This window comes from Rhipicephalus sanguineus, chromosome 5 (assembly GCF_013339695.2).
Source record: "Rhipicephalus sanguineus isolate Rsan-2018 chromosome 5, BIME_Rsan_1.4, whole genome shotgun sequence".
In the NCBI taxonomy this organism is placed as follows: domain Eukaryota; kingdom Metazoa; phylum Arthropoda; class Arachnida; order Ixodida; family Ixodidae; genus Rhipicephalus; species Rhipicephalus sanguineus.
This window is the reverse complement of record NC_051180.1, coordinates 74,866,760-74,938,848: the sequence shown is the minus strand read 5'-3', so window position 1 is coordinate 74,938,848 and position 72,089 is coordinate 74,866,760.

Sequence of the window (72,089 nt, the reverse complement as noted above, 5' to 3'; positions counted from 1 at the left end):
AAACACGTAATTCAACTATCTTTAGGTTGGCGTCAACAACGGCTTCGTGCAACGCTGGGTAATTTCCTGGAGAAAGCCAATGAACGAAGGGCCAACACCAACTTTCCTGAGCAGCACGGGGTCCTTGTTAACACAACTTCGCAAACGCTGGACACTCTGCTCCTCCGCCAATCAGCAAAAAAACCCGAGATAGAACAACACCTGCCCTGCGCACTCTCGGTGCTCAGATTTCTCTTCTACTCGCAGAAGAATCTCTTAATTTGGGCCTTGCCTTAAAACCTGATCTCTTTTTTTGTTATTGGCATATCACCTTTCGTTTTTATTTTAGACAGAGCTCGTCGTGTCTTCCGTGTCCCCTTAACGCTTCATCAAAAGTCAGGCAAACAAGGGGTAAAGAAGAGGCCAACGCGTTTGCCGTACTCTGCTTTCTTAGTCGAGGCTGAGGCCAACCGAGGCCTCCTCAAGCCCCGAGGGCTTCCCATTATCCCCCGCACCTTCTTCGCTTTCCCCACTTCGCAAGCCAGCGTCATCTTTCTTCCCGGTCGTGTCAGCTCCTGGCCTGTTTTTCCTTCTTTCTATTCTTTTCTTACTTTTTTTTTCTTCTCCTTTCTAGTGTTTTGTCTTCGGTTGAAGTAGTATGTTGCCTCCCTCGGCGGGATTTCAGTCGCACGTATTGCTTGGGCTGACCCGTCGTCCCAAGCCGAGTTTGTGTCGTCACCTCGCTCACTCTCCTCTCCTCTCCTGGGATCCAATCTAGTCTCCACGACCGCATCTAAGCATGGCGCTAACACAGCCACGTGACGTCAGTTCTAGGAGCGAGATCCTTTCTGTTTTTTTTTTTTGTCTACGCACTACCAACATATTGTTTTCCGCCCTGTCATTCTAAACATCCTAGGCCCACAGACAAACGGCGAATTACTTTTTCGTGTTCTTACTTTTTTTCTTCGCTTTTCAACATATTTACTGCATTTAACGTTGTCTTATTGGCATAGATAACAAGCTGGGGAGGGGTTCCTGCCTCGAAGGTAATTCTCCACAAACAGACTTCTGAAGGCATCGCCAGTAGTTTACGCCTCGAGTCGGCATCACTCTTCTTAGTTTACCACGAGAAAGTGCAGTGAGTCCCCACAAGAGAGTCAGCGAACAACTAGGTGTTTTTCTAAGCTGTGGATGTTATGCTTAAAGCTAAGTTTTATTTCGCTCTCCTCCTGGTTGGCATTTACCATCGTTTCTCCTGAAATCCTGCGTCCACTACTATCAAGCTGTAACCATACTATCGAAACAATCTTTTTTCGACGTGCATGGAACGCAGCAGTGTTGTTTGATCTCACTGATATTTTTTGTATGCTTACTTCTTTCTATCTTTCTATCTCTTAATACATTTAACAAACCGAACGCGTGTCTGGTGGACCTTCCTGTATTTCTTTCCTCCTCGTCGTCAAACGCTATATTTTTGGATATATGTATGCAGACAGTTTTCGTAGCTCTGTGTTGCCTCCTGTCTTGCCGAGCAGACAGCTAAGGTCACTTCCGATGTGGACATAAACAGACGTCTTGCCGCTAGCTGATGTCAAGCCTAACAGACGACATATAGCGTGTGACACTGAATGCTTGCCTGAACAAACAACTTAGACATTTGGTTTGTGCGACTTGGTATGTGGCGTTGGAGCATATAGTGCATGAAGCGTTGAATGCAATTGGCACCTGTACTACGTCTCAGTGCGTTCACTTATCATCAAGATTGTTTATTCGAAAACTACTATGCGTTACTTCAGCTCTCGTTTCGCAGACAAACAACTAAAGGTAACAATAATGTATTCATGGCGTCCGCTACTCCTGCTGCATCGCTTAGTGTCGTTTAGGTTACCACACTGAGCTGAACGCGTGTGTTTTGGTATCACGCCTTCTTTATGCTGATGTCATTCCTCACAAGAGCACCAATTATTGTTAGATGCTCCTGATCACATGTTTCGCGTTGTTTCTCGTGTTTCATGACAGCTGTGTTTAAAGTGCAGGCAAGTGCCCAGTGACTGTACTGTGACCACCTTATGTAAAGAACTGCAAGATGAACTCTTCCGTTAAGCGCGAACGTTTCTTGTGTTTCTTCTGCGTGAACACCGTTGTTGACGCGTGGACATTGTTTGTGACGTGTGAATATTTCTTTTGTGAATGGACATTTTTGGTGCCTGAATTTCGCATTACTTTACTGCTATTGATAACTGTATCACGCAAATTGTCATGTAATAGAAGAGGAGTAGCCGGATTCATACCTAGGCGCCAACCTCTCCTTAAACGCATTTAATGAAAAAAGTCATGACACGAAAGAAGATAACGCACTTCTGCTGCATCAGACACTTTAACATCTTGTGCATAAGACCCCGGCAAGGCTTCCCTGCAATGCCTCTGCGCAAACTGGCACTGCTGCTTTTTTTTTTTTTTTGTCCTCATGCCAGGCTGTCTACCTAAACGTACCCTAGCACGCTGCTCTCCTAATTTGTCTATATATAAAAAACTTACATTTCTAGCTGCATTATTTCTCTTTCTGTATATATATTGTCAAAAATGTTTGCGCCTGTTTGGTACACTGTTGTCTCACGACATGTAGACAACGCGTATTGAAAAATCTGTAGAGCGTAACTTATCGCTGTTTTTTCTTTCGTCTTTTTCAGGTATGCTTGACTTCCTTCGCTTTCTCCTGATCACGTATGGCTGAGCACTCAGCACATAGACGTCTTCCTGAAGGTCTCTTGCTCCTTGTTGGGTAAGACTCGGCCTCCTTCAAAAATATCACTCTCCACCGATAATAGCGTATAATTGTGCGCTATATTGTCAAAATAGCGTGAAAGGAGGGACAGTGAAATGCTGACATTGCTTTTTCCGTTCAGAGCTTGAATCTTCAACAACAAAAAAATTACCAGTGTAAGCTTAACACTTCTCTGTCACTCTGAATTATTTATTCTTCAGTGGCATATTCAATTCATCAGTGTCCCGTTTTCTAAACAGTGCGCAAAACAACAGTAGCAACCAGAGCCACTACACAACCGCAAAGATAGTTCATGTAAGAACAGCTTAGTACCTTGTGCAATTTAAGCATCAGTGGTGATTTATCGTGTTTGTTTTTCTCGGACTGGTGCACGGGCATCAGTCATAGTAATGGTTTCACGTGGTTTGTAGTCGTGAAGACTCGGAAAACTTAGGCAGCTGTGACGGCGTACGTGCTCGGCATTTTACAGCTGGGAACCTGGAACCAAAAATAATCTAATTCTTTGAACAACCGCAGTGACGTAAGACGCCATGGAGCCATTCCACCAGTGTTCCGCAACACTTTCCTACAGGCTACGGCCCTGGGCTAAGCGGCCAAAGAAAACGGGAAAATTGGGGCTGCCACAGCCGACAGCCGAGATTTCTGTTCTCTATGGTATTGCCAAATAAATCACGAGACGCAGGAACAAAACACAAGCGTCACAGGTAAAAACAAGAGTGAACAGCAAAAGTGTCGCATGTGTCCGTTATCAAGCTGCGTCGTCCAGAACAGAAAGAGAAAGTGGCGTTCAGCCGTCGTCCACGTCATAATCATCAGGGCCAGCTGCGCAAGAAAGATCACCAGCTGCAGACACACTTCGCCATATGAGAAGTGTGCAGGCAACGAGAGCCACAAGGCCCTATGTCAGCCAGTAAAGAAACGAGATTCGGTATAACAGGTGGTCCAATACTCTCTCCTCCCCCCCCCCCCTATTTTTTTGACACATTAAGAGTTTCCAAAGCACTGTTCGCGGCTGGTTTACTGATGTGCAACAGCCATCTGTTTGTCTGTTTGTTTTTTCATGAGATACATTCCGGTGCTCTTGTGCATGTCATTATTAGTCTTTTTCTTTCTGTCTGATAGCACGTTTATGTTTAGTCACACTGCACGGAATTGATATCATTGAGCGTTTCCCTGGCTTTTGTTGTTATCATCATAGCAGTCGGGTTGAGAAAACGGCGGTTGACGAAACGGTTCACATTGATGCGGTGATGATATTAAAATAATGACGTAACGCACGATTATCCACAGTAGCGGTGCAATGCAGTGGATGAATAGAGTAACAAGCCAGCCAACTCAATGAAGGTTCAATGAAATATATGTCGCCAGGAACGATAACGATGTTTACTGAGCTCCCCTCTCGTTTAGCGACAGAGATGCCACTTAGCGCAGCTGCGTTTCTGTTAGACGTGTATGATAACTTCGAATTTTTTACCTGTTTACATATTTGATTATTGACTGTTCGTAACGATAGATCATCCACTTTTAGAACGTTGTACCGCGCCTTCACTACAAGGTTTCCCTCTGTTACTATTACGAATGTCATCCTTAAGGCAGCTTGGAAGCAGCTTAGTGCTTTGGAGATCTGTTTCTCTGCTGAAACTTGTCTTGCTCTGATAATCCGTGCCATATTATCCCTGAAACTTCAAATAAGTTTACTTACTGAGGTAACGTGTTGAGTAATGTGCTGTTGCAATTATCGTGTTCTCGCTGTCGGTTCATCGTCAATTCTTCTAGTACTCTATCATTGCCTTCTGCATCACATGGCTCTTTCTCGGTGGTAACTTAATTCTTTCTTGTTGACTACAAATAATTGCCACGACGCATGCTAATGTCAGTATTGTTATAACGTCGCTTGCTCGGCTCAAGAATTCTCGCAAGTTCAATGAGGCATCAGGGCGATAAGCCATAGATATAAATTTTTACAAGCATCTCTCTACCAAGCAGCCATCGCATGAACGCTGACGGCGGCTGTTATGTAGGCTAAATGTTTTGCTTAGCATCCAGACCAACCGCTTTCGGCAGTTGTACATTCTTTTTTTTTTTACACTTGCCTGATCTGACGGTGTGTATACAATGAGTTAATCTTTAGCGCGAACTTGTACCATACCCCGGAGTAATGAGGTACTCCCTAGTGCGTCCATGGACAAGACAGAAAATTTTCCTTCGCTCTTATCCTTCAATCGCACCATCTGCTTCCTCTAAAGCTAGAAAGCCAAACGTGAAGCACGCTTTACAGGCAGCGCACTAACAGTGTTGTCTTCGATGCCACTTGCCCTGTTAAAGGACCACTGACATTAAATTTTGCATCTTGTTTTTTCTGTTGCGATGGGTAGCTGATCACCCTCTTGTCATGACTCTAAAGGTCGTATGCTCGAGCACGCGACGGTTAATTATTTGGAGATAGTTTCACAGCGCCCAGTCGCAGTTTCGGTTTCAGAGAGCGCCGAGTGAAAGGGATTCAGAGCGGTTTTCGTGTAAACATAGCTGGCTACGTGAGCACACAAATCCGCGCACACATGAGCACCGCGTTGACAACTCTTTTCAACGAACGCTTCCTGGGTGCAGCTATCATGGCCTCTGAGGCGTTGTAAATATGTGTGACCCCCAAAAATGCACTGCCGTGGCAAGGACACCAGCATTTGTACTCCCGTGCAAGTCTGCACCCTCCTTCCGTTGAGGAGGTCTGCTAGGAGAGAGCGCTCGCAAGGATCGTGGCAGCCAACACAAACTCAAGACGTAGGGGGCGGTTGGTTATTCACACGAAAACCGAAGGCACGTTTCGCGTGCAGTGGCGCGACACGCACTTTAAAACGGATTTTAAGTATGTTCTAGGCTATATTATCTGTTTATATTTCGTAGATGATGCGTGTGTGTCCACACAAATCTATCCCACAAATTACCTCGCCTTCAGAATTTTGAGCCAGCACTCCTTTAATTACCGAATCCAGTGCCAAGCACAACAATATTGTAGTATGTGATAATTAACAATATTATTTTACTATAATGGTAACGTGCTGTCCAGCTCACCTTCTTTTATACGATCTTTCTGAAATCGAGCAAAAACAGGGAACTGGGCTGCGTATTCATTTGTCGAAATAAGTGCATTGCCGTGCGCTACGGTAGCACTAACTGTCGAAGAAAATAGCTGCACAAATTAGCATTCGAATCACTGTTATGCTGCTTTTCTTAGTGTTCGAGAGAGTCTAACGTGCCGCCGAACTTTTTGATGCGAAGGCATCTCTTCCTCGGGGGTATGTCCGTCGGCGTCGGCCTGGTAGTCCGCACTCACACCTACGCATGCGCGACTCTCCTCCTTCCCTCTCTCCAACAGCTGCGCGTTACTCTCTCCACTTCTCTACCAGCACCTTCTTGCACTTGTCCTGCGTTCTCGCTTCTTCTCACGCGGCGCATGCGCTACTCTCCTCCTCTAGTCTCCTTTTCTACAAGTGGTAGAGCGCTGCGCGCGTTCAGTCCAGCGCTTGCTTCGGTTGACTCCTCTGAAATGCGGGCTCGACATGCCGAATTTCTCTCCTGCGCAGAGCCGCGATGAGCGCCAGCACATGCGCGTCCCCTCCCCCTCTCTCTCCTCTCCTACGCCGCTCCCTTCTCGCGCGCCTGTCGACCGCGTTCCCCGCTCGCCCTGTGAGAATTAACGGCCAGGCTAGAGGGAAGACACGACGCGCGTAGTGTTCCTCTTCGCGTTCCACGACTCGAGGTCGGTAGCATGCCCAACGAGCGCCAACGGAACGCGATCGTGCAAGTGTTCCGGCGTCGCATCGCCTCATGGTCCCCTTTAGCGGGAGATGGTGTACTTTTTTTTTTGCTCCATGTTTCATCGGTGGGATGTGAAAAACGTCAGATTACTATCGACCTTTCCAGCACGGCATAGCTTCATAATGGCGCAACAAGGAAGACGAAAAGACGAAAGATCACATGAACACAAGCGCGTGTTCGTGTGATCTTTCGTCTTTTCGTCTTCCTTGTTGCGCCGTTCTGAAGCCATGCATCTGTACCAACTCGCCCAATTGTCAGTGCTACTCAACGTGATTTCCAGCACGGGTCCGCTGTCACTTATGATTTGCTCATGTATTTGTTCATTCTTTTACTAGAATACATACATACATACATACATACATACATACATACATACATACATACATACATACATACAATACATACATACATACATACATAATACATACATACATACATACATACATACATACATACATACATACATACATACATACATACATACATACATACATACATACATACATACATACATACATACATACATACATACATACTAGAATTAATTTGAACCTACTGCTAGCCTCATATTTGAGGCTGTTGTAGGAAAGGCGGTAAGATACATAGTCAAAAGAACCCATTTCGAGTAGGCGACCCATTCGCACCCACGCACTAATTTGTGTTTGACTACTCCAAGTAGATTACTGATTAAATCTTGAAAGGCTCCCGGCGCTTCTTTACCGGGCGCACCTATAGCCGAATAAAGTAAAGCGAAATAACATTCGCTCTCTCCGGTAAAATCCGGGCTGTCGGAAAGTCCAAGCCTCGTTCAGTTTCATCTTCCCTTTCAGTGCAATAAAACTGAAGTGGCAGCACCACTTGAGAAAAGGGGCGGCTCTCGTGCCTTATCCTAATTATCAGCCTCACATGGGCAGTGGCATGCTGTAATTAGACGCACAAAGTAGGGAAGGTAGACAGGCCAAGTAGAGGACCTCGGATAAGCTTGGAATTATGAAAATATACGTACCTATCCGAAGAAGCGTCACAGAGAGTGCGCACGCGTCTGAAACAATACACTCGAGCTGGATCTCGCACTGAATTTAATTTTGATCGCGCTTCGCTTCTCGCCGTTCTCAAAGTGGATCAGACTTCCGCCCTTTTGTTGTTGTCATGATCAGTTTCAGGTACCATAATTAAGCCCCCATGCACTCAGACTGTCGCCCTTCAGCAACCTTCACGTTTCAGAGAAGACCGTATTTCGGGATGCGGATATGAATTTTCTGCCTTCAAGTGGCGAACAACGAACGTTAGTTCCATTCGTCAAACGAAGAGTCGTCACCCTGTGGACTGACGGCAGAGGAAGCAGAGGGAAAACGCGCTGGCTTATTGTACCTTCCCTAAACTTGACAGTCCGAGAATCGAGACGTAAACGCATCGCATATGTTCTAGAATTACCTTAGGAAGTCCCTGAAGGTATGTGTAATCACCATCCACAAAGGCGCTAATTCAGGGAGAGCAGCTGCAGTACGTTGGAATACGTTAAAGACACTGCATCGCGCATTAGTGAACGTCTTACACCTCCTTCCTTGTGCCCTCGCTACACTCCGCTTACCTTCTTTCAATAAAAAAATTAAGTAGCATAACACAACCAGATTCCTTGCGAAAGCTCATTGGATCGGAGTATTTCATTAGCTGCAGCTTCACTTAGCAAAAGGAGCCAAAGAATTGCAAATCGATCTGGTATCAACGTTACCGACTCTGGACTCCACGGGGAATCGCAATTAGCGAATGTAACGGATCCAATATATATATATATATATATATATATATATATATATATATATATATATATATATAATATATATATATATATATATATATATATATATATATATATATATATATACCATCCACATGGAAATGAGCATTCCGGTCACTTTCAATTTCGCTTGGAGTCGGCCCGTCTAGTGGACTTCATTTCATTGCGTTCAGACGCTCAGTTCTTGGTTTTACTTCTTTGTAAAACTTTTTAGTTCTTTTTAAAACAAGACACTTCTAAAAAAAGTGTCATCAAGCGTATGACATCGTCTTGGGGCATACTTTGTAGCTTTGTTCATTAATGCACACTTTAAAACTGAGGCGCACATCATCCAGATTCCAGGGGAGGTAAAAAGCCGGTTAAGAACCTTTGAAAAACCGGTTAAACCAATGAAAATAGAGCTCTCCAAACTTATTAACCTATTTTTTCGCTTTGTATGATTCTTTTATCCAGGAACTTAAAGCGAGTTTAAATTTACGGCAATCATTTTAGACAGTGTACGCGTGCAGTGAGTTCCGTTATAGAGCGTACTTCATAGCCACACCGCCGCTCACCTACGCAAGAAAAAAAAAGAGTTTTCTAAAAGGACAAAGCCGGCATACATTAACCTTTGGCTGGCAGTTACACTGCAGTACGGTAAGACGCAATAATTCTGACATAACGGCAATCTAAGCTGAAGAACGGACGGAGCATTTTAGCTTTTCTGCACTAACGACTAATCCTGAAACGGGGTTAACTAGACCAGGTCGTAATGGTTCACTGTGGAACAGCGCGAAATAGGACGAAACACAGCGCTTGTTTGTGTCTTTTCCTCATCTTTGATGACTCGTCCTATTTTGCGCTTTTTCGCAATGAGCTACTTCTGAAAACCTAAGCAATTCCTAAAAGTTACGTTTTTCTTCGCGGTACGTTGAGAATGAAGCTGAGGATGATGAATTTAACTCACGACGACCAAACCGAGTCGACGCAACAACGACGACGTGGTAAGTGAACGGATAGGAAGATGGAGTCTGCAAATCAAGTTTTAACACTTTCGAATAATCTCGAAAAAAAAGCTGCGAAAGAGGAAAAAAGGGAATGAATATTATGGCTTCACGCAAAAAATAGAACAAGTCAGTCCCGAATAACATCATAATCATTGTTCGGTTTTAGTTACATACTTGACGCCCCCCCCCCCCCCCCCCCGTCACTTCTTTTTGTTATTTCTGAAGCAAACTTCCACATAACCCGACATTTACCTTTTTTCGGGCTGGCGGTCATTTCAATGCACGCAAGCACTTGCCCGGCAAAAAGATCACTCGTTATTCGTTGAGCTCTTCGAAAATAAGGATCAGGAAACCATTATATAGGCACTGCGTAAAGAATTAATGACGTTAAGAAAGGCACAGAGATGCGGATCCTCCTTCCAACCCCAACTCCCACTTCCTTTCTAGGCTTCGTGCCTTCGCTCGCGTGACCACAGCGTCGTCGCCTACTTAATTAGAAACAGAGCCCCGCATGGCAGTATAACACAAAAAGCGTTGCCGCGCGCGTTGGGCTAGTGCACGCATATCGGCATAATGAGCGGCCGACGAGCCTGCGTGGGGCAATGCTCGCTAATGAACGGATGCTGTTCCCGCGATCTCTGACATTTCCAGCAGACATAAAAACAGCGAAGGATCGTGGTTGCCGACGAACAAGTGCGTCTGTGGCTTTTGCTGAAGTAGGGCCGTCGGCAAAGCCTTCCCGCCACCGCTGTATTTCTACTTCATCGCGTGGCATAGAATAGTCGATTTCGTAATAATGCTACCTCTGAGTAGAGAAGTTACAGCTTGCGTCACCAAATTACAGGCGTGATTATTTTTATTTCCTCCGTGGCATCTGAGAATCGCCTTCTTAGTTTCGAGCAGTCTCTAGGGCAATCTTATGTAATCATCTTATGTAAATTTCAGTTAAGTGCTAAACAGATGCAAAAACTAGATGCATTAGTCAACGCGTACGCTTTCATTCTCGTAACCCATTTGTATACGACTGCCTATTGAAGTGCCGTAGATTATTCCGAGAGGACTAATCAGAGCTCTGTTACCACAATGGTTAAGATTGCCTCTTCGCCCTTCCGTTAGGCAATCATCGTTACCGCCACTCTGTGTGAGCTGCGTGATCATGAGATGAAGGTTATTTATTGCTCAATCTGCGCGTAACACGTGCACAACAAGCCCCGGACGACAAAACCGCCTTGATTGCCCCTTGTTCAACTGTGGGCTCAATTGTCACACGCCGGCCTTACATAAAAAAAAAAAGTCAGGCATTTGCGAAAAGGTGCATTGCAGCAGATTGCGCTCGGAGATTTCGCAAATACACTTATTTATCCAACTACTCCCTAATGCAGATAGGCATTTGCTGCCCGCATCTCTTCTTTCGTTCTACTCCTACTGCGCGCATAAATTATTCTACCCGCGGATTGTGTATCGGTTGTATCCGCACTCACTAAAAAAGAACAATTATCACCACTCTTTTTCTTCTTCCTTATTTTGTAGGCAGTGTTATCTGCCATTGTGTCTTGGGGTCTCAACGCGCTAATCTCGGGGCACATTAAGGCAGCGGCCCTTCGCAATCTCTGGACAACATCATCAGCAACAAAGAAAAGCAGCTGTCGGGTAATGATCACGTGCATTGATCAGATGCATTCGCGGCCTAACATTTCGTTTTGCTTTTTACATCGTGAAAACACTTAATCAATAGACGTGAAACTCTTGTAGAACGAATGTTCATACCACAAAAAACCATTAAAGCTGTTGGCGTTGCAGTGCGTATGTTTATACTTGGAACGTGATGAAGCATACGCTTCTGAGGTATGCAGAACGCATTCGCAAAAGAAATCGTTTCCAGAGGATAGCATTTATCATTCATTGATCTGCCCTAATGTAGAGGTTCCTCGAGAAGCACTGACGACTACCTGAATAGAATGACACAGATGGTGACATTTTCTCATTTACGTTGTTAGATAACACAACATCAACCGAATGCAGCACAACTAAATGTAAATTCTTGGATACGAAAGGCGAAAACTTCTAAGGCTCGCGTCGGATAGAAATAATTCGCTTTCAGCACATTTGCATAGTAGGGACGGTGATATGTGGCCGAATGCAAGGAGAAGGTCCGTTTTTCGACAACGCAGGCACCATTTTCATATCTAGAAATGCGAAATAATGTCTCGTTCAATTAAGTTTCGATTGTGTACAGCACCATAGGAGGACAACGTGATAAGCTGTGGAGCCTTATTACGTGAAATCTTCAAAACATTATTTGATCATGCTATCCAATATGTATACAGTCGCTAAACAATATGTCTCATAAAGGCAGACACAAGCAAAGACAAAGAACAAAGAGATACCAGCCCAAGCCGTCAATAAGATACAACGTAACGGTCGCTTCTGTTGTGCACGGCACCTCCGTATTCTCAGCGGACGAAGTCGTGCCACTGCGAGTGACAATCTCCCGCTTTTCTGCAGTACCTCGTGGTTGCGTAGAATAGCACAAAACCGCGCGAACCCCCCTAGAAAGGTAGCGCTTTTGAAATTAGGTGCGTTTTTTTTTTCTCATGTCACATTCTACCTCTTTGCAAGCACTTCTTTCTGTTCAAGAATAATCAACCACACTTCTTCAGAACTCTGGTTGACTGCCATGTTTTCTACGTACTTTTCCTTTATCTCTATCCGCGGCGTTGACTCATCACCCCAACTCGTTCGCTGGGTCGTTGACACAGAAGCGTTTCGCAATTCGTGCAGTACAGTTAATTACTCTGGGTTCAGTTACCACTCCCTTCCAAAACAATTATCGTAGACGCGGCGTAGATTTCTCTCTTTCTCGCTAGTCCCCGTTGCTCGGTAATCAAGCTCAGCACTCTAACGCACACTACCTCAGCTGCCGAAAGTTCCCCTCGCTCCGAAAATGTGCACTGCGGCCCAACGTCAGCCATTCTCCACGAAATTTGAGATAAAAGAGGACCGAACAACAAACCAACAACTTGCACCAACCTTCCGGTGCACGTATCAGTGGTGGTTCAACGAGGCACTGGACACGGCAAGAAGAATAAGTTATTAGAGAGAACATGAAAGCAAACACACGCTGCAAACGAAGTTTTCGCACAACATGGTCAGCGGTGTGCAAGCAAAACAGTGCGATAAACAGTAAACACATAATGTGCTTCTCTCCAAGTACTGTGTGCGGGCGAACAAGCGAGACCCGTGAAGAGCCCCGCGTATCTCGCGGCCCACGACTATGGCAGATGCCCAAACTTCCCGAGTAACCTGATAAGCATATACGCCAACGACGCTGCAGCGTGTACCGCAGCACGCAAGGACAGGCGGCACATCCGAGGTCTGGAAATGAGAAGCGGAAGCCAAGACTGCAGCGTCGACTCTTTGCAGAGCCACTACGCAAGAAACACATAGCTTCCGCCTGCCCTCGTTCGAGGCAAAAATACGTTTGCTAGCACACAACAGGCGTGCAGGCCAACGGCCGCCAATGTACTGCATGCAAACATAGAAGCCGCATGGTCTGGCAGTTTTTAATGACTGGCGAAGGCCTTCGAGGCCATTACTCGAGTATTACGTGATGTTCTTGGCGGCGCTACCAGAACGCGCTGCCTGAAGTAATTTCCCAAATGTCTCAAGCAGACCAGAAACGAAAAATTTCAGTGAATCACCTGACTGATGGTTTGTTCTCCGAAGAGAAAAGGTTTGTTCATACGTTCGTGGATGCCGAATGTAAAGATGGTAGCCGGCAGGTGAAAGTCACTATGAAATTGAGGTTACTATCTATCTGGGTAATATGTCTATGACGGGTTGGCTGAAGTTCCGATAGGTAGGCATATCTTTGTGAAAGCCTCCTTGTCATCTTCAGCATGTTAGATTTATAAGGTCAGCGCATGACGTGACAATGTGCCGCTATTGGAGGCCCTCTTCTTTTGATATGCTCTCGCATGTGAAAACTTCGCAGTTTCCCAATGCATATTTCGAAGTAACGACACGTCAGTTGGTGCATTACTATAGACAGCTAGTTTTGCACTGTATCGAGTAACATCGGTCGAAGTTAAGCAGTTGCGGATGGAAGTAAGCGACCTCCTTTTGAGCAACATTTAGGCAGTTACGCCTTTTGTGCAAGCCGTTCTTATTCATGCACGTGGCGTTTCACGGTGGCAGAGAAGCGGAAATGAGCTAGACTTCTTCATATATTTAAGTTTTACCGATTTTCCGTCTTCGCTCCTTTCTGGAAATACGTTTTCCTTCATCCTTTCTCGCTATATACCGAAATGACCAAAAGACGACTCACTCAGCGAAAGAAGTTGCTACAAGGCACAGCGCAAAACGGTGCTGGGATGCATCATTCAAACGGCTTTCCAAACACGACAGAAATTCATGCGAGAGTAAAGGCTTTCAGTTATGAGAAATCGTTGAACAAAAATTCGGCAGATCCCACGCGTTGTGGGAATCGGTTTCATGCGAAGAAGTCGGCGAGCACCTTTAAGCTGTATTTTATGGCTTTGAGCCAAGCGTTAGGAGGTGGATCGACGTGTTTTAGTAAGTGTAGTAGCTGTGTGCACATCGTGGGCTTACCAGTCACGTCGACAACACTGGCGTGTAAAGGGCAACTTATGGTGCGACGTACCATCAGCCCTCACGTTAGAGTACATACGTCAGTAATATCGAAACTAAGTGTACCTTATGGCGCAATCATGTGGATATTTTACGTAACTTTCGTTAATGTGTTCCTCCGGGGTCGAGCAATGCTTGATGATAGCTTGCTGAATCATAGAAATACAAATGTAATGTTTATTAGACTGCTATAAAATCGAAGCCAACACTGGAACCACAGGCGTTAATCTGATATGACGCCTGATATGACGCCTATGTAGTGTTTATTGATTTCTTGCAAAATTAGATAGCCAGCTCCACAACCACAATTGATTTTGCACCGACATTACGCCCGCATACGCTGTTTTTCCAAAACGAGTTTACAGATCTGGCGTGGTTCAGCGGCAGAATACCTGATTGCCACGCAGAATGCTTGGGTTCGATTCCTGCTGGGGTTCTAATTTTTATTCTTTCTATTCGTCGGGTCAACGCTGACGATGTCGGTTTTTCTTAACGCTCTCGTATTTAAATTACAAATGCCTGTTCTCGCCGTTCCTGGGTAGATATAAACTGTCAATCACCTGTGGCGAATATCCGTACACCGCGGCCTGGGGTAAACGGGCATGTGCCACACGTGTCTGGAGTAAAGGGTTTGACCGTAATCGACAGGATTTTTCCGTTATTCAGGCCCGACAGTCATATTCTTCAAATCCTCTTACTCTCTCATGACAATTTTAGTCTACACCAAGTTAAAGAGGCGGTCATGAGAGCACCCAGACGTAGGCGGCTAGATGGATGGATCGATGGATGGATGGACGGACGAACGGAGGTACGCAATTGTCATCCTGACGAAAATAAGTTCTCATGTCAAAACGCTGGCTAAGGTGATGTACCCTGTTCAGCGATTTCTCACCACATCAAAGAGCTTTTCTCACTTTCTACATCGCCATCGTCTATCATTCCCACAGGGAAACCGTGAACCTTTCCATCTGCCCTGTCTCTTCATTATTGCGTATTATGCCAAGACCGGCTTCTCCCGCCCGAAAGAGTTGTCGTTGTGCCGATCAAAGAGCCATCTTGAGACGTGTCATTCAAAACTCATTTGCACTGCCGGCTGTAGCGGGCAGTAACCATCACCGTTTCTCCCCCCCCCCACCCACCTCCCCCCCACCCCAACTTCCGCTCACCTGCCTCTCCCTCGCCTATTCTGTCTCTATCCCGCATTATGACTCTAGCTCGGGACAGACGCGTCGGTGCATATTTCAATGTATCTGGCACGGTGACAAGATCGCTATCCCGTATCAAATACTGGTCTCCAGTTTTCTTAGCAAGACGAATCATTATGGAGTTTGCGTTTCAATAATGACCGGCAAAGACAGTGCGCGGCAGTAGTTTCCCGCCTCCTGTCAGTAAATTAATTTAAATTAAAATCTGGTATTTGACACGAGAGAACCACGCTGCGATTAAAGGCACGCCGTCATATGGGACTGCGGATTCATTTTTGCGAGGTGGAACGAGTGTGACCAGATCTCAAATCCCAATGCAACGTTGTCACAATAAACATACAAGTGTACCTATGTGATTCTGCGGTGTGGACAGTCGGCATAAAAACCCTCTAGAAAAATTATTATATTCAAATGTTTTGCGCCAGTGAAGTATGTTTGATCATTGTGCAGAAATGTCAGTCGGACGTCGACAGCGAAGTTTCCTCCGAATGGAAAAGACATTCCAAGCCTTTTTAAAACTTCGAGTAAGCGCGACGTGCAAGTTTTTTTGTGCGATGTTATGAACGTGAGTTTTGAAACTACCCACTCTGGAAAGCCGCAGGAAAGGAGCATCCCAGTCGCACTTTTTGTCCTTACTTTCGTTTCTCAGCTTACATCTTTTAAATGCAGAACGTGTCACACATGACACTCTTTCCCAAGCAACGTTGTTTTTTTCTCACTACTCGCATTTTATGGTTAAGGGAATGTCACCTTCAAGTAATTTACTGCTCATATTTCAACAAAAAGGGCAGAAAGAGAGCAAGAACGGAGCGCTTTGTATTCCACTCAGGCATATCACGGTATAGTGAACATAAACGGGAATACATTGTAAAGGCAGGCACATTGTTCGCGTCACACATGAGACATATTATTCGTGTTGAGCCTTGCCTGCAATGCCAAAAAACCAATTGCTCTTTGTTGCACGTGGCGACAGGCAAGAAGTGAATGTCAGGAAAATAAGTGCCTAAACCTGCACGCAAAAAGATAAACGTGGAGAAAAATAGCAAAGCCCCGAGGGCAACAAACATTTCTTACCGCGGCGGCCTTTCTGCGAAGCAGTCGCGCTTGAACCGCTGAAGTCTGAAAGTTCTTAAAGCCGCCGTGACGTGTTTGTCCCGGGGCTAAACCGACACATCGGTGCGATACCACCATGTTTCCAGCAACAATGAGGAGAGACGCGTTCTCAGGACAGCTAAAGTTGCGTGCACCACTAGACTGGGAACGTGGTGCGTTCTGATGCGGTACTTGCAGAAAAAGGCTGTACAGGGTCGACCACATCTTAGGTGAACACTTCATTATTATTCAAGCCGGTAAAACTAGAGCATAAATTTTGCTTCACGAGGCAAATGTCCGATATATGACATCTAATAATGGTATCCATAAACACATTAAGAATTTTCCGAGTTATGTATTAAACATCACCTTCTATGAAGTCTTGAATACTTATGAGGTGTTCACGTTAGATGTGGTCGACCTTGTACATGGGACCATTGCACTTAAACCAAAGAATTCGTTGCCTTCACGCTCGGCGTTCTTTTTGTGTCCTGCACTCTACTTTTACAGTCAGCACGCCCTATAAATGTCAACGTTGCTTTCTCTCGAATTATCCATCAACAGAAATTATATGAAGTGCCCAGCACTTGAGCAGCGCATTACTGGCAGACTAATCTTAACCATCGGGGTCTCGTCACCAGGCACCCAAAGCTACAGGTGCCCGTTAAAACGTTTTTGCGAGTGGTTTTGCGACCTCTCACCCCATCCTAATATGGGCAGGCAACGTCATCACCATTCAGTAAAAGCGACTGGTAATGTGGTATTTTCGTTTGGGGTAGTCAGGCCCGTATTTTGTCGCAAATGTGACATATCAAATATCACATTCGTTTCAGTTTACCGTCGAAAGCAGGGGAACAAGGAATCTTTATTGATGCACGCAGCAACAGGTGCATGCACTAGCTCCTCCAGAGCGCTGCTCTTTATTCGAATGAAATCAAATGAAGAACAAAAAATAGCATGTATCTATCCAGTCGCATCGGACGTGATAGCGCTCAGGCATACGTATGACGAGAACGCGCACGGCCTGTCGCGTCGTCCCATTCCAGATCGCTTCAAATGTACAGAAAGGCAAACTGTGTTGAAGGGAATCAAGTCATGCGTGGCTAGTGCAAAATCATGTCGCCACCATGTTATCCGTGCTCTTTAGGCGTATTTTTGTAAAATTAACAAATCATATACACAACAAGAGCTGGAGAGAGAGCTTCGTGCCGTTTCCAGGAAGCTTCGAGAACGATTTGAACAGAGGTCAGGTCTGCGGATGCCCTCCGCCTCTTCGCCTCTTCCGTTTTGAATGGCGGGGAATTCAGGATTATGAAGCACTCGTGTACGTGAGCGGCGTGCGTTAGTGCGCGAGGCAGCGTGATTCCAAGCTCTCCAAGCTCCACTCTGCCGTTGCCTCCATTGGCCCTGCACCGCGCAGGCGCCGTGTGAGGAAGTGACGAGAGAAGAGAAGCAATATGCTGGACCGGGTTTTAGACAGATGAGAAAAGATCTGCGCGCAAGTATGCCTAAAAGTCGTCAGAACATGGTTGAACATAAGCTTACGCTCGTCTTCGCGGACAAGAGTTCTCTTTCGTCAGAAACTCCCTCCGTCTCACTACATCGGTTTCTTCTCGTGCAATTTTTCTTTTTTTTTGCGCTGTTGAGCTAGTGCGCACCTTTTTTCGCACACAGATTAGTGGCGCTTTCCGCATTTTTGATTCTTTCCTCTTTCTATATCAGTACCAAAAGCTGTCACTACAAATTGTCGAATGTACCGTCTCTCCAGGATTTCAACGACGCTCTTTTTTCCCTTTTTTTTAACACGTAGTTTTGTTCGCAGTCATCATCAATCAACTAGAAAATCAGCTCAATCGTTCATCGTTTGCGAAGTCACAACAAGTGAACTCCAGAGCGAAATCCGCAGGACCTAATGGTGCATAAATGATGCTCGAGACGGAAGGGTACGCCGATTGCTGACTACGCACTCTCCCTGCGCTGTTTTTAGTTTTTCATCTAGTTTCGCTGTTTTTCTACTTCAGAAGCTTACAATGGCACAATGCACCGACTACATTTGTTCTTCCTTCTACGATGATAAATGACAGTTTTAACAATAGGAGGCCCAAAAGACGACGGTATAAATGAATGGACGAAGGCGGACTGCTGACAGTCATGCTAGGAGCAAACAAAGGAGGTATTGCGCAAAGAGGACATGTCAGTCATTCACCTTTAAGATAAGAGGATTAGACGCTAAATAGCGGCCAAGAGAACTGATATGTAGTCGAACGCCGGAATGATCTATAATCAGCGCGTAAGAATACTTTCAAGCAAAGGATAGCGTTAGCTCGCGTAGGAGAAGATAAACTGGATGTCTCTGGGAGGCCGTTGTGCTGAAGAACAAAAAAAGGATGTTTTACGCGCCAGTACCAGGATATGATAATGAGGTACGCCGTAGCGGGGCATCAGGTTAATTTCGATCTGATTGATTGATTGATTGATTGATTGATTGATTGATTGATTGATTGATTGATTGATTGATTGATTGATTGATTGATTGATTGATTGATTGATTGATTGATTGATTGATTGAAGCACCTACAATTGTCGGTGTCTAATTGTCCAACGCGTAAAGAGCGCGGGCGTGTAAGCGGTGATTTTGTGAAACTGCGTGTCGCGTTATGTGCAACAATCTAGTTAGTCACACAGCAAAAACGCGAGGCTACAGAGATACTCTTACCGGCGCTACTGTGGTACCCCGATAACCTGAGCGGTTAATAGAGGAACCCCCCACTGAAGCTAACGACACTATTCTCCGTGCCCTAACGACTCTGGTGGGTTGCTTCGCTTCTAAGAGCTTGATACCGCGGTGCTTCGGTTTATTACGCCATCCGGGTTCCCACGCGAACCGCCAGCACATTCTTTGTTCGTGCTTAACGCGGCGTTTCTCTACATGCTCGTTTACTACCACCGCCTGTTAGGGGAAAGACGGGGCACAAATCTCAATGCGCAACAAACCTCACGTGCGATTTAACCTAAAGCCCGTGCGCTTATGTGTCTAAACTGAGCGGCGTGCTCTGTGAGATAACGCTGACAGGGAGTAATAAACAAATGTAAAGTACCCCCTCCCCCCCCCCCCGCAACTCCCCCAAGAGAGGCCGCCAATTATAATGACTTCTCTTCCTCTACAGCGCAGGATATCTTCTTTTTTTTTACTTGCAACGCATAACACGCCGTGATGGCAAGTACGAGTGCGTGAACACACAGTCAGGGCGGAGTAAATGTGCACAGATCAGGAAGTTGACGTGTATGTGTTAAAAAATTCGGCAGATCCTACGTACCGTGGGAATCGATGTCATGCGAAGCATGCGCGTGATGGTGACTGGCGTAATTTTTCACATTGAGCGAAACGTTACGGAATGACTCTAGACAAATGTGGAAGTGGTATACGCACACTCATGTGTTGAAGAGTATGTGTATTACATAACCAGTTGTTCACTGCTGCGTGACGATGCCAACATGTTACCAACACCGGACGCGGTAAGTTGATATGTAGTGGTTATAATCTTCAATACTAGATAGCGCGAATCCCAACAGGATAAAGAAGGAACAGAGATGCACAGGACAGCCGTTACTCACAACTAAGCTTCATTCAGGAATGTTTCCCTAGATATACACACAGCCGAGTGGCACGCGCAGGCGCACTGCACGTACGTTACAGTCGCAGTTACAGTTGTTATGCTTATACTTGTCCGTTATGACGGACACGCACGCACGTTTCACGAACCCATGTGTATGTGTAGAAGGGATTCTTGACAGTTCTTGAAGAAGGTCATTATCACTGTGATCAGTGAGCATCAGTAGCTGGACCGGACTTGTTAATCGGATCCGCTTGTGATCGCGGCCACGATGGGTCTAAGTGTAGTGAAGTGCGAGGTATAGCAAAGCTGGTAGAAATTCTGGGTGCGTCTTAGGATGAAATGATCTATGATGCCTCCTGTCCTCGGGCGTGGCAGCGAGGTTTCTCGATGCCCTGTTCACATTCATGCCGCCTTTCACGCAGTATAAAGACCAGGCGTTGTTGGGTCTTTATAAATCAATGTCTAATTCACTGGTAATGATAGAGGCCTGGTTCTCTCAGCAGATTTATTGTAGGAAGCATTGACCCCGCTTTTTGCGTAATCAATGGTGTTCACGTTGCGGACCACATGAACGAGTGCATGGTAGTTGAGCGTCTTGCAGGGGTGTTATGTCGTCAGCTTCCTCACTTTGCTAGCGTCCGCCGCGGTGGTGTAGCGGTTACGGTGCTTGGCTGCTAACCCGAAGGTCGTGGGTTCGATCCCGGCCGCGGTGGTCGCATTTCGATGGAGGCAAAATGCTAGATGCCCGTGTACTGTGCGATCTCGGTGCACGTTAAAGAATACCAGATAGTCAAAATTTCCGGAGCTCTTTGCTACGGCGTCTCTCATAATCATATCGTGGTTTTGGGATCCAAACCCCAACAATTATTAATTTTATCACTTTCCTTGCGTAGCAATGTGTGTGTTCGCGGTTACTGTGTTGGTTGAGACTTTGTATCACCTGTGGCACACACCCGCATAACATGAACTCTGGTATGCGGGTATGTGCCACACGTGACTGAGAGAAAGGGTTTCATGACGTACTCGACAGGTATTTTGCGTTATTCATGTCATGACCAGTGCATGGTGTTCGTCATACACTGATCCCCTGCTGTGCCAATTTTGGTATATTACAAGTTATGGAGACGACCAGGAGAGCGCCCAGACGTAGGCGGCTAGATAGATAGATAGATAGATAGATAGATAGATAGATAGATAGATAGATAGATAGATAGATAGAAACGCCCAAAGTGCCTGAGGTTCGCTAAGAAATGCTTCGCATTTAAAAAAGGGCCGGTAGAAAGCTGAAATGACTACGAATGATATGCGGTGCGATGCACACTGAATAGAAGTGATGAAACGCCAAGAGGCAATGATATACGCTACTCTGGTGAATTGTTAGAGGGAGGACGTCAGTAAGAAAAAGTCCATTTTGTATATTACTACTATTATTCTGTTACAATGCCTTGTTCCAAAAGTAACTATTCCTGCGAGCAAACGATATTTCGGTTTCGGCCATATCGGACGATAGCGACAGCCGTCGGTCTCTGCGTGGCTAGACTGCCACGCTTCATACCTCACCTGCCTGCACCCTCTTTTAGGAGCTGGCTCGCCAGCTTCTTAAGCTGGGGCGAAGACTCGCGCCGTAACCTTAGTTCCAGAGACGACCGCTACAGGCGCAGCTCGCGCGAAAGAGAAGTCTTCCGCTTGTTCTTCGAGCACCTTGATGATGATATTAACGCAGGCAAAACCACATATAGCATGGCCAACTGTAGCATGCACACGCTCGCGCTAAAGAGAAGTCTTCTACCTCTTGTTCTTCGAGATCCTTGATGATGATAATAACGCAGGCAAAACCACATATAGCATAGCCAACTGTAGCATGCGGCGCTCGCTTCACTCCGGCAGTGCGCTTCGATACTAATAACATGAACGAAGAAGACAAGGCGGCGGAGCGGCGGGCTCGCAAGGCAGTAGCAGCGCGGGCTCGCCACCAAGACCCTGCGGTGAGAGCCAAGCGTCGTGCGGATCCCAAGAAACAAGCCCGCGAAGCCGCATCAGCGCGGAAGCGGCGGCAAGAGAACCTGGAAGCTGTATGGGCGCGGGATGTAGCGGTCAAGCGCCGAAAGCGGTCGCTACCTGAAGTTGGTGGCGCCGACGCGCGCTTCAAGTGCGATTTCCTCGACCACACGTTCGGCCACATGCAGCTGCAAGGTCTGCGACCGCTTGTGGTTCGACAACCTGACCACAATCACTACTATAACAACGTGCGACGTCTTTATATGAGAGTAGAGGAATTCTACGGAGCATTCACGGTTTACCCGATTATCTCCGAGTCAGCTCCTCATTCATCATTCACTTCGTGGATATGGCGTGATCTTTTAACACGAAAGTGTATTATGCAGGGGTCCACCACAGCTCCACTGACGCATTTCCGTCACGGATATGACGTTGTAAAATATAAAGACTAACATATGGCTAAGAAAAACACTATAAGAAAAAGTTTCGTCACCGGGAATCGAACTTACGACCGCTCGATCGCCAGCGCGCAGCGCGAAACGACTCCGCCACAGACGACATGTTCTCTGCTATGCTAACGGCGAGCTATTTATGTACACCATTTGCTGGTGGCGGTACTCAGAGATCGGCGGTATAGCGTGTTCTCGTTATCACTAGCGAGATGGCGCGAAGGGCTCGAAGAGCGCGCTTTAAAGTCGTCCCCCACGCGCATTAGCGCGCGCCTCAACAGGGCATGGTCGCTCGTGCGCGCGCTTATCTCGTGATCTCGGTGATTTGTACGTCTTGCGCTCTGCCTGCAAGTTTCCGTTGAAAGCACGAAGGTCACCTCGCTCACTGCAGCAGCCGCTTTTGCGAAATGAGCGCGCTGCTCACACAGAAATAAATTACAACTGTGACAGTTCGCGCTCATCCTGTGTATGTTCGTTCCGCGCGTCCTTTCTGCTTGAGCAGCGCATTGCAAGTTTCGAGCGGCTTGCCGTTCTTCGCGTAACATTAAAATTTGATGCCGTAGCATTCATTCCTTCGCACTTGGGGCGAAAGAATGCACAACAAACGCTCAACTACGTCTGTGAATACACGTTTCACTTTCGTGTTATACCGATTCCTATGACAGAGGAATCAGCCACGTTTTTGTTTATTTTCTGCCTCCCTCCGATTGCCAATGAAGCGCTTAAAAGAGCGTTTCGGAATGAATAACCGGGGTTTTGTCTTCTTGGCACTGCGTGGGCCATCTGTTTCCTGGGACCGGCTGTCGTACAGCCGCCGAATACGTAAACGCACTAAAAGCCCTTGAAAGCGACAATAAGAAAACAGTAGGAATCAAAGGAACTGGGTGAGTAGCGAAATTCTGCAAGAAACAAGCCAGTGAACAAAAAGTGATAAGGCCCAGTGACACCCTAAGAGAGAGGAATAGCGTGTTATGAAGGAGGTGGAACAAAAAGTTTCCGTGTTGTCTTCCATACTTCGCACTAGCAAGGGCGTCGACGGCTGTGGTCTGTTCACGCCGTCGCCAAGGATCAAGACGGAGTGGTAGCTATCTTGCTAACGGAGAGAAAAGAGATGCTATGCCGCACGTTCTCGGAGCGTGCGGTGAAGTAAAGGAACGGGGAGTACAACCGGACACACGCGAGTCATTCATCATACGTCGCCGTCCGATCTCGGCAACGAAATAGCGCTGTAGGTCGTTGCAGCCTGCTGCAGAAGGTCGTAGGTTGCGCACCCACGTTTGCACGAACCCTGCGACAAACCGTGCGGGCGTGTAGGCGGACGTGTTTTGCCCGCTGGTCACACACGCGCTTGCAAGAAACTCCACTCGGCTATTCGTCCATCGCATGATTTGGTGATATCAGCGGCAGGGTCACGTGCGTTGAGGCAGCGAAACATAATGGCAACACCCTTTCGCTCCAAAAGACTTGCACTGCAATTGCTTCAGGAACACTATACTTTTGCCCAAACTATGGCGCGGTGACAAGAAATGAGACTGACACTAGCGCCGCCGAGAGCCTGTCTGTCATGAGAAAGATAGACTCATTCTTCTCACTGTACGCTGGGTTGTTCTAAAAAAAAGACGTTCTGTCATACATTACTACTAACTCCCCCGGACTAGTAGTACACTATCCAAAATACTGTTATATCCATATTCACCGAAGCATGTGAGCATTTCTTTTATCTATCTGCGGAAAACGAGAGGTTCGTGCACATATGCAGCGCTTACTAATTATCTACACTGACATGACAGTTGCACTCCTAATTATCAAAACACAAAAGAACGATTTTAAAATAAGACCATAGGGACGTAACTACTTGTAAGTTTTCACGCACAACTTAAAAATGATGATGCAATATCAGCACCATGAAAATATATGCCTTCACATTTCAAGCAAGACACTCGTCTACACAGGTACAACAGGTTATATATATAGACAAGAGTGTGACCAGTAAATGCCAGAACAACGAAGCTCAGGAATCACTAAACGTTTGGGCCTCTGATGACAGATGTTACACTGGAGCCACGAACTTGTTTTGTTTTTCTGTGGTTATCATACAAATGTGACGATACCAATAGTCTACTAGCGCATGTTGAAATCATACAGCATAGTAAACAACTCGCCCAACTGTGAGCACTTCTGCTTTCTATTCTCTCTCTCTCTCTCTCCGTCATCCTCGATCACCTGGTCTCCTACCGCTATCAGAAACGAAGAAAAACACGAAACGATCTTACGCTTCTTAGTCCGTTTAGATTATATGCATCCACAATGCATCACGTGTGCCACTCGTGTTGATGATGGTAGGGCAGGAACGCGCTTATGCCTGGCGGGCCACGCTATTTCCACACACACGCGAGCCGTTATTCTTGGCCGACGCGTGCCCGTCGTCCCTATTTTGGGATGACGGGCCGACGTCGCAGCCATACATGAGAAAACGAGGCAAGTTTCGAAATTGAATATAGCAAGAAAGTCTCAGAAGATAACAAAGGCAGAGCGATCACCGAAAGCAGCACGGCAGCCACAATCTGTGCTCCTGCAGTCATAGGGCTTCCATCGATTCGAGCGTGCCTTCTTGCACGGCGAAAGGAGGTAAGGCTTCTGATGACAGGGAGGGAAAAGACAGATTGCTAAGGGAAGCCCAGGCGTGGAAAAGAGGGAGGAGGTGGGGGATGGCCGACCAGGTGAGCTTGGGAAAGGGAAGTCCGAAGAAAGAAGCGCTTCTGAGCAGAAATAAATTGATATTCTTGCTCTCTTTCGGGCCGGATGCAGCATGAAACCGAGTTAGACAGAGAAAGTGCATATGACGCTGGGAAAGGGGCCCTGCGCTCGTGTTCATGTCTTCGAGCCACCGCTAAAGGAAACTCCTCGGTTCAGTTCACCTGCACTGCCTTTTCGTTGCCTCCTTGCCTACACGCTTCTTCCCTGCGTCCCTTTAGTGGTTGTAGGCAATTCTTACATTCCCAGGAAGGCTTTGCAGAAGAAAGAACATGCAGGCATTGTAATCGAAAGAACTAACCAATTATTCTTTTATTGATGCGATGTAAAAATAGATGTTGGCACACAAATAAGACGCCGGCGACTCCTTAGCTCTTGAGTGGATTGAGCATAAAACACAAGAAATAAACATACAAACAGTAGTACATGGAAGATAAACACACTATCACACATATGTAAACACACGCACACATACACATATCAAACAGCACCACCGTAACAAAAAAGAAAATGTCGGAAAAGTAATTAATAGTGTCTTTGATAATGTATCTGGTCATCATTGAATCGAATTCGCACATATGGGCAACATAACGGTCAACACGTCATAGGCTTCAGCACATACATATAATACCTATAATATAATAATACCGACGATAAGTAGGACACACATATGATAAGTGACATAATGTAATACGAACATAAATTCATTAATCATTGCCAGTAATGCAGCTGTCTTAGATACTTGTTAGATATTTATAAAAAAAAACTATTATTGAAAGTCTGCACGTTTGATGCAGAGTTGAAAGACGAAAACGAAACAGAAAGCACAGGACGAGAGCTGTTTCGAAAATGAAGGATTTATTCGGAAAAAGAAACACAAAAGAAAAGAGAACACTACCGAGGCTACAGCAATGTTGGTAAGAGATACGGTATTAATGTGGTGTTTCCTTCTCCAGAAAGCTTTCTATAATCTGCTCTTTGGTTAAAAATAGGGCGCACTGACAAAATAAATTGACGGCTGTGAAATCAAAATGCGTCCTCATTTATGCCCCCACCCAAAACAAAAGATGAGGAAGGGGTGCGAAGCATACACATACACGCGCTAAGGTAGGCAGTTGCTGCGTTGAAAAACACAACACCGCTTCACGAGACGTTGTCTCCAGCGAGACATCGTGTACCAAGGATTTTTAATCGCTTCAAGCTTTCCTCTTCCCCTGAACTTCTACCTTATCTGAATTTCCACTGTTTAAAGTTTTGCATGCCTTAAACAAGTGTTCGCCTTAACATTATTTGCACGGCTATGTTATTGAACGTGCACGCCGCGTCTCAAGCCACTTTTCGCAGCAATACATGCCTTTGACTATCACTGTCGCACCTATTTTTCAAGGCAGCTTCTGCCTTTTCTTCTACGATAACAATGGTGAGATCACTCGCATCATGCACCACCCGATGTTTGAGGCCGTGCGCAGGTAGCAGTCTCGGAATGATTATGGGTTCCATATATACATCATAACTTTATTTTATTATTAGAATGAACGCGTGATTGTTATGACAGAAACATTCCACTAAAAAAATTGTATGGATATAAATGTGCGGCTACATCGACAAGCAAAGCAAAAAAAAAACGCTCTTTCAGATCACCCTGCAGAGCGTCGCCAGGCTCAGTATCTTCATGCTATTTGCGTTCACTCAGTGCAGTTTCAACTGTTATGTGTTCTACGCAGACAGTCGAGCTCGTCTGTTTAGGAAGACGGTAGAACATCTCTGTCGTGAATGGGCAGCTAGGAACTGTGCCTATATTGAGAATGAGGAACAGGAAACTCACGTGTCCAGGAGCATACAAAGAAGGCTTGCATCAAAGATTTTGTACAGCAAGACCGAGAAAAGCTTGGGGAAGAAAGAAAAAAAACATGACTGATCCCTCCGTCATAGGAATCGGTATAACACGAAAGTGAAACGTGTCTTCACAGAAGTAGTGCTTATTGTGTAATGATATATGAGAGCTTGTACAACGTCTATTCGTGTTTGGCAGCTATAGCACCGTTTGACGTGGATGCACCCATGTTGACAGCATGTCTCTATCGCGACGACTAACGCCCATGATCATGATTAAACCGTTGTGGTATCTGACGGTGTGAACAGATATTTGGACAAAGCGAATCGTGAATCCCGCGTAAGGATGATATCAACAAGCTCATAATCAACACTGGTACCCGGTATGCACTTCTTCAAAGCGTCGTCAATTAAGGAGAGAAATGGCACTGTGTGCGCTTTCTAGTAATGGGTAGCCGACGCCTGTGCTCATGCATACATAACACACACTGCGCTTCAGCAACACGGCAGGTAGAGGTTCGTAGCCTGAGCCGCAAACGCGTGCATCCCGCTGGCCTCTGTTACGCAGGCGCTGCTCTCCCTCCACCAAGGCACGACATTCGCCCGTCGAAATCGCGTCCTTTCTGCAACGCATATTGCAGCAGTTTTGTTAGTCGGTGCTCTCGCAATTGAAGCAGTCGGCGGCGGAGAAATCCCGTTGGTGCACGTGGAAGCTGCACTACTCAGATGAGCCGACCCACGCTAACACGAAACCAAAGGCAAAGAACGTAACTGCGTCAAGGGTGCCTCGGCGACGCCAGTGCGGCCACTCTACCTCTCTGGTATCGAGACGCTTTAATCATGACCTCAGATATCGCGGGAAATCTCGGAGTAAGCGCTAGTAAGTGTCGATCGTGAAGCAATACTTCTTTTCACCTCTCACAGACGGCGGCACTGCCCCGCTCCGCCCGCCGCGAAAGAGAATGTGTGAAAGATATAAGGCGCGTTCGCGCCGTGCCTAGCATCTCCCGAGAAGGCTTAGTGGGTAGGGCGTCGGGCGCTTGCCGTAGCGGCCGCAACGTCGTGGGTTCGATTCCCAGCGGGGTATCTTGTTCTTGGTTTTTTTCTTTCTCACCCGTTGGTGTCCATTTTATCAACGTCATATCCGTGACGGATGTACTTGGTGGACCCCGGCATAAAACACTTTCGTGTTAAAAAGACGCGACAGCCGAGGGAAAGCAAAAAAAAAAATACACTACCCGCATGCTTTCAAGCCTGAAGTTTGAAAATAACCACATCCACAGATAAGGTAAAATGGTAGAAAATAACAGCGATTGCGGAAGAGCTCGGAAGAACGCTCCATTTATAGACAGCGCTCTCCGTGAGAGCTTTCCGAGGTAGCACTTTTCTTCCCTCATCCGCACATCTTTCATTGCCATATTTCTTCGTTTATTTCCAATCAAACCGTCGCTTCTCAGCCTCTCGATTTCTTTTTTTTATCCCCGTGTGTGTGGCGCTTGTATTACGGATGTTTCAATACGGGTGTACGGAACTGTGTGGCAGCTTCAGAAGAATAGATGGGCTTAGGTGAGTTACAGGGACCCGCTGTAGATTGAGGATTCAAGCACCTCTCTTGGTAATTTCAACCACCAGAAACGTTCCGCTTCTGTTTTATCACAGTTTAAAAAAGTGATAATAATAAATACGAAGAAACCCGTAACAAGAAGAGAAGTTAAAGCTCCCGGAACTAGAAGCATGTTCAAGAAAGAGCGAACCAATTTTTTTTATGTGCTCAACTGGCACCAGTGCAGCAAGGCTGGAACCAACAGCGCAGCTAGCTTCTAAGTTTTCGCTAGTAATGCCAAGCTTTTTCTAGAGTTGCGAGTTTTTGCTAGTAGTACTAAATATGGCGAGGCTTTGCTGTTCTTCTCCGGTTTCGGTCGGTTCCCCGCATTACGCACGTGTTATGTGGCTTTGGCGGGAACATATCACGTGACTAGATGTTACGTGATGTTGTGATCTTTAGCCACGTGACTAGTTGTGACGTGATGTGACGTGATGTTACGTGATTTTTAGTCACATGATTAGTTGTTACGTGAAGTTAGGTGAGTGTAGTCACGTGACTAGTTACGTGATGTTACGTGAATTTAGTCATGTGACGAGTTACATGATGTTAGGTGATTTTTAGTCACGTAGCTATAGTTACGTGCTCTTACGTGATTCAGTCACGTCACTAGTTACGGGATGTTACATGGTTTTAGTGACATGATTAGTTGTTACGTAATTTTTAGTCAGGTGACTAGTTGCTATGTGATGTTACGTATTTTTTAAATCGCGTGCTGTTACGGGATTTCTTTATGGAGGACTATAGTGGCTGTGGATTCGCTGTAGATTTCTTCCATTATGTTTATATAGGCTTCGTCGATGCCCTGATTCCGCAGTGCCTGCATGACTGCTGATATCTCCACCGAATCAAATGCCTTCTAGTAACCTAAGAAGGCTATGTATAGGGGTTGGTTGTATTCCACGCATTTTTCGATCACCTGATTGATGGTATGAATATGGTCTATTGTTCAGAAGCCTGTACGAAATCCTGCCTAGTCCTTTGGTTGATTGACCTCTAATGTCGTATTAATTCTGTTAGCAATTGCTTTTGTAACTAGCTTGTAAACAACGGCCAGCAAGCTGATGGGCCTGTAATTTTTCAGGTCCTTGACGTCCCCTTTCTTATGGATCAAGATGATGTTCGCATTCTTCCAAGATTCTGGTATCCTCCCCGTCGAGAGACACTTCGTATACAGGGTGGCCAGTTTTTCTAACATAATCTCTCCACCGTCTTTCAACAGGTCTGATGTTACCTGATCCTCACCAGCGGCTTTGCCTCTCTGCATTCCCTTTGTGGCTTTCTTTACTTCTCCTGTCAATACTGGTGGGATGTCATATTCCTCTGGGCTGTTACTGCTTCTTACGTTATCATCCTGACTGTCTCGGCTGCTGTACAGATCTGTGTAGAACTCTTCCGCTACCTCAACTATTCTATCCATATTAGTTGTGACCTTGCCTTCTTTGTTCCCTTAATGCATACATCTGATTTTCGCCTATGCACAGTTTTGTCTTCATAGCTTTGAGGCTTCTTCCGTTCTTTAGAACATGCTCAATTCTCTCCATATTATACTTTCTTATGTCGGCTACTTTACGCCTATTGATTAACTTCGAAAGCTCCGCCAGCTCTATTTTGTCTGTTGCATTTGAGGCTTTCATGGCTTGACGTTTCTTAATGAGGTTTTTCGTCTCTTGGGATAGCTTACCAGTTTCCTGTCTAACGACTGTACCCCCGCCTTCCACTGCACACTCCTTAATGATACTAGTCAGATTATCATTCATTGCGTCAACGCTAAGGTCGGTTTCCTCGGTTAAAGCCGCGTACCTATTCTGAAGTGAAACTCTGAATTCCTGTACTTTCCCTCTCAGAGCTAGTTCATTAATCGTCTTCTTGCGTATCAGTTTCTGCCGTTCCTTCCTCAAATCTAGTTGAATTCTAGATCTTATCATTCTGTGGTCACTGCATCGGATCTTGTTACCTACTCCCACATCCTGTGCAATGCCCGAGTGGACACACATTATGAAGTCTATTTCATTTTTAGTTTCGCAATTAGGACTCCTCCACGTCCACTTACGAGTAGCCCGTTTTCTTTAGAAGGTATTCAAGATCCGTAAATTATTGCGTTCTGCGAACTCTTCTAGTAACTCCCCACTGGCGTTTCTAGAGTCACAGAATCCCAACAAGAAGAAAGCGACAGAATCCCAATAAAGAAGGGCGTACGGCAGGAAGACACGACCTCTCCAATGCTATTCACCGCGTGTTTACAGGAGGCTTTCAGGGCCCTAGATTGGGAAGAATTAGGGATAAGAGTTAATGGGAGAGTATCTCAGTAACCTGCGATTCGCTGATGACATTGCATTGATGAGTAACGCCGGAGATGAATGACAGCTCATGATTACTAAACTGGATATGAAAAGTAGAAGAGTAGCTCTGAAAATTATTATGCATAAAACTAAAGTAATGTGGAACAATCTTGGCAGAGAACAGCGCTTTGCGATAGGCGGCGAGACACTGGAAGTTGTAAAGGAGTACGTCTACTTAGGACAGGTAGTAACCGCGGAGCCGAACCATGAGAGTGAAATAACTAGAAGAATAAGGATGGGATGGGACTCATTCGACAAGCATTATCAAATCATGAATGGTAGTCTACCACTATCCCTCAAGAGGAAGGTATATAAAAGCTGCATCTTACCGGTACTTACCTACGAAGCAGAAACCTGGAGACTTACACAGAGGGTTCAACTTAAATTGAGGACGACGCAGCGAGCGATGGAAAGGAAAATGATAGGTGTAACCTTAATAGACAGGAAGAGAGCAGAGTGGGTCAGGGAACAAACGGGGTTAAGGATATCATAGTTGAAATCAAGAAGAAGAAATGGATATGGGCCGGGCACGTAGAACGTCGGCAGGATAACCGGTGATCATTACGAGTAACCGACTGGATTTCAAGAGATGGCAAACGCGTGAGGGGTAGACAGAAAATTGGGTGGGTAGATGAGATTAAGAAGTTTGTAGGCATAACGTGGCAGCAGAAAGCACAGGACCGGGTTGATAGGCGGAACATCGGAGAGGCCTTTGCCCTGCAGTGGGCGTAGACAGGCTGATGATGATGATGAAGATGTTACGGGATTTAGTCACTTGCTAGATGTTACGTGATTTTTAGTCATGTGACTCCTTGTTAGGTGAGGTCACGTGATTTTTGTCACGTGACTAGTTGCTACGTGACGTTACCTCTTGCAATCACGCGACTAGGTGCATGCTGTTACGTGATTTTTAGTCACGTGACTAGTTGTTACGTGCTGTTACGGGATTTAGTGACATGACTAGTCACGTGCATGCTGTTGCGTGATTTATTCACGTGACTAGTTGCGTGATGTTACGTGATTGTAGTCACGTGACTAATTGTTACGTGCTGTTACGTAATTTAGTCACGTGACTAGATGTTACTTGGTGCTACGAGATTTTAGCCATGAGGCTAGTTGTTGCATGATGTTGCGTAATTTTAGTCCCGGGACTAGTCGTTACGTGATTTTTAGTCATGCAACAAACAGGCTCGCCCATCATAGTTATTGCATCCCACGCTGGACAAATCGGCGCACGTGTTGTGGGAGCGAAGCAGAAGATGAAGAAGTGAGCGCGTGCCGATTCCTGATCATTTCTGTCTGCACTACTCCGCGCAACGAAAAGCTTAAAACAGCTCTGCTGTTAAAAAACATCAGAATGGTGTTTCAAATGGCTTCCTCAGCGATACAGCTATTTTCCAAAAATATTTTGAATATTTCTCGTGTCAATATTTTTCATGTTTTCATTCACAACATAGCGGAGGACTTCGTAAAATTCTAAACGCTTACAGTAAATTTCAACCAGACGACAGCTGTTGCATTTCATTTACATTTAAATGCGGCCGTTGTGGCTAAAATGAAATCTGCGACTTTAATCTGAACAAATCAATCCCATAGCCGCTGCATGGCTACCACGATGGCTACCAAATTTGCAAATGAATGTGTAGCTGTGTATCCAACCGTAACCCATGCATACCAATGGCTGCTACTATATCATGCCAAATCACCTCCTTCCCCCCCATATTTGCTTTGTTTTTATCCTTGCCTTACTTTCTATCGACCTCACCCTCTCCCATTAGATTTCATTAGAACTACCGATCTACAACTTGACGCCCAGGCAGGCTTTCAAAAGTTAAGGCAGCTGCAATCAGACTTTGTTGATTGGGGCTGACAGTGACTGATTTATACAGTTTTATTGGAATAAGTCTGTGCGCACTCGTTGACGTCTTCCATTTAAGTATTCACGGTCTTTCAGCGAAGTAGTTAGAGTCGGGAACAAAGACTGACGTTCCAAATTGCACAATTCTGATTTCTTCATCGGTTAGTGGCACGAGGCTCTTAGGGTTGCATAACAAGAAATGCACTATGCGCGGTACTTCCTAGCTCTTTATAATGTCAGGCATCAGAGGCCTTAACTTCTTCCGAGATACATTGAGAACGAACCATTCTTATTAAGTCCCTTCTACTACGCATATTCGACGTCGCTTTCACAATCATTCCGAGTAAGTGACACTTCATTTCGGTATGGGGAAAGAGTACAAACACTGACATTACTTTACGGACGACAGCGACTGACTGAGATCCCATCCGCAATACTTCGTGTTTCTTTATCAGAGCAGAGACTGCCTCGCAGAATGGTGCATTTCTTAAGCGCTTCCACGCTCTTTTTGAGCGGCAACATTATCGAGTGCGACTATCTTCTTTTGTCTGGCGCTACACTTCACATGCTTTTCGAATACGCAGAACAACATGTCGCAACATATTGCGCCATATTACGCAGAACAACATATTGCATATTTCAGCCAAGCGTTACACGCTTTGCTTTCAGCTTCTGACGCAAAGCGCCGTTTAGCATTGGGGGTGAAAGAGAGAGAAAGAAAGACTTTATTAGAATATCAGTCAATGGACGTCAGGAGAAAGTCCTCCTCCGCCGTTACTCCTAGCTTCGGTGATGAAAAGTTCAACCATTCAAGAAGGGTCACAACAAATGTGGGCATTGCAATTGTTCATTCTGTCAACTCGGACATGTTCTGCTTCCCTCGGTAATATGGCCGACTGCTGTATAGTAACGTACACCACGAGGCAACAGCTCACTCGGCAATCGTTTCATCCCGGCTGCTGTACTCTGGTCCTTGGCACGCCGTTTCGCAACATCGGCGCACCTGCATTAGCGACAGCGGAGACGTGTCACAGACAGGTGTTGCCGCGGCCACCGAAGCGATTTCTCATCACCAGCGCGAACACCGAGTTGAGACAGAAAAGCGACGCCGACAGCTCCGGCTTCCTGGGCCTTACCGTCAACGTTGCCACCGACTTGACTTCCGCCGTCAGCGCTTCGAAGATTTCGATCACGAACTGGCGTGACTTTATTAACGATCCCCCTCAACGCCTGTGGGACATAATTTGCGCAGCGCGGTACCCGTCACACGCTTCCTACGTCGTCTTTCTTTTTTCTTGTTTTTTTTGCTATGTATTTACTTTCGCGACCTCGCTTGGGTCGCCTCCATTCAGTAATTATCGCATCGTTGGGGCGCCATTTTGTCTGACGAGTCGTCATAATCAACGCTCCGCAGCGAAGTACCGAAAACAACGCTGGAGTATTTGACAATGTAATATCACGGCGTTTGTTAGCTATTTTTTTTTTCATAAGCTCGAAATAATTAAAGACAAAAATAGGGTACACACTTCGTAAAGGAAAGGAAAACGACGGCGGGTACTAACAGTGCATATGACGTTAGAATCTTTCTTTGAAATATTCAGTGCTGCAGAAAAAAAGAAGGCTATCTCTTTTTCATAGTTCGGAAATATAACCGGTATTTCAACAGCTTGCATATAAGTGACCATCCTGCATGTTGTAATGAAATTCGAATAAAAAAATTGGCCGCGTATCTGCGTGCTTCGCTGCAAATGTCGTCTAAAGACGAGAGAAGAGGCGCTGCGTGAGATATGGACGCCATCTGGCAATACGTCGGGAAACATGAGTGCTGTGTTGCGGGCTGGTAGTCCCGGCGCAGCAGCAGGCGAAGACCGGCGGTGACCAACGCGACCGGCGGGGACGCCAGCCAGCCCGAACACGCGGTTTGGCGCGATGCGGCCGAAGCAGAAGAAACGTCCGCACTCAACGAGTACTCTCCACACACTCTTTTATTTACACGTCGCCTGGGTAAAACAGGAATGCCAGAGCGGAGCCCCATGGCATTCGTACAGGGCAATACAGAACCGAAGCTGAAACACAACAATGAGCTCGTGCAGAGGGATCGGAGGAAGGCAAGTTTCAGCGCAGTCGCATTTTCAGCGCAGCTTAAGAAACTAGGGTATTTAGAATTACGTATGTATGCATTTTCTATTAAAGGAGCACACCACCTAATACTTACCTAGTGATGTTGCGCCTCAGATATGCGTAATGTTTGCTTTTTGATCGACAATGTACACAAGTATGAACCTAGTCAGTCGTTCAAGATGGCTGGCCCTTGGGCAAGTGGTTCAACTTTGGCCGAGTGACTGAATCGAGTGACGTGCCGACAAACAGAAAGACAGACAGACACAAGCCATGGCGCCTTCAACGTCGTGGACGCCTTCGAAGGCCCAAGCCTTCGATTTTGTTGTCCCTGCGGGTACTAGTCCGGAGACCGTCGTCGATGCGACGGCCTCAATAGTTGGCCTCTCCGAGGTACACTGTGTTCAGCATATGGGAGGCATGAACTTCCAAGTCACCGTCAAGAGCATGGCTTTTATTACTCTGATCGTCGACGCTGCCTGCCTGACCATCGGTGGCGAGCGTATTCCCGTCGTTCCTGTTGGCCCGCAGGTAACTAACGTCGCCTGCCTATTCCTGCCGTCCTTCGTCCCCAACGAAGTTCTCGTCCAGGCTCTGTCCCCATACGGTAAGGTGCTATCTGTAAACGCAGGCTTCATGAGCGCACGACGCGGAGTCCTTACAGGCACACGTTTTGTTCAGATGGAAATGAGCACCACGAATCCCGTCCCCAACTACCTTAGAATTTCTGGTCATCGAGGCACTTTTGACTACCGCGGCCTACAACGCGTTTGTCGTCGGTGTGGCTCCTGTGGCCATTATCGTGCACAGTGCACAGCACCGTTCTGTGGTCGCTGTGGTGTCCATGGGCACGAAAGCGAAGGTTGCGACCGCCCGTGCCGACGTTGTGGAGATGGTCACCTTACTACCGTCTGCCCAGTGCGGCGTTCGTATTCGGATGCTGCTGCGGCGACCTTTCCTCCTCTACCGACTGTGTCGCCTGCGGTAACAGCTGAACGAGAAACTGGAGCTGCGGACGAAATACTCAGGAATTCACCTTCTGAAGCTATGGTAAACGGAGAAGTGTGTAGCTTGGCCAATCCTAACGCGCCATGTTTGCCAGCCTTGCTGACAGCAAAAGGTGACACCACGGTTGACGTGGCGCCCATTTCAGCCAAACACAACGAGCCATGTTTGCCGGCGTCTCAAGCCGAGAAGCAAAAGCATGCAGGGACCGATGCGCCGGCCCCATCCTCAATTTCAGCGGCTGAGTGCACAGTAGTCTCAGACGTTCCGAAGTGTACGGACGCTGGCGTTTCGTCAGGCGCAGCATTAAAGCCGAATGAGCCAACCACATCGGTTCCTTCAGAAAGTCAGGCTCGCGACTTCCTTGAACAAGTTGCAAGGCGCCATGGGAACTCATTACTGACGCGCCTCGACAAGCAGCCAACGGTCAAGGTCGTTGGTGGAGACAACGTTGACCCCGCAGCCCTACCGCTACCTGAATCATCGGAAAGCAGCTTCAGCCTCGGAGTGGACAGTAGCATTGAGCTCTCCCCTAGCCTAGACGGATGTGATGTGGAGATGCTTGTCCCGCGAGAAGTCAAGCGTGCGCACACGACTGGCACCAGCTCGGACGGCACCCAGGATAGCCACTCCGAGTCCCAGCAACCAAAGAAACCTCGACCCTCTTCTAGAGGGCCGAAGTGTGTTGTGTAGCATGTGCACTGCATGTCCCCCGGACCCCGGGGTGCCGAATTGAACACGATCAGGTCAGTAAGGTCACTCTTAACATTTCAATATGGCCGACACCCTGAAAATTATTGCTTTAAATGTGCAAGGGTTCCGTAATACTGTGAACCAAGCTGAAGTTATCAGTGTAGCTCGCGCAGAGCATTGTGATGTTCTGTGTTTACAAGAAACAATTTTTTTTACCGTTGGCCACGTTCATGCATTCAAACGCACATTTAACTTGGACTGTTACTTTTCTTTCGCGACATCTCGCTTTAGTGGAGTTGGAATCATTATTTTTAACCGAACTCTCTTGCGAGATCATCACGTTTTCTATGACGGGATAGGTCGTACTCTGGCTTTTGACTGCGTCCTATCGTCATTCAGGCTACGCATTTTGTGTATCTATGGGCCAGCTCAAGCAGTTATGTCTAACGATTTTTTTCGTGACCTGGACGTGTATTTTCTTGACGGTCGGCATATCATACTCGCCGGGGATTTTAACTGTGTATTCGACACGCGAGCTGACGTGCAGGGTCCGGGATGGGGTCGATATGAGTGGAACGCACGCGAGCTGCGTCGCCTGGTCCAGCACATCTGTTTGATAGATGCGTACAGACTAGTACATGGACCACAATATGCCTGGACTTGGCGGCGTGGTTCATCGTCTAGTAGATTGGATCGCTTCTACGTCCCACGTGCGCTAGCTTCTTGTGTGTCGCGATCTGATGTGATACAATTACCATCATCCCCTGTTTATATTTCTGACCACCGACCAGTGGTGCTCGAGGCTTGCTTTCCCTTTTCTTCCTCAGTGACACCATGGCGTCTTGACATCCGCGTTCTGCATGACACGCGTTCGCGCTCCAGTTTGTCTAGAGTCTTGCGCGCCTCCCTATTCGGTTCCGGCCCCGAGACGTGGGACGCGCTCAAGGTACAGTGGCGTCTACGCTGCTCAGTCGAAGGGCGTGCTCTCAGACGCCGTATGTCGGAAGAACTAGCGGACACCGCCACAAAGCTACGCATTGCTCTTCGGGCGGATCGACTAACTCCATTGATGCGCTCATGGCAGCGAGAGTTACGGGGACGTTTCCAACTCCTTATTGCCGCATCGTCGTTGTCCGCGGCTGCTTGGCGTTGCAGACGTAATCCATGTGCTCACTCCGAGGTTCTGCGCTTTTCGAGAAACTCGCTTCTCAGACAGTCGAGTCCGTTGGGAACTCAGGCCGCCAGAGTCCTTCCCGCTGCGTTGCCACCCGCGCGTGATCGATCAGTTTTCATAGCTCACTTTGAAAACATGGCTCGTACGACAATGTCAACGCATCATGGTACCGCCGAGACATTCACAATGTTTAGTGGGCTGCCTCAGGTTCCACCAGAGGTAGCTGCACAACTTTGTGCAAGTCCGTCAGCTGATGAGGTGAAAGAGGCATTGTCTTCCATGAAGCGCGGTTCGGCTCCTGGGCCGGACGGGTTGCCCGTTGAGTTTTATTTAACCTTTTGGGATGACATTAGTGCCACTTTCACTTCTGTTATTTGCCGTTGCTTCGAGAACTTTGATTTCCCTGATAGCTTTCACGATGGTCGAATTGTGTTAATACCTAAACATGACCCATCGTCTGTTCGCCCAGAGGAATGGAGACCAATTACGCTTCTCAACGTTGATTACAAAACTTTTGCAGCAGTTGTCACTCGCCGTTTGAGAAACATGACGCCTTCCTTAATAGGACATCATCAGGCGTGCTCGATTCTTGGAAGAGAAATTCATAGTCTCTCCTTTGTTACGCGTGATATAATTGCGTACGTTGGCGAGATCAGCACGTGGACTCTTGGTTTCACTTGATCAAGAAAAGGCATTCGATCGCCTTGAGCACAGCTACATATTTAGCGTAATGGTGGCGTTTGGCTTCCCGCAAGACTTCGTTGAGCTTCTCAGAAACGCATACAGCAATATACACAGCACGCTGTTTCTTGACGGTTATGAAAGCGCCCCATTTCCTGTTACCCGCGGAGTTCGTCAAGGTTGTCCTCTATCCCAGTACTTGTTGTACTCAGCCTCGAACCATTCCTGCGGTCCCTACTTAAAGATCCATATGTTCGAGGCCTTCCACTACCTGGTAGTGATACCGTGAAGGTGACAGCTTTCGCTGATGACATCACGTTGTATCTAAAGAACGAGGACAGCTTATCCCGTTGCCTACGGCTTTTTGCTGAGTATGGGTCTATTTCGGGTGCTGCATTAAATTTTTCGAAATGTCGATATTTGTTCATTGGTTCTCCAGATATCTGCCTAAGTCCCTTTTTCGGTCTTCAAAAAAGCGACATTATTCGCATTCTGGGGCTTGATTATGGCTACTACGGCATATCAGCCTCCGTGTGGGTTTCAGTTCTCGAGAATGTAAAACGACAAGTCCGGGAAGCGCAAGAATACGAATTACCACTGTTGGAAAGAAGGTACTTAGCACAGACTGTATTTTGCGGCCGTGCATGGTACATTTCTCATGTTGTACAGCCTCCACTGAGAATTACTCAGTCGTTGCAATCCCTTCTTGGCTCGTTTTTCTGGTCAGGTGGACCTGAGCTGGTTTGCCGAGCTGCGCTTGGGCAACCACGTAGCAGGGGTGGATTCGCGTTCCCGTCTGTGTCTGTTCGCTGCCGGCTGCTTGCTCTGCGATTCTTGCTTCGTTTGTTACACGGTGATCAGTGCCCCGCGCGTGATCTTGCCTGCTATTTCTTAGGAACTAAGATACGTTATTTGTTACCGGGAGCACGGCTTAACTCTGCGCCGCAAGCACTTAACATGCCTGCATTTTACTCCACGGCAGTTTTATTTTATCGCCACGCTCAGCAGGTTTGCCCAGATGTAAACATTCTAGAAAACCGTGTTGTAGACACAACGGCGGCGCTGCTGCTCCCTCTGGTTTCGCTAGCTCGTCTAACGCGTTCCAGCCGTGTCTCGTGGAGCGCGATAACGGCATCCTTTCTGCCTGGCCATCTCCGCGACTTCATGTGGCGGCTGGGATGAGAGTGCTCCCAACACGAGACAGACTGGAGAGGTGGGGCATGGTGCCATCTTCCACTTGTCCGAACTGTCCGCTACAAGAGTCTAACCAGCATGTGCTGCAGCAGTGTGTAATTGCACGGGCATTTTGGAGAGCCGTTAACACTGGTTTCCGTGGCCTAGGAGTTAATCGTTTTGTCACATCTGGTCGTTGCTCGCGTAGTCGCTTTGCATGCCTTCTAATTGCTGCGGGGGCTTTTTGTTTGTGGTGTAACAGGTGCGAGGCTGTTGCAGCCGGTCACCGTCGTCGTTCTCTGTTTCCAATTTTGGAACGGTTGTACTCGGAACTGCTGTCCTTTTTGTCGGAGGAATTGTTCTTCCTTGGGGAAGAGGAATTTCTACGGCAGTGGTCGTGCCGCTTTTTGTCAGTAGTTAATGGACGTGTGCGGCTAGCTTTTCATCTGACCAGGTTCTTGTAGCCAGGTTATCACACAGTGAATAATATTGCATAAAATCTGTTTGTATTTATTATTTCTGTGTATGCATATCCCCGTAGCCATGCAGGTTCTTGTATATACACATTTCATGCTCAAACTGTAAATTATGTAAATTACATGTGCCATAAAATATGCTGTACATAATGCTGTACATATTTGCTGGCATGTTCAGCAAGTCATGTGTACTGTGTATATACATAGTCATGTACATTGTATATATTGTGTTAAGTGTGCGCATGCTAGTTCTTAGTAGCATGCATTAGGGACACACTGTGAACTTCGACATTTCTGTTTAAACGTTTTATGTGTATTGTGTTTCGTCATTTGTGTATGTTAATGTTGTTCTTGTACGGACACTGTTTCTAAATGTTCGTAACGTCCTACGATGAAATAAACTTTTTCTAAACAGACCAAAATTTCTCCGTTTAAGTATCCCAAGAAAGACTATCGTCTTTAAAAAGAACAAACACAGGCTGCACTTGCGTAACAGAGTCAATCCACCAGGTCCTCGGATTGCCTCCCCTGTAATCATAAATTATAATTATATCTTATTTGTACCAATCCCCTGGTCGTAACTCAATAAAGTACGACAGGTACAGGATAGTGTCGACTTTCTGTGTTCTCATTCATATGGCGGAATTTTGTTTGTATGTTTTTAGCTACGTCAACATTATCTGAGGCCTTAATGCAACAAACGCATGCTCTAAGTTTGCTGCGGCTCACGCGGTCGTCTTCACTCTGAACAGTTTTAATACGCCGCTACACTTAACAAAGAATTGCCACGGAAACACCCTCCCACAGCCTTACGCTTAAAGCTACAAATATCAATACCTAAAGACTCTTACAAGTGCCTGACGTACTCAGCCTCCGAGATTGTAGCAGTTCCTCGCCATCTGCTCCAAATCTGTCCCACAAACAATAGCCACACGATAGAAAGTGCTTAGTGGTAGCGGAAAACGAATAGACCTTGATACATAGCTATTACACTTGTATGAGTGACATCGAACAGTATTGTTACATGCCAGCGCTATTTCATTCTTTGTCTTCATCGTCTTGTTGAAGCGTTCTTGTTCCTGATGGCATGTAACAGTATTTATCTGATCCGCTAAGTTCTTGAAAACAGTTATGATAGCATAGTGTAGATCTCAGCCACCCCCGTTACCCTTAGTACGTGCTTTCTTCTTACAGCGAAAGCTGTTATGAGATCATTTCACCGGCCGTTTTTGGCGCCGTAGTTGTCCGCCGCCGCCGCCGCCGCCGCCGCTGCCGCCGCCGCCGGTGTCCGTAACCAGTATCGCTCGAAATAAGAAAAAAAACTAAATAAGAAAAAACTCCTGGATGGAACGAGGTTCGAACCCGGGCCCTCTGCGTGGGAGCCCAGTATTCAACCTCTGAGCCATGCCGGTGCTTGAAACCGCTTTGCTGAAAGGTCCTATACAGGCTTCATGTCGGGAAGGAACCACATTAGCATATGCAATATAGCGTGGTAGAAGAGTAAAATAAGCACCAAGCGTCGCACAACGCGAGTTCTGTAACCAGGCGTCACACAATGCGAATTGCGCAACGAGTAGGTTGTTGAATGCTTCCAACCCATTACAAAGGACCCTGCCATAATTCTTCATCGTCATCAGGCACAGCATCAACAAAGTACGCATAATGCCTTACATGGGTTGAGCAGGTACCAACGCTCTCCGTAGAATGACGAAAAATGGCAGAGTGCCTGCTGCCATACTTCTAAAAAATTACAATGATTTATAGCGTAGTGGGTTCCTCGCAAGTGCACTTGTATTGGTTGCCAAGGAAGCCCATAAGCGCATGATCCACTTCCTCTGGGTCTCAGTAAAATTACAATGATTTATAGCGTAGTGGGTTCCTCGCAAGGGCACTTGTATTGGTTGCCAAGGAAGCCCATAAGCGCATGATCCATTTCCTCGGGGTCTCAGTAAAGTTATTCGCCCCCCCCCCCCCCCCGTCTCTTTCCCAAGTCAACGTATGTTATACAGCATGACGGGAGAGGGAAATAGCGACCGGGCGTCACCCAATGCAAATTACATAACTGGTCTGCGTCTGCAGTACATAACTGGTAGGCCGTTTAAAGATTCCAACCCATTACAAAGGGCTGAGCCATAATTCTTCGTCGTCAGCAGTCGTCGCGTGAACAAAGTGCACATAATGCCTTACAGAGGTGTAGCTGGTGCCTCGCTTCTCCGCAGAATGAAGAATAATGGCTTAGTAGGTGCTTCCAAACTTCACAAAAATGGTGATTTATGGCGTAGTGGGTACCTTTCTAGTGTACTTGTATTGTAGCCCCAAGAGAGCTTAACGGGCTCTAGAAACGCCGCTCTTCCAGCTTTCGCTGTGACTGTGCTGCGGTTTTAGCGCAGGCCTGGCGTTTTTTTTTTTTTTTGTCACGATCAACATGTTTTTTTACGTTAGATGGGCTCTGAATATTCTTCCAGAGCGACGCGTTCTGGAACGCGTTTTATCTAATTTATCAGACTTGCTCAACCACAGCAACAATGTGGAAAATTACAATAATGCAATAGGGCTCGAGCTTGATGATTTCAGTCTTGAAACTGAAAAGGGGCACATTTTTCCCCCATCTCAGAAGTGCATAACATGGTCATTTTGGCTTGAGGTTCTCAAATAACGACGCCGCTCTTTCTCTCGATTGCGGAGTGCTACTGGGGAGACAACGAAATGTATTGTACTCATCTGTGTGTTTATGTGCTCTTCGTGGCGTGGTGAGAAGCAGGTCTGAATCAATTATATGTCTCAATCAAAGGCTTGCCGCTTTGACTGTTTAGGTAATGATAATATCAATATCAAGTTTCTACTGATTAAAAGGGGTGGTCCCGTAACATAACTGACTGCGCATTCTCAGCCATGACAATACAAAATCTGCGCAATCCTTATCGCCCGTTCACCGTATCTCTATTTCAATGCTGGTAAGCTCACTTTGATTCAATCTTCAAGTGCCTAGCCCTTCACCCGCAGCAAAGAACGCCCGCGATGAGGAAGTACCGGTGAGTTTCTTACTTTCCGTATAAGACGAAGCACGCGTCCGATTGAAATCGAGCTCCCTGCAATTCACTACCCGTCTTTCGACTGCACTTTCTCATTCCATTCCATTGCAATCTAATTTAATAAAATCCAATCCCGCTTCAGTTAGTTCAATCCCGCTCCAGTTTCCTGAAAGAAACTAAAGCGTCTCGCGTGACCTGCAGGTATGAAGGGGCAAAAAAAAAGCACAGGTGCTAATGCTCTCTTGGCACGCAAAGAGAGTGAGCTTCGTCCGGCTTTTATACATGAGCGCCTTTTCACACTCCAAAAATTTTCTTTCTAGTGGTTGTGGCGTTGCAGATGCAATTTGCGCTTACTTCCATTACCCCCTACCAGATGTCGCAATCACTTTTTTCGTACCACCGCAGACAACGAAATTCAAGAAAGTTGGGCCAAACGCAGCGCTTTGAGATAGTAAATTTAATTCATCACCAAGTACACCTTCCATTCCACAACTCAGGCCTCGCCGTCCCGACCTGCAGCACTAAGTATAGCGTGCCGTGCTCTGGGCCCATACTCATAGACGGGCGATCTTCTCGTTGCGTGATAACGTGTGCTCGTCTTCAGCTCCTCGGTGATCCTTTAACATCAGGATCATACGTCACGTCCGCTGCCCACCCTGCCCCTCCGGCCCTTTCTTGTTTCATTCTTCGTCTTTCATTTGCGCTGCCCTGTGTACTTCGGAAACGAAAAGAAAGGGAGATGGTTGAACGTTCAACGACCTTATACCAGCGACAGACAAGGAAGGGCGCGACCCAGCGTTCACTCAGGCCGCTCTAAGATTAAGCGTCGCAAAAGCTTTAGCACTCCGGCTGCCCGGTGCGGATAACGCGAGCATTATTCAAATGGTTAATGGTATGCCATCCCTACACGCGATGTTTCTTACCAGCCGTCCACTGCTTTTCCAGTGGCTTTAACGAGGCTCCCTTTCTAGAAGAGCAAACCTTCGTTCTTTTGTTTCTTTCTTTTGGATGTTTTATTTCCAACGGCAAATGATACAACATCTGTCATTTGCTATAGCGGCGAATATGTAATGCTGGTTATCTAGTGACATTGGAGGCAGCATTAGTGATATTGTCTTGCATAGAAGCGCAACGTAACTGTTCGACGCTCTTTCAGGAAGTCGCTTCGTCTAAATAATTTACGCGTCGAAGAGCCCGAGCAGATAGATCAAGTGATATATTGTAACGAGGCATAAACCACGAACGAAAAACATACAACGGGCATACTCCAAGTAGAGAGATAACGTCACGGTTTCACCAACATTTTTTATCTTTTTTATTCGCAGACGGGCTCCGACCATGAGCTTCGGCAGGGGTGCAAAGGGGCACTTTCCCCACACCCAATCCACACCAGCGCTCCTCTCCTCCCCCACTAAGGTGCAACAGGGGTTAATTTGCACCCCCCAAGACAAAGTCCTGTCGACGCCCGTGGCTTCGACGTGCTCATTTTTAATCGCCTTAAGCGAGCCATATTGAGAAAAACACTCCCCATCGCGCACCAAAATGATGGTTCTATGATATGGCGCAATGAAAAGCATCTGCGTTGATTTCGACCGCATCAAGATATCCAGCTAACACCAAAATATTCAAGAGCGTGCGCGTTTCGTCTCCGTCAGAGCGCGGTTGCCGTGACCGACACTCAAGACTTCAACTTTGCGCTAAACAACAGGTATCCAAGGCAATCGACCCATCACGGCCATTGGATTACTAAACACCATGCACTATACTTACAGAAATGCTGCTTCTTCTAACACTCCCGAGACAATAATGAAGGCTGCTTTACAGCGAAGTGCTTTATTCGTGGTTTGCGACTCAAAACTGCGCAGACGGCTATGAGCGACACGGCAGTGGAGGTCTTCCGATAAACGCGGAGTACGTAAAATGATCTGTATAGCCAAAACAGGGCGCAAGGACGTTTTTTTTCTTTTACTTTTTTTTATATTCTGCCCCCATTGCAATGCGGACATTGTAGATGGTAATGGAACCCAGGACCACATCTTCATTACATGCTGCACACTAGATAATCACGAAGCCGCTGCGGTTGGTCAGTGGTGTCTTTTAAGCGACACATTCGACATTTTTTAATATAGTTTCTGTTACACAGCGCACTGTTCGTAAATTCTCATGACCAAATTCCATAACTAGACAAAGCTTGGAATTTTTCTCCTTATTCCATAAAACACCCCAATTTCGTAATTTTGAGCAAAGCTAGAGTGCGCAGCAAAATCGGTAATACTCCTTCATGTGCCTAGTGAATATGACTAGTGAATTTGTTTCGTCTGACCGTGTCCCTAAACTCGAATCGCACTTTGATTCTTGAGAAACAGCTTGAAATACCCATGTGCTAAGCTTCTGTAGGATTGCTTTTCAACCTATCCGTATTCTTCAGCTTTCTTTTGATTCGTGAACCAGCACTACGTAAACTCTGTCGTGGGCTAAACCAATCTAAAATAAAGCTAGTCCGCAAACGAAAAAGATATAACGGGTACGAAGGAAACGAAGTACACCGACCAAATGAATGCTTGTTTTATGTACATGGGCACCTGGTGCCGTTTTAGGATAACGGGCATACTCCAAGCAGAGATAACGACACGAGTTTACCAACCTTTGATACCTTTTAACGTTTCAGACGGGATCTGAGGAACTCATTTTTAAACGCCCTAAGCGAGCAATATTGAGAAAAACGACCACACCTATTGAAACAAATGGTCTTCACCGGCCAGGAGGCAAGTAGTGCTTGGAAAGGATAAATAGAGGGAGTATACGAATCTACTAAAATAAACTTGCATTTACACGTAACAGTTTCATGCAATTTTTCCGTCGTAAAGAAAGAACGGTGAACTTATCACTTTGGTGGAAAAAGATAAAATGTACAGTAACATCTTTGTTTCTGTTCCTTTGCTTTTCACCTCTTCAGGCAAAGCTTATCGCAATACACAAGGCTAAAAAAAAATTACAGCATATCCACGGGTGAATGATGAAGAGCTTGCGCGAAGCTCCTGAAGCAAACATGGTCTCGGGATCGGCTTCTCGTTGAGCCCGTTTCGCAGCGGCGTCCTTGGCGCGCACCGTCTCGGGAAGCGCCTGGCTGCCGCCAAGCGAGCGCCCGCCGCTGGGCATCGTTCACGCTCCACCAACGATCCGACACGTACGGCGACGATCCAGGAGAATGAGAGATGCGCTCGCTCCCCGCGCATCCCCGCGCATCCCCGCGCTGCAGCCAATCGGCGAGCAGCGGCACTTCTAGCGCCATCTAGTGTCGATTCACACAAGCGCCATATTGCACACAATTCTATTGGACCAACGCCATCTAGGAAATGAGACGAGAAATGGTGATGACGACACAGATTGTGTACAGCGCCATCTAGAATATCGTCCCTGAACTGCAGTTTCTATGTACTTCTATGAGACAGCGCCATCTGCCGTTTACGCCGGACAGAGATACTGCCGTTTACGCCGGACAACGGAGACGTGACAAGGTTAGACTAAGAGGAGCTACGCCCCTAAAATTCGGCAGATCCCACGCGTTGTTGGAATCGGTTTCGTGCGAAGCAGTCAGTGACTACTTCTATGCTATATTTTATGGCTTTGAGCCAGGGGCGCAGACAGAAACTTATTTCGGGGGAGGGGGGTGACCTTAATGATCTGAAGTGGGGGCAGGGCAGGCAGATGTGGTCGAGTATCATTTTGTGCAGTGTATGTCATGGCAAAAAATATTGCGGGGGGGGTGGGCACGGGCCCGGTGTGCCCCCCTCCCTCCAGCTACGCCACTGCTTTGAGCCAAGCGTTACGAGGTGGATCGACGTTTATTTGCAAGTGTAGTAGCTGTGTGCACATCTTGGGCTTACCAGGCACGTCGACAACACTGGCGTTTAAAGGGTAACTTATGGTGCGACGTAACGTCAGCCCTCACATCAGAGTACATACGTCAGTATTATCAACACTAAGTGCCTTATGGCGTAATCACGTGAATAGATGATAGATAGATAGATAGATAGATAGATAGATAGATAGATAGATAGAGATAGTAGATAAGATAGATAGATAATAGATAGATAGATAGATAGATAGATAGATAGATAGATAGATAGATAGATAGATAGATAGATAGATAGATAGATAGATAAGATAGATAGATAGATAGATGATAGATAGATAGATAGATAGATAGATAGATAGATAGATAGATAGATAATGATAGATAGATAGATAGATAGATAGATAGATAGATAGATAGACGCTCAAAGTGCCAAACGTTCGCTAAGAAATGCTTCGCATTTAAAGATTACTGTAACACATTCCCTTCGCCTCTAGCCTTAGGTCAACTGCGCTGCAGAATGTTCTGAATTATGCTTCTAAGCTATTTGATTTCTCCCAAAATACCGCTGTTACGATATCTTATGCTCGCACAGACAGATGGTATTACCGCAGCTTTTAACTGATCCCGTCAACTCGTTCTCCTATGGGCCTGGTATTGTTTATAAGATATATAAATAATTGCAAAGCACAACTGCGGAGTTGATTTGGTTGAGTTCATTCAATCTCATTCGAGTACTGGGCTTCATAATAGCATAGAGGAAACACGCCAGTAACACATATTTCTTGATTGCTATAGCTTTTTGGGGGACACACTTTTGTGATGAAGGAACCACATTTTTACGACGATTAACTCTGCAAGGAACCATAACAAACAACGAGCCGCCTTTGTTACATTTGCAGTTTAAAATTATCTCAATAAAACTTATTTCCGGCAGACGGTGTCTGGTTCGTTTCAACAGAGCTTTACGCAGTGTCTGGGCGTACACGGAAGATGCTCGCCGGAAATAGGAAATGAAAGACGGCCGCTAGTTTTTTTAAATTGTCAGAGAATGGTCGCTGCACTCATTTCCCTTCTCGCTTCCGGCATACAGCGTTACCTTGTTGGATGCGAGGAAAAATATTCAACAGGAGAAAGTTCGTAATGAGTTAAGCGGCTCGGAGCAAGGACCTTCCTGCTTACAAGTTATCGCTTATATTGCTGTTTTTAAGAATTGCGAAGCGGAAGGCAAACTTCATTACATGACGAAAGTATAAATTATGATATTCAAAGCCACTTTCGGTGCGCGCCGCCTTTGAAGAGTTAACCGATTATCCTTGCTGCCCCCCCCCCTCCCGTCTTTCTCTCTATCTCACTCACTCACTCATTCTCTCGTCAGTGCCGGAAATTGCGAAAGCCTATGCTTTGCTTTTCAAGTGCAATGTAGAAAAGTTCTCGCTTTGCAAACACTTTCTTGTAATCTGCAATAAGCGTCAAGCATTACAAAAAAATAAAAACTGGACCACCTTTACCACTCCTAAACTCGCATCCGTCGCATGTTATATTAACTGTTCGAAAAAAACATACCAGTAGAAAGCCCACACTGTGGCAATATTACGGGCTCGAAGGCTTCGAAATTGTCGCTCAACTCGTTTTTCAAGCACACCCAAAGGGAAAAGTCTACGTAAAACAAATAGAACAGTAATATATGGACACGGGCACCTGGTGCCGTTTAAGACTAGTATATAAAAGCTGTCAGCTCTTTGCATTTGAGTTAGTGTCGGCTAGTAAATGTACAGACTGTCGGTGTTTATTATGTTTCGAATATGAAGGCAATTAGAAGAGGTTAACGTGAACACGAAAGGCCGACTGACTGACAGTCTCCGGCTTTCAGTTACCGTTACCAATCAGCACTCTATGTTAATTAAAAGGAAGCCTTTCGACGTAGATATTATTCTACCGCGTAGGCATACATTTGCACTTCGCTTAAGACGTGGAGCGTGAAAGTGTTTTTACATCAAATAGCGGTAGTGTGCTGAAGGTTACGGGGCGACATCAAAGTACCAAAAGGCTGTTACGGTGCCGACTACACCCTGACAACAATCCCCATACCGCTACAATGTATGTTGAACAAGAAGATCGTCGAATGAGCGTGGTCGTTACTTTCCTCCCTCGCTTTGCGGCAATCGTTTGCCGGGCTGTCAGCGTAGTGCACACTACATTCAAGTGGAGGAAGCGGAGGGGATATAGGTTGTGGAGGTTAGATGGAAATCGGGTAGCCGATGCTCTGGATGGCAACGGCAGCTTGATGTTGCAGAATAGCGAGAGGAAGGAGGTGGAGAGAGTGACGAGAGCACGCGCAGGTACATCGGGCAAAGGGGCGTGGAAAGCTTCAGGGCGCCCATTGCTGTTGCGAAAATAGCCGGAAGGGAAAGCTCTCTGTTTTGCCGGTCACTTTATTCGCTAGGTTAATCGGATGACAGTGACCGTCCACGCTGGCATGCCGACCTACAGCAGAGCTAACTTTGCAGGGAAACGTGAGGACAGGGGCAATAATTGATCGGCTTCAGGTACAACAATATAGGAGCATGGAAAATAAAGGAGGATAGGAATTGAGGGAAGTGTCGAGGTTGAAGCACAACAGGAAGAAATGCGGTCCTGGTGGAAAATGCGAGGAAGGGGATAATGGAACGAGCTCAATTCAACAGAAGCCATCAACCTGGAATCCTGCTAACAGAGAGTTATAGCAGCTACGCCTTACATATGACAGTCTCCCATACCACTCGAAATCCTCGATTCATCTTCCCTAATCGCACACTTTGCGCTGACGCCGGGAAAACTCAACGACGCACCACCATGAGGGCAGTTCCCCTTGTTTACAGCACTGTCATCCGCATGACCCGCCAAGATTGTTGGCAAGCTAGGAAATCGCATCTCGTAAAAAAAAGCTATATTCTCTTTCCCTCTTCCCCACGGTCAGGGATCACATGCCCGAAGCACTCTGCAACAACCCGCGGCTTCTCCGAACGCTGTGACTGTCGAGATGGGAAAGGAATACCTCCAAACTAAAGCGTTCACGAGCACATTGCTGTAGATAAACCAGCCGAAGAGGAGAGCGTCGAGCCATAAAAAAGGTCGGCGCGGCAATTATGGTCCCGCAGCATAAGAGGGCGAGTGAGGAACATAAAGCGTCGGAGAGGCGAGGCCGTACATTAAAGCACAATGTGAGGGTACGCCGGATATTGCGTCAAAAACATTCTACGCTTCCCTGTTGGATATTCAAGCACTGGAACAATGTCTCCCGACAAGTCGTCGTGTAGTACCGTTGTTCCACTTTTCTTTCTTTTGGTTTTTTCTCCTCTTGTTCCTTTCCTGCCCCATTTCCCCTCCTTCAGTGTAAAGTACCGAAACAGGTGCAATCTGGTTAGCCTGTCATCTGCCATGACGCGAGTAGACAACTCAGGACGGTATTATTCATACCAAATTACCTTCCATTAAAGGGGCCCTGCAATATTTTTTGAGCAGGGTCAAAAAGCGCTGCCAATCGGTAGTCGAGGCTCCCGAGAACACGCGAGCCAAACATTATAGCGAAGCGAGCGGCCTGGAATTTACAATAAATTCTCAAAGTCAGCTGAAAATCGCTCCCTCTTCTCTCGACAAATGATGTATTAGTCCGCAATATATGACGCGATTGTCGGCAGTTCCACCATTGGCTGATGTTTTAATCACGATAACACCCTCATTATTACCTTAGTTGTTAATTTTGAGTTCAATAAGTAGATAATATCTATGTTTATATTGTGTTATGCCCTTAAAACACCGAACAAACATTAATATTAGCACTTCCGGTCTCACCGACAGCTCGTCTGCTCGTAGTTGCGTGGTTGCGTTTTCTGCACCATGTGCAGCGCCGAAATCGTGAATATTTCTGTGCTTTTGACCATTGCCGGTTCCCGTTGAGAGTGGCAGCCGTTCGAGGGTAGCCTCGTCAGCTGGAAACTGCATCGTCGGCACGTTCTCACGACCGACCGAGGCAGCGGTGCAGCATTTCTCCGATAACAATGCTGACGCCGGCTAGCTTAGGATACCTGTGTTCGCTGTATGGCGAGAGTCCCGTTCGCTGTCTGTTCAGTATGTCATCGAGCCGTACCTCGGCGTATCCTCCCCGTAGTCTCAGGTTCCCGAGAAACCGCGACACAGCAACCAAGCAGATTCGCATTTTCACGGTAGCTGCAGACAGCCGGGGGATGGATCCGCGCCGGCCCGATGCCCCACGATCCTTTCTTCTAGTCTGTAGTTCTTTGTTGTCAGCCCGCACTCGCTGTGCGCCCGCATTCGAAGAGCAAACAGCATCGAAGTACCGCCACTGGGAGAAGGATGCACGCAGCTTTGCCGTGTTGAACACGATTCAAGCGCGAGCAGTGCGAAGAGGCGGTGTATCGAAGTGTGGGTCGAAACTTATCTCAGCTGTCATTCGTTCCAAACGCGCACGCAAGTTTGCGTCCATGGTTGGCAGAGCGATGAAAACACTACGGCAGTTCGAGGTGCACACCCAACATTACCAAACCGACTCGCAGTTTTCAAGCACGCGCGATACACGGTGCCATGGGCTCCGCCGCTCGACGACGGCCGCGCGAGCCGACCGGAAGTGGCGCCATAGACCACGTGGTTGCGCCGAGACGCCAGAGAGAAAAAAATGAAAAAAAAATGCCGCCGGCGCTGACGTCACCTCCTCGCACCTCCGCCCTTCCTCCCTCCCTTCACGCCGCGCGCAGCTTTCCGCGCGCTCGCTGCGTTGAGTTGAGAGAGAAAGCTGCGGAACGTGATCTCTCTAATTTGGTAACACCACTTAGACTTCACGGATTCGAAAAATTTTTGCGGCATATGACTCGTGAAGAGTCATACGTCAATAATGAGACTATTCCAATATAACTAAGAAAGGTGTTGCAGGGCCCCTTTAAAGGGACACTAAAGAGCAAAATTATTTTTGTCGTATTAGCAAAGTACTCTTTCACGATACCAAAAACACCACGCTTGCTGCCAGAAGACGCCTAGTAAGCGAGAAATCGCGCAAAAAGAAAATGTGGGTGGCGACGCCACCTTGAAGTTTCCGCACCATTCGCCGCGACGTCACATATTTTGACGGCGCCTACTAGGGCCTACATAGTTCCTAAACGGTAAAAATTAGTGCACTGTCCTCTCAGAGGGCCATAGAGTTGACACACTAAGTGTGAGGAAATTTTTGTTGAGTCAATGGCGCCAAAATACGATAAATACGCTTTGAAATCCGTGACATCACGCGCGGAAATTCTGGCGCGAAATTTAAAAATGAAACTGTGAACGTAATTTTCTCCGTTATTAATACACCTATGATGGTGAAATTAACGAGATTATAGTTCTCAAAGTGCAGTTTATTAATCTAAACCAATTCCTTGTTTCTCTTTAGTGTCACTTTAATATACCGTGGGTTAGTTATCACACGTAAGCAGATGACTATTGAAACGGGCCGATATTATTGCCACGTGCGCTTACTCATTTATTTTCGACGTGATAGGGTATCACCAGCAAAAACTTTTTACCACCGCTCGTCACAGGCCGCGCCTCACTGTTTAGAAACGTCGCGACTGTTTCAAATTGTTCTGTTAAGATTACGTGCAGGACACGAGTAACCGAGCTTATTCTAGACATTGCGGGCACCAGTGATAACGCTGGAAGGTTCGATAAGGCATGTATAACAGCCGATGCATTTCACAGACGAGCAGATTAATCGACGCCCAAGCGTCCGCGATCACCGTTATCATTGTACAGTGAGTGTTGCTTGTACTTTGCTTTTTGCCTCCCTTTTACTGGACACAAGTTCGCCCAATAAATTCTTTCATTCTTATTAACTGCGTTATGCTTTCTTCACGGTCACAACCACGGGACAATATTTAGAACGATAGCGGCAACACGCGGTCATCACAAATAGCTACATTGACCGCAACATCTAAGAGCATGTAACTGCACAAACAGGCCGTAAATTAGGAAACACAAGGCGCCTACATTCAAGGGAAGAAAATGGCATGTATATTTATTAGATAAGAGAGAGTGAAAGAAGCGGTAAGAAATGGCTTCTCACATCTAACAGAAGGTCACAGGCACGAAAATGCAGTTAACAAACATGAGTTCCCGGATGTGGCAAATAAAAAACGGTGTTTGCTTTTCTGCTCATTTTTTAGTGTTTTTTTCTCGCGTTTTCTCGTTTGGCGCTCCTACGTGAACACAGTGGTTGCGCCTCAAGCCCTTCCACGCCACGTCCCGTGCCGCAGGATAGGAACTAATCCCTATGGCCGAGGCATTCTGCTAGACAGAACTGGGCAAGCAAAACGGCATTCAAAATTAAGGAACAAATTTTATCCGCGGCTGCAATGGACGCTTGGCCTAAGCCAAGCGTCCATTGTTATCACACGTAAGCAGATGACTATTTAAACGGGCCGAAATTATTGCCACGTGCTTGGCCTAAGCCAAGCGTCCATTGCAGCCTACGCCTCTCACACGGTGTACTAGAGTGCTTGGCTGGAGACTCTGCGTCCCTCTAACGCATCCGCGTCTTCCGTGACGTATATGTAGTGTACACTGGGTTTCTCAGCTCTACGAAGGCATCCGAAGGAGGGCGGTAATGGGGACAGAACCCAGCCGCCGTAAAATTAAAATAGGCGCGACCTCGAGACGACAGCGGCAATCTAGACGAACTCCTTCTCGTCTCTGCAGCCTACAATTATTCGCCTCGTCTTCCCCGTGCATACTTATAACCCCATATTTCCTACTTAATTTACCTACGGGCAGGCCACTCGCTCGTTTGCTAGAGTAATAATATCGCAAGGGGAGTCGCTACGAATACTCACTGCCCAGGCGTGAAATGTCAGAATATCTGCGTAGTGCAGAGCTTGAAATCAGAATTTCTCTATTGGGTTTTGCGAACTTCTCAAACTACCCTTGTAGCTTTTCGGTCGAGGCCAATTTGTTGTGTTTCGCTGGAAATAAACATTCATTTATTCATTCAATTTTACGTAGTCCTGACAAAATTTTGTCAATTTCTTAAAGAACATATTAATCCCTTTTCTACAGATACTAATGGTGTAACCAAAAGTATTATAGTAATGTTGGATTATTGTCATTGCGAGGTACTGGTTACATGCCGCGTCGCGCACTCGGAAGCTATCAGTCGCTTGAATCTGTGACTGTCTAAATTGTATGAAAGGACACAGGTGGATTCACGTGTCTAAGATCGCGCTTCGCAACTCAATACATCAGCCGTAGTCGTTTCTGTCAACTATCCTTGTTCTAAGTGTACACTAACCTATAATTTAGCTCGATTCCATTGACTCTTTATTTCTGAAGGCTTGAGCATTGAAGTTACACCGCGACTCAAGCTTTCATTGCGCTCTTTTGGGTGTCCCCGCTGGGAAAGTGCTGATCACGTGCTGATAAAAAGCTTCGAAAGTGACCAATCGACAATTGTTAATGTTTTCTTGAGCAAAGTATACATTTAAACGTTCGTGCAGGCGACAATGGAGACAACGTTTACGAAGTAGACACGTCACTCGAATTTACGTCAGGAATTTACGCCAGATAACTTCTTGCCTTCAGTGATCACCTCCAGCTAGTAAACTGTCTCTAAACGAAAATGAAGCCCTATGAAGTCGAATATGATAACGTTTATAAGGTTTCTCTATAAATGCGAACGCACTAACGTTGCTTGCTTAATAACATCGACTTTAAGAGAAAAGGAAATACTGCTCACTTCAGTAGTTCTTGTATGCCGACCGCGTCGTAACGGATGCAAGATTTACTGTGCTTTACTGCGGCGAACGAGAGAGCTACGGTCGCCCGCCTAGGGTGGACGATCAATCAACGAAGCCTAAAAAGCACGCGGCTCTAGACGCCGTGAGATCTAATTTGTGCCAGGACCGTTTTGTCAATTATTCCAACGCACTACGGTACCGCATACGAATTTAGCTGAACACGGCAGGAAATATGCATGGGTGGCCTACAGCTACACATTCACAGCCGTACACCATGCAAAACCACGGCCGCTTCCGTCGCCGCCACTTGGCAGGCACGTCTGATGTGAAGCCACAGTCTTCGTACAAAATCAGACTCCGTGCTCCTGGTGCGGTCAGTATGGCGCACTTGCCTGGCACACTTACGCTTAACTGTGTTTCACGCACCACAACAGTCTCTTTCATATATATGTTTATGCCGCCGAAGTGGTGTTCATAGCATTACGGGGACAAGGTTTGTGCAAGTCGTTCTTCTAGCCAAGCGACGCAGTGGCCACCGAATCATCTTGTACCTTTTGTGTGTGCTTTCACCCGCTACTTAGAACGGGCTCTGAGCAGCAAACATTGCGCACCTCTTGCGCACCTTAGCGCTATCTCGGCCAAGAAGGAAGTTCTCGCAAGCCACCGCCGACAGCATCCGCTTTCGGCCATTCCCGCATCTCGAAAACTCCGTTTGCGCCTTCCTTCCTCTTCCATCGTTCCTGCTGATGTCCTTACTCCTGTATGTCTCAGTGTCCTGCCGCCTCATTCCTTCCCGCCTACCTCCTGCTGTATACGCTCCGGAAAGTTCGGACTTTTGGCTCGCCTGCCTCTTTGCGCCCATGGAGTTCTTTGTGTGCTGGCTTATAAGGGAGCAGCAGTGCTGGTGTTGCCAGACGCCAAAGTGCATTTGCAGAGTTCGGCGCGCTTGCGAGGTGCCATGAGGTCACGTGTGCCACAAAGTTGGACCCGATTATCCCGAAAAGGATGTGCGGGGAACTCAAACAGCCGAGCGCTGCTTGGTTCCGAGGGGGGGGGGGGTGAACAAACAGTAATTAGATATGCCCTCTGCGTCGATCGAAAATGGTCTTGCGGGTCAGCGTCAGAAAGAACAAAGCCTGCGGGTGCGAAACAAGAGCAGCAATTTCACTCTTGCTTTGGTCTTTTTATTCTGTGTGTGCAGAAACATCATTTCTGGCACTACGGCATTTTCATTTCCGCGTGAACCAAATATTCGGGACCTTTCTTTCTTTTTCTTTTTTGTCATGCCTCAGAAGAACAGAGAAGAAAGTTCTAAATATCGCCCAACATGTACGGTGATGTGGAGCGCCGAACGTGCTGCCTTATCGCCGACAGCGTAGTTGTTGAGAAGCGAAGGGTACAAATAATCAGGTCAGATTAAAGAACTTTATTCAGCGCCCTGTTAATTGATTAATAATAAGAAGAATAAGAAGAGGAAGAAGACTAAGTAGTAGTAGTAGTAGTAGTAGTAGTAGTAGTAGTAGTAGTAGTAGTAGTAGTAGTAGTAGTAGTAGTAGAAAAGAAGAGGAAGATATTTATTTCTTTGTCCTTTATGATTAGATGACGTGAGAAAGAGAGAGACAGAACAAAGGTAACACGGGGAGGTCAGCTGAATTGTTTTCAGTTCGCTACCCGTTTTAACGTGGGGAGGAAAACTGGCAATCAAAAGTCAGAAGGAATTATGAGCAGATTATTAATCAGTGTGGGCGTATCTTGGTTGGTATGGTTGGTATCGGTTCACTTCTTATCGTGTGGATTTCACTTCACGGCCCAGAAGTCATTTGTTATCGTTTCTGTTCGTATCACGCTAACACAGAATTTCTAATAACGATGACGGTGGTGACGACGACAATCATCCTTCAGAACCACTATCCGCGCCTCTTTATCTGTGCCGTACGCTTACTGTAGCTTAAGATTATGAATAATCCGCGCGATTATCGGTAAATATATACGGGTGCGTGTGAGGCTCCCTAGCAAACAACCACAGCGCGGACATTCACCTTCAGGCGACATCAGCAGTAATATCGCCATTCATGTTCGCTCTCTGTAATTTTCATCGACGCCAGCAGCGGCACTTTACCGGATAGACCAGCGCCGACGTTCGTCCTTTATCCGCCACTGGCGTATGGCGCAGGCGCTCAGACGGTCGTTACGTCGATAAGCGTTGCCGCCAGCCACGAGTGACGACCCGCTTTGTACGACACTCGAGTCTGTACTCCTCGTTAAGCGAAGCGAGGCAAATGAACGCAGATTGCCAGCTGCATGGCCCGGAGTCTTCATCTCTTGCTTCCTTCTTCGCTGGCACTCGGTCTTTCCCGCAGGGCACGACATAGACGATAGCGGGTGGGTGCCCGGTCTTCGTCGCCCCACTGAATATACGACTGAGCGGATGCAAATGACTGCGTCGGTAAAAAACATGTGGAATGCGGAAATCAACATTTCTTACTCAGAGGAGCCATGGACGGCTGGACAGCCAACGTCAGAGAGTGGGAGGGGCTAACTGTACGCGAACAAACTAGGCTTTTGTGGTGAACTTAAATTACATATTTTCAGTTCTTCATTTTTATTTGTTAATTCTAACTAGAAATGAGTAAAGTACCACGTTATTAATTTATTATTGTGGTCAGAATGAACTATGCAAAATACGCATAAATAAGAAGTTTTGGAAATCTTGATAGGTATACAGTTCACGGGGTGAAATGGTGGATCATACAGGAAGGTCGTGCAAGCTTTACTACACTTCTTGCTATTCGCCTGATTGTGCGAACGTCTCTAGAAGAATTCCTGTGGTCTTTTTTATACGTCAGTAGTATTTTGTAAATAAATAAATATACAAATATACCTGACAAAAAAATGCTTCGCCACCTGGATATAAGTTCGTGGCATCCACTCCCGAGAGAGGCCCGATGCTCAGTTTACTACTACACAGGCTTATGCCTCTAAAAAACGGTTAGGAATCTCCCGCGCGCAGTAAAGCATGTTTAGACGCTTGATGCGTTGTTTACAGCGCTGATGGCTTGCAATCTGTTTCATCCAATAAGTGTTTAAAAAAGAAAAGTTCTTATCACGCGTGTGCACGACTGAGTTGTGGCGGCTACACCATTACTAGCTGCTCTTGGTCCCTCTGAGAGCGTTGCTCGCCTCCATCGGAGCACGCCGAAGAACGTTGATAAGTGCACTGTCGGCACGCCGGAGGATTCATCTTTCCTCGATGTAACTGATGTGTCTGCGGTAGCACGCGAATGCAGACGTTACGTAGGCCTATAGCGTAGTCGGCGTGCCCGGTACGCTGGGGTCACGTACACAACGTCTTTAACTACAAAAGGCACCAATGCCGTCCGTAACGCTTGGCTCAACGTCAAAGAAACGAATGCGGCTAAGTCGGCTCCTCGGAGGCTAATTCCTATAACATCGATTACAACTGTGCGTGGAATTAGCTGATTTTGTTCCTTTTATAGGTATCTATCTCTCTCTCTTACATACACACATTCTTTTTCTTTTACGTACGTATACCCTTTCCTCGCCATCGCGGCGGCGTCCGGCGTATAACAGAAGGGAAAAAAGGAAGAGAGATGTAAGAGGAGATAATTTGATACTCTGCATCGGTGATGCGACACCACTTTGCATAGCAAGGCTCACAACCACGACGCGTTACCCGCTCACTTAATCATCACGCTGACGCGCGCACATGGTAGTACACCCTGATTATGAAATCTTACACCTCGTTTTACGGTGGACCAACGCACTGACCATGTAGGGAAAAAAAGACATAACTTCAAGTGAAATGCAGGATTTTGCTTGCCAAAACGAATTATAAGGCGCGCCGTAGAGCGAGACCGCCTTTGGCTATTTAACGTGCCACGGTGTCGCAAGCACGCACTGGCCACGAGCCGAAGAGAAGGTAATCAACCTTGACAGGGCTTCGCTGCCGCTCGCCTTCACGGATGAATAAACGATCCACGTTAGAACGAACGACGGCAAAAAGAGGAGGACCTAAACACGGTCGGAAATTAGGGAACAATTCTGCGGACCATCAATTCAAACTGAAGCTTTCTTTGTGTTTGTGTTTGGTGTAGCGCACTATACTCGCAGCGCTTGCTTGCACTTCCTCACTACTCACCACTGGCCCACTCAGAATGAAAAAGGAAACACACGGACGGCAAACACCAATTAAGGTTTGTGGACGGATGTAAAAAATATTTGATAAATGCCGTTGGGATTATCCAGTGATAAGCACCGGGGTCTCGCTGATTTTCCTATTTTATTCCTATTACGCACACTTCTAGCGCAAGAGCTTTTCGTGAATACAGGTTCTGAGTCTGTCCTACGCAAACCTCGGCCAGACTTCTCCAATGGTAGCTCGCGAATGACCAAACATCACACAAATGGCTGCAAGCTGCGGTATTCTCAGCTTTCTTGTTACTCAAACCTCGATCCATGTTTATAAAAACACCTTGCGTGAGAATTACGCGTAAGAAAGCATTTTATTCAATTCTGAAGCAGGTATCATAAGCGATGGTGATCGGCCCACACTAAAAAACACTCGCGAACGAAAGGCTTTCTGAACTCGACACGATATGATGCCTGTGCGCACTCATACAAGTAATAGACGACTAGGCTTACGACAGAGAAATGTATTTCAAAGCACTTGGTTACGTGAAACCTCGGCCTTGTTTGTACGCTGCTCACGCAGACTGAATGTTTTATGCCACTCCGGTGCTAGCATCCACGTGACAAGCGCGCCTCGCCGTCAGCGTTCTGTTCAGCAGGCGTGCCGACTTGGGCCTCGGGGCAGACTTGTCAAGGGAGGTTTCAAATTTTCAGCTGCCACTCTCGTGAACTGCGCCTCTAAAAAAACGAGGAGAAATAAATTCTTCTTGCCGTTTAACGATACGGAAGAAAATAGCACAAGCCTCTTTATCTTATAACATTCTTTTATTCTCGCTTTCGCGTTTCCTACGCGTTGTTGTGAGGCTTGTTTGCCTGGCCTTCCAAGCACCACACGCTCTTAGGAGAAACGAAAGGACGAGCATATTAGGAGTCGTTGCACGTCCATTCAAAAAGAAAAATGTCGGCCTCTCTGACTTGACTGTCTTTTGGCGCGCTCTAAAGAAGAAGGTACGGTCACAATGAAGAAAATAAAATGGTGGAGACAGAACGCGACATTCCAGAACCTATTCAGAACAAAGCCTTCATAAGGCGGTGAGTAAATGCTATAAATCTAAATCGCACACGCACAATTGTCTGCTGTCATAATATGCCACGTCCATATTCATGCAACATTTATGCAGTGCACAGGTCACGAATTCAACATCGTAAGATGTATATCTCTAAATGTTGTGCGGAAATGCGCATGTAAATCGTCACGGTGGTCTAGTGGTTACGGGGTTCGACTATTTACCCGAAGGTCGCGGGGTCGAATCCCGGCCAGGGCGGCTGCATTTTCGATGAAGGCGAAAATGTTTGAGGCCCGTGTACTTAGATTTAGGTGCACGCTAGAGACCACCATGTGGTCGAAATTTTCGGAGCCCTCCACTACGGCATCCGTCGTAATCATATCGTCGTTTTGGGGCGTTAAACCCCAACAATTATTATTATTAAATGTGTGTGTGTGCCCACCATGAAACATCGACGCGGTGACGCCACGATGAAAAATATGACGTTTGCGGATAAAAAACTGGTAATGACTGGTGCATGCCTATATGAGCGTGACGCGAAATGCGGAGGTGCGGAGGACTGTTATCAATACAAAGCCATTCGAACACTCACGCGAATCAAAAACCGACGGCGTAACCGACCTCTGTTGAAATGGGAGAGAAAGAAAGAGAAAGTGCGCTCAGAAACTGTCTTTCAGCTGAGGACACCTCGACTGCACTGCACCAGGGAAGAAGGCATGATGTAGAGAATGTAGGAGAAGGAAACTTCAAGCAGCATTTGTCCACATTTCGATGGTGGCGAAATGAAAAAAACGCCCTTTTACTTAAATTTAGGAGCACCATAAAGCATCAAATGTGATCAAAATTAGTACAGTGTCTCCGACAATAGAGTGCCTCATGATCACATTATGGTTTCGACACGTAAAGCCGCAGGACATTTTTTTTTTTTTTACTCAGTAATCACCCTTCTCTAGAGTTGTCTAATTTGGAAGTGATGTTGAAAGTACATCAAGTACTCTAACAAAACAAAGAAAACAATTTTTTTTAAATAACTACGAATGAAACGAGAGCACTGTATAACGCCAGGCAACTTCGCAGGGGTTAATAGAAAACTTAGAACAAGCACGTTTTAAAGCTATTCAGGTTGGTTAGTCACGTGCAACGCAACTGAGACGAATACAAGAGACACATAAACACATACGAGCTGTGTATGTGTTTACGCGTCTGCTTACCAGTCGCGCTGCGCGCAACTAAGTATGAACCAACTCGCTAAAGCCAAAGCGCTATTCCTATTGAGATTAGCCACATCTGTGCACGTCTCTCTTCAGCGAGGTTCTGCACACAATACGTAGCGGAGAGGGAGAGAAGGAATATGGGAAAGGTAGGGAGGTCAACTAGACTATGCGTCCAGCTTTTCTACCCGCGATGACTGAAACCAAAGGCATGCACGGTGCAATTTCGAAACAGCGCACTCCAAAGAGACACAGAAGCAGGTAAGCGAAGGAAAGTGTAGAACCCGTAAGGGCGTCCTTTGTAAATCAATTCTGGAAGAAGCGGGCCTAGGGTGATGCCGCCGGGCCCCCTAATTTTAAGACGACGACCTCTGAATGCTCTCGGCACGTTCCTTCTCCACATAGAGTCGTGCATTCGCAACGTGCCTCTTGCGACCGGAGTGCGTCATCAAATATATGGCATCCACGTGGTTCGAATTTTTTTATCGTAGATGGACGAGTCTGGCGTGCAGCATTTTTAGTAACTAATTCTTCCCTTGTTCTTCCACTTCTACCTTCATTTTTCGTCAACTCCTTTCTTTCGACCGGCGTGTTTCCGAGGCTGAAGCCAGCCATTCCACGCTACTGAGAAACATACTTTTTTGTTTTGTGAAACTTTCACTTCCATCTGTCGAAGATGGAGCCAGTATGCTGTGGTTATGGAAAGAGCCTTCAAACTTGCGTCGGAATGCGGTGCACGCGCTACACACCTGCTTGTCAAATCCGCATGTTGTCATCAGATATGCATAATATCAGCGATAGAGAAAGTATTGCAAAGATGCGAGTGAGATGAACGCGAGATTTCTCCGACAATCTCTTTGGAATCTTCACGAGACAGACAACTTCTTGCGCTATTCGGGAACGTTTCTTGAACACTTTTCTACCTTCCGTTGCCTTTCACGTCATTTTCGGCGTGCTCGTCGCTCGCCGTTGACGTCATTGTACTTTCTTTAGCATACTCCCTGAAGTGCTTTTCGACGCCTCTGCGATTTGCCGTTAGGCAGCCGCCACTTGTTTCTTCCTAGCTCCCTTACGTTGGTGACGGCAGCCTTTCACTTCTTTGCAGTAGCCGTTCAAGTATGCCTCGCATTTCTCAGAAAGCGTAACCCCCGTAATCTGGAACTTCCCTTCACTCAACTCTCCACCTTGATTTTAGAAAGTCGATAGGAGCGCCGTCTCTAGGCAGAACAGGTCAGTGCATATCAGCGATAATCTGCAGCGATTCTTGAGATGCGCGGCGTCATTTTCAGTCGAGCAGTGTTGCTGTGCTCAACTCGGTAAAGTGAAGGACAAAATTTGAGTCGAGGCTTGTTTGAGAATACGGGGGTAAGCGATTATGTATTACGTCACCTGCCGAGCCCACCAATCAGTCCTCATCATCTTTCCTTCTGTCATTATTTCCTACAGCTTATAGTGGTAAATTTTGTACCTCATGCAAAATAGTAATAACAAGCAGAAGAAGAAGAATCTAGGAGACTGTTCAAAACGTTGAACGTTCACTTAGACCACCAAGGCCTCCTTTCGCAACTTAACACGCTAATAAAAGAAAGAACAAAAACAGAAAATGTAGCCTCGTAAGTTTTACCGAAACTAAAACTAATGAGATGCGGTGTCGTCCATTCCTATGCGGCACGCGTACGCGCGCGTAAATGCGACACCCAACCATAACCTGCACAGGAGGGTAGCGTCACGTCGGCGAAGGCCTGGAGGAATGTGAAGGCTGAGAGTTGGGTCCAGGGAATATAGTCGCGCATGCTTGAAGTGCGGCTCGTTCCATTGCGACTTCGTTTTCATTTTATCTCACTCTCTCTCTGTCCTCTTTCCGACCCCTATATCCCCACCCCTGTGCAGGGTAGCAAACCGGTCACTCGCGCCAGGTTAACCTCCCTGCGTTTCCTTTTCATCTATTTCTCTCTCTCAAAACTAATGAGTCTCGCAATGCAACTAACAGCGCAACGTGCTCACACAGGAGAGAGAGAGAGAAAAAAAAAACAAATTAGGAACAGCTGAGAGGCTAACCAAATGAACTGTACGATTTTCTGTTCAGTATTTTGCTTCCATTCCAATGAGTTGAATACGGAAGAGCGCTAGACAGTCCCTACAGTTACGTCCATAAGGCTGCAGAAAATTCGTATATCTGACAAATCGGACGTAATTCACGCACTCTGTGATGCCTGCGCTCATATATATGCCAATAGGAGCTCTTCGAAGCTCTCTAAGTGGAATTTACATGTCGCTCCTAAACGGACGCGCACTGACTCGCAGATGCGACAACCTCACGAGACACCCAAAGACACTGCCGGGCGCAAGCTGCCCAACCCCGCCTCCGCTTCCATACTCGTGTTGTCCCTGTGGCTCCTCAGTTTCGCCTTCCTGAATGGTCCTCTAAATTCGAGCATTATAAAGCGCGCGTACGTGATCGACATTTGCGCGAAGGCAGCCGCGAAACGGTGTGATGCGGGTACAAAATCGAGCACGCCTGCGCCGTCGCCACGGTCCAGCCACGCTTGGAGCGCGAGAAAGAGCAAATATTAAAGAAGCAAAGATTGAAGAGGTCGTGATTGAAAAAGAAACTTCGCGATCGTGCACAACAGACGAAGCACACATGACTCGAGATTAACTTGCGCTCCCATGCACACGCAACGCAGCTCCCCGTCAGCGCTTTCTTTTTTTTTTCTGTAAAGTTTCCATCTGGTGCTGCTGAGACGAATTCGCTCTTTTTTTTTTCTTTTGTGATGGTGTGAGCAGCGCATTTTGGCTTGCGTCAATCTATTTTCAATTTGAACTATTTTCTTCGATGTTTCGAGAAAGGCACGGTGGAAAAAGGTGACGCTTTGGCTGTCAAAGTGAATATCGCAGAAAGCTGGCGCGATTTGTCCGCTCTTCCAGCATTTTTCTTTTATTGCTTAGCCTTCTACGGAAGAAGGACGAACTAGAAACAACTTCGACTCAAGCAGACTTTGTTGATAGTTTTTTTAACTTCTGTTTTTAAATCGTACGACCTTATTTTTTTAGTACTACCACCTCACTCTTGGCCACTTCCCCCAGTAGATATGTGTCATTAGTAAGAAAAAACAAAAATAATACCAGACTTTGCATTCCTTTTAGGAGCTGACTCGCCAGGTTCTTAAGCTGGGGCGAAGTCCCGCGCCGTAACCTGCATCCATTGCTCCCGCTAGCTTGGCTCAGCGCACGGTCGCGCGAAAGAGAAGTCTTCTTCCTCTTGTTCTTCGAGCGCCTTGATGATGATATTAACGCAGGCAAAACCACATATAGCATAGCCAACTGTAGCATGCGGCGCTCGCTCTACTCCGGCGCGTGCTCTAGTTTGATAGGAGACCGCTAGAGGGTCACAACTGCGCGCTTTCTTTGTCTTTCGACAATCGTCAGTCAGTACGCTTCGATACTAATAACATGAACGAAGAAGACAAGGTGGCGGAGCGGAGGGCTCGCAAGGTGGCAGCAGCGCGGGCACGCCGCCAAGACTCTGCGGTGAGAGCTCGCGAGGCCGCAGAGAGACGTCAGCGTCGTGCGGACCCCAAGATACAAGCCCGCGAAGCCGAAGAAGCGCGGAAGCGGCGGCAAGGGCCGAAAGCGGTCGCTACCTGAAGTTGGTGGCGCCGAGGCGCGCTTCAAGCGTGATTTCGTCGACCACACGTTCGGCCACAGCTGCAAGGTCTGCGACTGCTTGTGGTTCGACAACAACCTGACCACAATCGCCACTATAAGAACGTGTCACGTCTTTATATGACAGTAAAAAAATTTTACGCCATATCCACGACATGAATGATTATTGAGGAGCTACAGTTGCCAACGTGTGTCGGAAAACGTGTGTCATGTCTTCATATGATGATAGAGGACTTGTACGGAAGATTCACGGGTTTTCCCGATCTTCTCCGAGCCAGCTCCTCAATCATCATTCACTTCGTGTATATGGCGTGATTTTTTGGCTTTTTTTCGTTTCTTGGGCATTTCCTAAATACTTTACCTATCTCTGGCTAGTACTTAGTGCTTTCTCCCAACTTTAACCGACTCTTGGCCAATCCACTACAGCAGGTATGAGTCACACCATTTCTAGGTACACACTCAAGCAAATACTGCCAGTTCGTTCAACTGGATTCAGTATCAACATCAAGGTTGAGAAGTAGAAGGTGTTTCTTCGTTCCAATTCGGCAACCCTTTTACCACGCAAACAGTTGTGATAGCAGTCATGCGCGCAAAAGCAGAGACAACCTAAAGCGCGGCAGAACGGTTCGAAAGCGCCTACAGGTTATGTTTTGTAATGGCTTGTCCCAAAGGTTACAGATTTGATACTTCTGCAGTAACTCACCGCCCAGAGATGCATCATAATTTACGCTTAAGTACTCAGTAACGGCGTACTAACGCTATTTGTAGGGAGAACTATTGAAATGTATGCTTAGGAGCGCGTAACGTTCTTTTGCTTCCTCATTTAGAACACACAGAAATATGGACGGCGCAGACAAAGGTACCACGCTCCGCATCTTCTTCAATGTTACAAGGCACACAGGAAAGCGCGAATAACACGAAAAATATACAGGTACGTTATACCGGACGCACTTAAAAAAGCGAGCACAGTCACGTCAGGAACAGTCAAAGAAACGGTAAGCAGCTTTTTGTGCCGTGGATTTACCTGTCTCTGCGGCGTCGTGTAGGCAAAGTGTGTGCGCAGAAGGAGAACACGTAGGTGGGATGAGCTAGCCTATTTCAATGCAAAAGCGACGCATACTTTAGGTGGAAAAATATCAATGTACTGAGAGAGTAGGAAAGAAAACAAAAGAGGAGCGGTGAGTGCGAAAGTTGAGTCGGTCGGTTGCTCGGTCAATACCTGTGCATACACATTTCCTGCCTGCTCGAGTTTATGCAACGATCCACCTTCTTCAGTCGGTGGCTTGGAGCTTACGAGGACAGCACGATTTGCATTGCAAAAAGCGCTTGTGTTTACAGAACTCAGAAACCGGGAGAGAAGTACATGTGTAGGACAGAAATATATGGATGCAGGAACAAGAAAGAGAGAGAGAGCGAGAATTCGTTGCTGGGATAGCTGGTTCATAATAATAAATTACAGAGTGCAAATTAGGTAAGGGAGATAGAAGAACACACACAGCACAGGACAAGCACCTGTCCTGTGCGGTGTGTGTTCTTCTATCTCCCTTGCCCAATTTACGTTCTCCAGTTTAATAGAAAGAGTGAGAGAGAGAGTGAATTGTTGGGAAGGCTCGGCAGTAGACTGCATGCAAAGGCTAGATAACAAAAAAAGATACAATAAAAGTGCACGAAGGACTCAGATTGTGAGAACTACGGTGACTCGGAAAATTGCGAGAACTGTAGGGAGGCAAGCGAGACGTCCATGGCCTCGGGCGCTTCGAAACTTTGGCTTGTTTACTGCCTCTGCTAATTCCAATCCGCGGTCTTGTGCTCACCTGTGTTTAACTCACTTACTATGACATGCTCAAGCTGAGGAGAAGGCCAATAATACGACTTCGTGAAGCTGCATTCTGGTGAGGGTGGATGGCGAAGTTTTGATAGCATTTTGTTAGATGAGTATGAACTTGTTTATGTAACTCGTCTCAATCTGTGAGCATTGCTCTAAGCGCAATATTTCCCATCGACGCAGCTGTCATAGTCCGGTGACATTCTAAACTTGGTGTCTTCAAAAGCAGTCACACATCCGTGGATTGGCGTCAGTACGAACAAAGTTCGGCACCGTGGTTCGTCGGTAACTGCTAATGTCTAGCAGCATCTCTTTCTCTTTCTGCTTATTTTTTTTCTTACTGCCCCGCTCCCTTCTATTCCTGCAGGGTAACAAACAGAAGATAATCTAGCTAATTTACCTGCCTTACCTTCGTACCTCGCCTTTGCTTTCTTTTATTATGCATCAATGTTCCCGCTCACGCCTGCAGTGGTACACGCTGCCTAGGCCAACGTAACTAGATCAGCTTCTAGTAACGTTGGCCTAGGCTGCAGGAACGTAAAGTCCCTTTCCTTACACCGATATCGATCGATCTGACACATTTGGCAAACAAATGGCACCATCACTTATGCGAACACACATAGGCGTACTAAGGGGTCGAATGGCATGGCCTGAATACAGAAGGCGTTTTTTCGCTGATCGCATGACCGAATCAGCTTTCACGATTGCGCCGATGCTAGTCTCCCCGACGGCGATTCTCCGATTGTGTTCAGCCCGACTGGTCCACCATTTTTGCTACTCGTGTGTTTTCCGTGTACAATCAGAGCTCGGCAGTAGAGGATATACATTCGCTGTGCGCATGCGCATCGCCCACTTTCCTAATGAGTTTTATCGACTGGATCGGGCCGGCTAGCTCTCTGCACTTTTGTCGAAAGTCATCAGTGACGAGGTCTGTTTGGTATTTGATCTCACTGGCGGGCCGAAGAATGGTGCACAGCAAGAAATTAACGCGTTACCGCCTTTATGTGGGTGCCACTCATGACACGGCTCCTGTGGTCGCCTGCATATCACGACAACCTAAAAATGCAATTCATCAGCCAATTTTATTGGCTGTTGTTATCGTAACGTCACGAATGAAGCAGGTCGTTCTTCAACGTTCGAGCATTTGCGAACATTTCTGACTTATACTGTTCTTTTTGGAGCGGAACACCCTATTTTTAGTAAGGGTACAAACGGGTGATAGAACTTATCTTTGACTACCGCCCTATTGCGATGCAGGCATCATTTCTCATAATTACATTCACTATAAAACTAACATTCATCCATCACTGGGGTACGAGCGTAAAAGTCTTTATTCCCAGCTTTCGGCAGCTACACGCAAACCACAGTTATATTTTATTTTACTTTATTTTTTATGTGCTAGTTTCACCGACTGCAAGATATCCGTCCGACAGGGTTACCGCGGCGTGAGCGTGGTCTAGCAATTTGTGAGCAGACGTGTTTCTCTCTCTCTCACTATCTGTCTCCCTCTCTCCCCTCTCCTCGCGTCTCGTGTAGCTTATAGCATGCCGGCTTACCACACACTCGCTTCTGGGCTTTTATTGCGGGGCAGCTCATAAACGAGCTCTTAATCACCGGCGTCATTATAAATCCTCTCGCCGATAAGATATCTCTCGAGCGGCCAAAGGCAGCAGCGCAGAAATCGTTGTGGGACGCCCGAACGGTACGTGCGCCGCAAAGTACAGGGATGCTGAACAGAGGAGGACGCCACCGTTGCGAGTTCTCGCGTCGCCCTCTTGGCTCTCAAGAGAGGAGCGTTTAGAGAAGGAGAGAGAGATAGAGAAAGAGGAGGGAGAGAAGGAGAGAGACCACAGCGATGCGAAAGTAAACTTTCTAGCACCGCTGTGACGCTAATTTAAATACGGACAGGCGCGTGAAGTATTGAAAAAAAATGTAATGCAAGAAAAAGCACTACGTACCATTGTGCCTGGGAGGCAAGCGGCGAGGAACAAGTCGGACGCTTAATTACTCTTTGGCGGCTGGGCACGGGAAACGGAATAAAAGTGGGGGAAGTAGGGCATCGAGGCCGGAAGTAACGGCGTGGTGCCGAGGGATGAGAGGAAAGAAGACGTGGAGGCAACGTCATCGTCCTCTAAATTAAAGATCGCCGCAGCAAGAACTTCCATGAATTAAAAGCACGAGGAAGAAAGAAAAAGCAAAATAAAAAGTGAGGAGAGCATCCTCCCACCCTCTCCTCCGCTGCGGCTAGGCGAGCAAACATGGCAACGCGCCGGAAACCGCTCTAAGTACGCGAACGTCAACAACAACAGCCACCCACTTCCTCTGTCCTCTGAAATCCTTCCCGACGCGTGCGTACTGTTACAATTAGCATATAAGCAACGATGGCGCTGTGTGGTGGTTCTTGGGCCCTCAGATACAGGAAAACCAAGGCACGAACAAGAAACACATTTATCGACTTGACACACACACACACAATTACACACGCTTCGTCTGACTGAACAATACAATTATCCTTTAAGTCCTAAATCTCAGGGTTATTAAACCACACGCGAGAGGATCGGTGCGTCCTGACGTCTAGGCCCGTCGAGCGTCACTCACAGTACCGCAGTCAGGTAGCGACGACGCCAGCACGAGGCGGACAGGTGAGTGATGCAGTCGTGCGAAGGTGCACGAGCAGACGACGACCTGCTCGTCGCGGAACGCACAGGCCCACGCTGACGACGGCCGACTCGGACGTGGCACCACGGCCACGATCTCGGCTCCGGAAAAGGGTCCGCTTGGACGTGGCGCCGAGGCCACGATCTCGGCTCCGGAACGGGGTCAGCTCGGGTTGCGCCGGAACCGCCTGGACGTGGCACCGAGGCCACGATCTCGGCTCCTGGCCCGCACGCTCGTTCGTTCCCGGGACACACCAAGCTCGTCCCGGCTGGCCTGGTCGCACCAGCTCGGTCCCTTTTCTCTCGGCCCAACGACCGGCGCTCTGGCTGCCTGGCCGCGTTCTTTCAGCCCGGCGACGTTCTCCCGCTCTCGAGCTTCGCGAGCGTCTCGCTCGCGCACACCGTCGTCGTCGTCTCTGGTTCGGCATACTCTCTTGTGGGTTGTAGTCTCTTAACACACATATAGTCTCTTACTACACGCTGCTAACTGCCAGGCGGAAGAATTACTTCTTCAAGGAAACTAATGCGCGGTGGTTTGAGTCCGCAGTGCGTATTTACAAAGAGCGCTGCGAAATAATGTATCCACTTGCTTCGATTGAAATCGTAATATGCCGTTTGGTACCATGAGTAACACGGCGCGTTCAAGCTTTTTTTCTTTCTTTCCCTTGAATGTTTCTTCCTTCTGGTGAAACTTTTCAATCAGTGACTTTCCGGAGGCTGCGTGGAAAGAACTTAAATTGTTCATTCAAGGCGCGTGGCTTTGATTATCCAGATCGGCTTTTTTTCATTCGGATGAGAAACATTTGGTAAACCTAGGTCAGTGCTCAATGACTAGCGTGACTGCAAACACTGTAATTTAGAGAAGACACAACAGCCTGTTTCATTCAACGCGTCATATTCAATACTATTTATTTATTTATTTATTTATTTTTATTTAAATACTCTCAATTTCATTTGCGGCGTTACGGAGAGGAGTGGTTACAACTTAGAGATGGCAGTCTTGAATGATGCATGATCAGGGTTGCTGGCGATGGAGGCAGGAAGGTGGTTCCATTCAGATGAAGTCTTCGGCACGTAAGAGTGGAAGTAAGTGTTGGTATGGCAGAATGGCACATGGACGTTGAAGTTATGGTCGATGCGAGATGAAACGTAAGAAGGTCGCCAGATGCAATGTGCGTTTTATTTCAACATTCATGAAAAAATTTTGTGGAAGAGACAATAGGCGGGCCTGCTTCCTCCTGTTAGAAAGAGTAGGAAGGTCTAGAGCAGTTTTTATTGATGAGATACTAGCAGTACCGGAGTAATTAGCAACAATGAAACGAGCTGAGCGATTTTGGATGGCTTCTAGTGCATTAACAAGTCAACAAGAATGAGGATCCCACATTGATGAGGCGTACTAGAGTTTAGATCTAACTACTGTTTTGTAAAGAAGTTTTAATGAAACAGGTGCTAATGAAAAGTTACGGCGCAAGAAGCTGAGAGTGCGGTTAGCATTGTTAATCACATAATTGATATGACTATTCCATGTTAAATTGTTATCTATGTGAACACCTGGATATTTGTAAGTATTGACAGATGACAACTGAAAATCAGTAATTTAATCAACAGGGCTAGTGCAGTCAGTACTTCCTCAAGAGATCCTCATTATTTTACATTTGTTAATATTCAGTTTCATAGACCAGAGTGAGCACCAAGATGTAATGTTGTCAACATCAGATTTAACTGGTGATGAATCATAGGGGTTAGTTATTATGCGGTACATGACACAATCGTCAGCAAATAGTCTGATTGTTGATGTAATGCTGGTGGAGGGTCATTAATATAAATTAGAAAGAGTGAGTGTCCAAGGACAGAACCTTGCGGCACACCAGATGTTACGGAACAATTGCGTGAGTTATGATCGTTAGCTGTTACATGTTGGGTTCTGTTAGACAAGAAGCATTCAATTCATCGTAATACTTTTGAGTCAATATTTAGCATGCTTAGTTTTAGTAGGAGTAAACGGTGATAAACGGTGTCTAAAGCTTTTTTAAAATCAATGCTGCGAATTGTCATTTTTTGGGATTCCACAGAGATGAAAAATATTCAGATCCGCGTTAAACATCACTGTACTTGTTTTTTAATTTCAAAATCCACATTTCGTTTTCTGTGCTTGAACCTAAGGCGGAGGCAGTTGCCTCCGCCTTTTCATGAGAGTTGAAGTGTTCCTCGATCAATGATTTATTTAGTATCGAAGAAATCACTTTTTGCGTGCAATGTCTGTTTTAGTCTTCTTGAGTTCCTTGTGCGAAGTATTTTGACAATCACAACTCAATCGGTATCGTAGATGTGGTGAAGACGTTTTAATGCGACACCGGAAGTAAACAAACGAGGCGTAAATTAAAATAACTACAGCGGTAATACTTTCATTTACAATGATCGCGACAACACACCTAAAAAATACTTTCCACGACACAAGACAAAACGGCAACGTCGCACAGAAACACAAATTGTAACAAATGTCCAAAAACCGTTGAACAAATACAGCCTGAGATCCTTTTTTTTTGTATACAGAATATATTTATCCCTGAGGATGCAGAATTATTTCGTAGCCTGCTCTTTCGATTTGAAATGCTACTGCAGCGACGGTTTTCTACTACTAGCCATTCAAACATTAATTGCAGCAAGGAACGGCGTGAATCCGTTGCTGGTACATCCCATATCGTCTCTGTTCTGGGGAATTAATACGTCATGAAGCCCTGGTAAAATATCAGGCGTTGTACGGCGCACGAATAGAAA